The sequence below is a fragment of the Adiantum capillus-veneris genome, chromosome 1 (genome assembly GCF_014529385.1).
Source record: "Adiantum capillus-veneris isolate H3 chromosome 1, ASM1452938v2, whole genome shotgun sequence".
NCBI classification, from domain to species: Eukaryota; Viridiplantae; Streptophyta; class Polypodiopsida; order Polypodiales; family Pteridaceae; genus Adiantum; species Adiantum capillus-veneris.
This window is the reverse complement of record NC_140931.1, coordinates 133,475,225-133,547,313: the sequence shown is the minus strand read 5'-3', so window position 1 is coordinate 133,547,313 and position 72,089 is coordinate 133,475,225. Positions and strand designations below refer to the sequence as shown.

General features: G+C 43.6%; 1 protein-coding gene across 1 annotated transcript; it reads right to left on the bottom strand.

The window, feature by feature from the left end:
• Positions 1 to 15,652: 15,652 nt before the first annotated feature.
• Positions 15,653 to 50,181, bottom strand: LOC147465597 (F-box-like protein). The gene is made up of 4 exons (XM_086520805.1): positions 50,027 to 50,181; positions 49,750 to 49,941; positions 16,233 to 16,481; positions 15,653 to 16,154 (listed from the first exon to the last, which is right to left on the bottom strand). Exons 1-4 carry the CDS (start codon positions 50,099 to 50,101, stop codon positions 15,879 to 15,881), a joined length of 792 nt encoding a protein of 263 aa, XP_086376931.1. The 5' UTR covers positions 50,102 to 50,181; the 3' UTR covers positions 15,653 to 15,878.
• Positions 50,182 to 72,089: the final 21,908 nt, after the last annotated feature.

Here is a 72,089-nt window from a genome sequence, read left to right as displayed (position 1 = left end):
AAAACATCAGCAAATCCATTGATGTCCAAAATAATCATTCTCTACAAACATTTTGTGAAACATATAAGTAGTTAGAAACTAGGATGATTTTCTTATTCTTTTACATTGAATATTATCGAAACAACCATGTCAACTTCTAGCAAGGGTCCATACTAGGTTTGACTATTGTAGATTTCTAATCCAGTGTCAATGTCCTCAAGATTCTCCTCCTCAGTTCCTAATGCTTTTTGAGAATGAGACTCTTGTGTTTCCATTGTAGAGATGTCCATAGAAGATGTATTGGCTTCTATAGTGGTATGGTCTGCTTGAGGCCCACACATTGTTGAATGATGAGGATGTTCAAGCTCTTCTATTTGAATGGTGGAGGGCTCTAGTTGAGGGTTGGGAGTTTCAATCTGCATCTCTTTCTCAACTCCTCCCTCTGGATGATCTTCCTCCTCAATCCTTCCCTCGACATGGTGCATATCTACCTCCTCGGTATTTACATTGCCTTCCTCCTCACCACCTCTCTCTGCATCACGCATCTCTTCCCCCTCAACCCATCCCTCTGCATGATCACTCTTCTCCTCAACCCTTCCTTGTGCCATGTCTTTCTCCTCCTCTTCCTCTTGTGCCTTCTCATCTGTCTAGCAAAGTTTAAGGACTTGGAGAGGTCCGCTAGCTTGGGTCCCTCACACCTATCCACATGAGTTTGCATCCGTTTGATTTGGCACTATGACATCTTTTATGTTCACCTTGTATAGTTTGTATCTCCCACATAGCTTGGCATATGCATGCAATAATCTTTTTATGAAATTGCAAATAGATATGGTTTTTGTTCAACTACAGTAATCACTACATGCAGACCTAATCCCACATAAAACTAATTTCAAAATTTGAATAATCATAGACTTAATTTTGGACGTGTTTCTCAAATTGAGTTGAGAATCCATACTATGGCAAGCTCAGTGCATGTGAGGCTCTAGTGATTGTTGCTCTCATATAATTAAAAAACAATTGTTGTGACTTGGAGCATAGGGCAGTGATCTCTCTCTAATGTGCCCTGAGGGCAATTCTCTATTTTGAAATAAGAGACATTTGTGGATCCAAGATATATATTTTAGATTGGCTTTGTTAAGGCAATTGGCTCTTGATCAAACTGTAAATAGTTAATGGAAGTTATTAAGTCAAAATCTAAGTATGCTAAAGCTAGAGAATTGGACTTACTTTAGGCATATCTGCACAATAGAATCTGTTATTTGTGCATCTAGATCCTGAAATATTTTAATATCACGATAGAATCGATTGCTAGTCTTCTTGCCCCATCTGCTAGTGGATTTTTTGCTATCAGTGCATCTTTCATAGATGATAAGATTTCTTTTTTTCTCACATCTATTTCATGCATTACTATGCCGTAGCTTTTCTTCTTTGCTTCTATAGCAATTGTGACCTTTTCTTTCTCTCTTAGTTTCTTGGACTCCTTTTCATGATGGCTTTCCTGCTCAACTTTGGCTCTGGTGTTCACATCATGGGTGACCTCTACAATTTTTACCTCTGATTGTGGTCTTGCTGGAGGTATGAGCAAAATATCCCTCATTTTCTTGTCTCTGAATTCATTGAGCACAAGCAATTTATCATACCTCCACCTTATTCTCTTCACTGTTTCATTATATTTGTCCATAATGATCAACCACTCTGCATGTGCTACAACAATAGTTATGTCATTAAAATACTCAAGAAAAAAGTCTTTTGTTGTATCTCAAAGTGCCAAAAGTGCAATGGCCTTCCGTCTCATTGTGCCAGTGCATGCCTCTTCATAAATTGATCTCACCAACCTCTAAAAGGGCATCTTTGGTACATAGCTCAATGCATTTTTGAGCTTTTCTAATCTCCCTAAATAGCCTAAGGTTTCTTTGTATCTTCCTCATCCTTGGGGCCTACAAAATCTTCATCATCTTCCTAGGTCTCTTCTTCTTATTGACCGACATGTCCCCTGGTTTAGCAGCTAAACCTGGGCCTTTCCTTGCCTTCCTTGCAGTCACATTTGTTTATGCCATTCTTTTAAAACATCAACCTCTCTCTCTCTCCCTCTCTCTCTCTCTCTCTCTATGCGTGTGTGCGTGTGTGTGTGTGTGTGAATGTCTCTAGGAGTATAATTATAACGCACAGGGGAGCTTCTAGAATGAGTGGAATATAATCCACACATTGTTATACCATTCCATTCATGTTGTGTGTGTGTGTGTGTGTGTGTGTGTGTGTGTGTGTGTGTGTGTGTGTGTGTGTGTGTGTGTGTGTGTGTGTGTGTGTGTGTGTGTGTGTGTGTAGTTGTTTTACCATTAATAATAAGACATAATTGAACTTTAACATTCAAAAAGACAGCTGGCTCCAGAGAGAAGGAATGTTAAGTACAAAAATAACTGAGTCTTAGAATCATCTTTGTACAATGTTTATATGAATGAAGCCTCATTCCAGTATACGGATATCAAAAGTACTTCCCTTGTCATAGGTGTATGTGTAATCATGTAAGGAAAACTGCTTAAAGCCAAAAGAACCTCCAAAGATAAGATAGAGTCCTTATTTGCATCCATCCAAACAAGACAACAGATACGTTAGCCTTGAATGTGTTTTACAGGTATCAAATGGGCTATACCAGTTGTTATCTATGTCCATCTTAAAAAGTTTTTTGAGAAAACTTTCAGGCCTAGTCCAAAGTATTTATATTCCAAAAAAAAATTATCACCCAAATTTTACGGTTTTTTAATGTTTTTAGAAGCCATACCACCTATGAAACCAAGTGAACCAGCTCCATTGATGAAGCTCCATACTCACTTTGCCATAAAGGAAAAGTAGATTAAATAAAATTTCCTTGAAGAATATCAAACAAGTTTTTTATATTTTATGACAGATAAAGTTTAACCCCAATTAGGGTTTATGGCATTCTCCTTCCTCAAATTTTGTATGTTACTTACCTTCATTCTCTCATGAATAAGCCAATTATCAGAGATCTTTAGATATAAACACGGTATCTAGCTAGACCAAGTGCACAAAAGAAGTAAGTGTGTGTCTTTTATGCGTGTTTTTCAATCCCGTTCATAGGAATGCTGAAATAGCATAGCATTACTCAAAAAAAAAGATAAACCACCAAGTCTAGCGATAGTACGCAGCCAGTGGGGATCCCACCCATAATAATCCACCAAACAACTTTTATCCAAAAAGTCAGTATGCAATCGGAAAACAACCCCATTTTCTTACAGTAATTCATGTGCTAAGTGAAAGAAAACAACTAGTACCTTTATCAAGTCCAAAAAGACCAGTAAACAATAAGGTACAACTAGTATGCCCCAAGCCAATCGGCTAACTCCCAACCAATGTTCAATGTAGAGCCACCATAAGCAGTAGTAGCAGGATCATTAACTCATGCTTGCTAGCCCATTCAGCCATTACAATAAGGAACATCAATCCTCAGAAGTGCCATAATTTGTTTAAGCAAGGCCAACCACACGGTGGTTTATGATACCAGATTAAGCAGCCGATTATGTCGCCCAATATTTTTCAGGTTTTTGCTTATGTATCGTCATCATCATTAAATAAAAAACAGTGACTCTAGGTAAGAAAACCCCTTTATCCCAAAAATTTGAACATTATGTACCTGCAATTTGTGTGAATAATGAATAGCGGCAAAAAACCGGTAACAATACCATAGTCATGCCCCAAAACAACCTTTCCAACTGTTTATCATATGATGCCAGTCATAGCCGACCACTGTAGTGGACCTTACCAGGCTAAAGAACGAGTAACAACACCACCCCTTAGTAATGCTTGTTATTTTCAAACCGAGCCAACCATACAGTGGTCCAACCATACATATCATGCACTGCTAAGTCTAGCCAACCCGACCATTAAGTATATCACTGCTAAGTACAAGCTTTTTATGCGACAGTGCTTACCATTTAAATCCAAAAAATGATAGCAACAAGATTATTGATGCTAAGCTTAGTGGCTAACTTGAGTTGGTTGTGTTGTAAGCTCCATGTTTAGTGCAACAGAGGTAAAAAACAGGCAGTCCTCACAATTAACGCAAACAAAACACACGCAAAGCAAAGTAAGGAGGAGAATGCACCCTCACCTCTTTAAATAGAAGAAGGAAGGCCACCATCACTCATGGCTAGTTGCTTGCAGAGTATATTGAGTAGATCGAGCTCTCCCTGGGGACTTGCGGGTGTATAGCCGCCTGCGATGCGATCCGGCACAGTAGGGCTACCATAGCACCTCATGGAATGGTAAATGAGGGCAATAAGTAGTAATTTAGCCACGCCTTGTAACTATCATAACCTTTTAAGGGCCCTATCCCATATCTAGCAAAAAGGTGTGGGTCTTTTTAAACCCAGAGCGTCGACAATCTATGGCATAATACAACCTAATTTGATGCTTGAAAAAACTAGAAGCAAGTAGTGAATTGTGTAAGAGTGTGTGTGTGTGTGTGTGTGTGTGTGTGTGTGTGTGTGTGTGTGTGTGTGTGTGTGTGTGTGTGTGTGTGTGTGGGTATTATGACACACGAGTGTGTGAGTGTGTGTGTGTGGTATTATGACACACGAGGTAGCTACTAGAAAAAATTGCACAATTAAAAAACCTATACAAAGGGGGGGAAATACCGACACAATACTGCAAGTAGTGTAGACAAAGATCAAAATGAGCCTGGATCTAAATTTTGACACTCAGCAAAAATCACATCAATCTAATAGAGTGAGCTGAAGAATCCCATCCATCGAGAAAACTTTTTTGAGCAAAGAAGAAACCCAGCCAGATCAAGCAATTAGAACATTGAATGAGATTGTTTTAGCAAACACAAGTCTAAGAAAAGTAAACTAGGTAATTATAATACTGAACAAAATAGCAATAGATTTAAATATCAATAGACTAAACTAGGTAATTATTATATATTGAAGGAAATATTAATAGACTTGAAATTAAATACATCTATTACTACCTATATATATGCCTCCCCTTCACCAGATTTCACTCCCCCACCTGTTTGTGCACCTCCTCTTTGCCTCTACAAACAATGGTCATTTGTGTTGCATAATCCTTTTCTTAGAACTATTGAAGACCCTTCACCTCAAAACAAGGCTCCAACAGCCTTGATAACCTCGCCATTGATTGTTGCCAATTCCCCCCTATACGGTGTCGATGCATCTACCCAGTTACCATGCTCTCTATTTGTGCTCATGCCACTATCTCTTATTGAAAAAACCTTGCTCAATGAATCCCACCTATGCCCCCAAGTTCAATCACTATGCTATTGTATTGTCTTGGCACCCAAGTTCAAGCTCTAATAGAGCACCCACATCCTACTTAAGGGTGTTACGATAAGACCAAATCTAGACCATCATCTTTGATTTTTTTAACTTGAAAGCAGTATGTCTCTATGATTTTGAAAAATTGTGTAACATGAGTATCTTGCTAGATTCCTTCACTTGGGTAAAAATGGGATAAGGAAGGAGGGGTTGCGTGGCATCCGGCAAGGGATGAAAAAACTGGGAAGAACAAAATCTGAATCTATTTTTCTCAGATGCATGGCAATGCTCCATGTGCCAGTCAATCGCTCTCTCTCTCTCTCTCTCTCTCTCTCTCTCTCTCTCTCTCTCTCACGCACACACAACTTTTTCCCCACTTTTTTTCAATTTTTGTGGTTGATGAACATCATATGTCTCTCAATTTTCACGTTCATGAATATCTTGCAACTGGAAAGCATACTCTCTCTCTCTCTCTCTCTCTCTCTCTCTCTCTCTCTCTCTCAAACGGGCACCAATGTACATTGAAATGGTTGAGCAAAAATTATGGATGACAAAGCTTCAATGTGATGTACCATTGGAAACTAAATGGGAAGCTTTCAAGAAAGCTATTTGTTCTTGTGCGGAAGAATGCTTTGCCATAAAGCATCTCCATGGTATCAACAAAGATAGATCACGCAAAAGGTGGTTTGATAAAGAATGTCAAGATGCTCGAAAGTCCTTGATAAAGCTTGATGCAACTGTGGACAAAGACAACTATCAAAGTCATTTGCATACATACAAGGCATTGATTCAAAAGAAGAGAAGAAGATGGGAAGTAAAGCAACAAGAATTTCAAGTCCAAGAAAAGGCACATGCATGTGGAAGATTTTGGAGAAACTTGAGAGGCAAGCGGGTTGAGAATTTTGGTAACTTGAGTCTAGTGGATATGTACACACATTGTAGGCAATTATATGAGCAAGAAAATACTGAAAAAATGTCATTTTATGGTTCACTCCCATGTATGCCATCTTTTTTTACTATTGAGGATGTATGCGGTGGGCTTGAAAAGTTGGCCACTCGCAAAGCGGGAGATCTTCAAGGTATCAAGCCGGAGATGATCAAATGGACGGGAAATTTTACCCATGAGTGGATGTGTGATATGTTCAACCTTGCACTTCAACATGGTATGCCTTATGATTGGAGTACTAATTGGGTTAAGCCTTTGCATAAAGGAGGGGATGTAAAGAATGTAAGCAACTACCGGACTATAATGATTGGGTCTCTTATGGCAAAGTTGTTTGGGTGCATAATGGAGATGAAATTGAGTGATTGGACTGAAGAGAATGACAAGCGTGCAAAGGGACAAGCGGGTTTTCGTCGATGCCATAGTACCATTGATCATCTTGTCACTCTTCGTGTTCTCATGGAGGAAAGTCGGTTGAAAGGCAAGCGATTGTATTGTTGTTTTGTAGACTTTAAGAAAGCCTTTGATATGATTCCACGTAACAATTTGTGGAGAAGGATGGAAGAACTCCAAGTGCCAAGTGAGTTTATGCTTGCGGTTTCTCGAATCTATGAGAAGGTGATTTGTCAATTGCGCATGGGAAGAGAAATTTCAGAAATTTTTGTAAGCACTATTGGGGTTAAACAAGGATGTCCATTGTCACCAACTCTCTTTGGTCTATGCATCGATCAATTGGAACAAATGGTACTTGACTTTATGCAAGAAGAAGGCATTGAAGAGGTCACTATTTGCAATGCAGTAATCATACTTTTGTTGTATGCGGATGATGTAGTGCTTCTAGCACACACTTTAGAAGATGCACAAAAGCTTATGGTTGTCCTTGAGAACTTTTGCTTGCATAGTGGGCTGATTGTAAATGAATCCAAAACAAAGGTTATGTTTGTGAAAACCAACCATAAAGAGAAGCCATGCATTGTGTACAACAACGAGACACTTGAAGTTGTTGAGAGCTTTAAGTACCTTGGCCTTGAGGTTCCATCCAATCACAAGTGGCATGAATGTGCTATGCGTCGTTTGGAAGCGGGAAAGAGAGCATATTATGCATTTGAGAATATGTGTAATGCGGGAAACATCAAGTGTTGGGTTCTCAAGAAGTACCTTTTTCAAGAAGTATCTTTTTGATGCATTGGTGACACCGGTTCTTCTTTATGGAGTTGAAGTGTGGGGCGGGAGCATCTCAAAGTCTACTTGGAAAGAGTTTGAGAATGTCCAAAAGCGTTTTCTTACAAACTTTCTCCAAGTTAAGACACAAACACCATATATGCCCCTACTTCTTGAGTCGGGATCTCTTCCAATTGAGGTTATGGGCATGGAAAGGGTTGTGGAGTACATGATAAAGATGCGTCAAAACCCCTCACATCGACTTCCTACAATTGCATGGGAAGCAAGCAAAAAAGTTCAAAAGACGCATAAAAGCAAGATCTTGAGCACAGGATGGATGCAAGACATAAAGAAGTGGTTTGGGAGATGGGATGCATTACACTTGCTACATGATGCTTCAATTGACTCTCAAGTGAATGAAGCTTTTCTACAACGCCAATGTATTACGGCTTGGGAGAAATCCGGTGGGTCACGCTTCATACATTACACCACCTATATTGCCACCAACTACAAAACCATGTTCTTCGCTAAGAGAGGAAACCGTACTCACACTTACATGCTTGAGCCTATTCCCTTGTCCGCGATACGCACTATCGCAACCATTCGGCTTAGCTCCCATTTCCTTCGATGCGAGATAGGGCGTTGGGGCAATGGAGAAGAGTCAAATCGATTGTGCACATTATGCTCACTGCAAGTTCGAGAGTCTGAGTACCACACACTACTAGAGTGCTCAGCTTTTGATCACATCCGAACTTGCTTCTCTCACATTTTCAGCCATAACTTAGACCCACACACTTTCCTCTCCCAGCCAAAGTGTGGGCTCTCCATTGCTACTCTCATCACTACAATTTTGGAGCATCGAGAGTCACTCATCAGTCATACACATACTACATCACATGTAACTTTGGTCCCATAGGTCATATTTGACCTCCGAGGACGATAATAAAATCTCTCTCTCTCTCTCTCTCTCTCTCTCTCTCTCTCTCTCTAAGCTCATTTCAAACAATATGGATACATAAAAGATTGCACATTGCAAGGTGACATGCACATGTTACTTGTGAGAATGGCATCCAAATAAATGGTGCTTGCCTTCCTCCTTCTTGACATGCCTTTTCTCTTCGTGTTTGTGTTTTGCATATATTGTGGACCCCCAGCCACCAATGCGCTTGCTATACGACCTCACTGATCTTGTGCTTACAAGAATGCTCATGGTCTTTTTTTGCCTAATGCTTTTCATACATAGCCATCACACTTCCAAGCATGATGCCTCAGCAAGATGTTCCAAGTGGGCATGTTTCTTGACTTCCACCTTGGTATCAATAGGCTTACCGCCCACAACGGTGGAGGACGAGTGAATGTGGGTGATGTGTACTTCTACCACCTCATCCTGCTTCTTGTCCTTGTTGTGCAGATTGCACATCTCCAATTCGCACGTAGAGCTCCACCGTGATCCTCATGGTGATGACAACGACTACTCTCTCATGCATGCCATAATTAGCGGCATCACTTACTTAGATCTACTTTCACTCAATGCTAATTCATAGATTTTTGCAAATTTGGACATGGAGTATTTGCCTCAATCAGACAAAGGGCAGTTGGGTAATTCACACAAGAGGACATTAAGTATTTGCAGCGACGACTATGGCAGCATTGACGAAGCCCTACAGTCAACTCAAGCTTCTGCAGTTGCACCTGCAAACACTCTCTCGCTCTCTCTCTCTCTCTCTCTCTCTCTCTCCTCAGAGTATACGTCTTTGCTGATGAGGAATGAAAAAAAAATTGCACTCACTTATGACCGCACGTCGACGTGCGCTCCTCTTTGCTGGTTGCAATTTTGGACTCTGAGGTGTCCACTAACCAGACCAAAGAGCTACTTCCCTCAGTTTATGGAAACACTCATGCGGGATTTGTGGCCGGCACTAGCGGGAATGTGTGGTTTACCCTTCTGGGCGATAGCTCCGGCGGCTTGCATCCTGCCCACGGAAGAGTTTCAGTGGTTTACTCTGACCACACCTATTGCTTTGAATGCTGGTCTTATCCACCTTGCTTTCGATTGGCAATAAGCGCCAGATCGAGAGCACCGCTAGCAGGAATCTACACCATCTGTGGTTGCCTAGCTCTACTCTAGTTGCTGATGTAGGCAAGAGCGTCGACGCCCTATTCTTGGTGCTGGTAGAATGTGAGCTTCTGGATGGCAGCTCCAACGGAAGTGGCACGTTTGCTCGCATCCTGGCCATTGTCGAGTTTCAATGATTTAGTATCATCACACAGGTGGCTTCAAATGCTAGCCTTATCCACCTCACTTTCGATTGGCATGAGCACTTCTAGCTAATTGCAAAAAAACTCAAAACTTGTTGGACTTTATATTTTTAGATTCTGCATGAAAAAATCTATCCATTGATATATAACATGCTAGTTTATTTTACATGTAACACATGAAAATGGGGCTTGTAAAAAGTGTTACCAAAGGAGTGTCCAAGACATCCCTTTTTGGTACCACCAATACATGCTTTGGCCCTATTGGATATCAAAAACTGGAGATTGATGATCACTCCAAACTATGGGCCTTCTATAACAAGCACCTCTCACAAGAAGTCCTTGATGATGCACTTGGCAATGAGTTCAAAGATTACATGTTCAAGATTATGGGTGGATGTGATAAGCAAGGTTTTCCTATGAAGCAAGGAGTTCTCATCCGTTGCCGTGCTCGACTCTTAATGCACTGAGATACTTTTTGTTTTCAAGGGTTCAAGTCTTTTTTTTTAAAGAGTTTTTTTTTAGCAAGAGGTCTTAATGAAGCGAACGCATAATATATTAAATGATAACATCATCTTGGTTACTCATATAACTTAGTTAATAGTCGTTGCCCTTCCAAACATTCTACCATGCTAGTGAAGTGTGATATGCCCATAATATACATGCGTTGAGCACACTAGGAAAGTGATTGCAATAGGGGGAGTCCCCTTGTGTTCCACCTTGTCTAAAGTTTCAAGATATGGAGTGCTTTGGTGGATTTTATCATGTATTCCACAACTCGCTCCATGCATATATGGAAAATGATCTCAACTAAAAAGGAACATGTAGGTGTTTGCATCTTCACTTGGAGAAAGTTTGTAAGATGCCTCTGAACTTTTTTGAACTCTTTCCAAGTGGGGATACTATGCTACCATCCCATGCTTTAATCTCATAAAAAAGTACAAACATTACCAACGTGTCCAAAGAGATTTCTTAGGAATCAATCATTTTGACAAATGTTTTTGAATGCATAATCGACTCTCTTCAAGGTGTTGCATAGCACATTCACTTCATTTGTGGTTCATCGGAACCTTAAGGTACTTGAAGTATTGCGCCACTTCAATTGGCAAGCGTAACTTGTAAGTGTAACTTGTCGAGAGTTTTCGCAAGCGTAACTTTTCTCCTTGAGGCATTCAACATCAAAACAACTAGGCAAAAAAAAAAATCTTTGAAAGAGGGCCATGAGCTTTTGTGGATCGTTTTTTAGTATGATCCAAAAGCACTACATCATCTGCATATAGTAAAAGCATGATCACAACATTACCAACAATAACAACTTCTTTAATTCCTTGTTCATGCAAGCACTCAAGAATCATGTGCTCCAATTCATCAATGCATTTCATATCATAGGGGAGAGAGAGAGAGAGAGAGAGCATTCAAAAGTTGTCCAGTTTAGTCTTTGTCCTTGTCAATGTGGGAACATGCCTCACAAGCCAAAATTTTTGAGAAAGAGAAAGTAAGTGAGAGGTTAGAGACAAAGAATTGTTCAACTGATGACACATTAGCAAATTACCTTGCAATCTGCTTTTTGCCAAAAGATACTTGAGCGATGCTCTTTGATAACACCCATTGGGGCCATGTGAAAGGTTGACCTCCTTGATGCTGCTCAAAAGTACCGAGCAATCAAAATAGAACAAAAGCAAAGCCAAACCCAAGGCCAAGAAAGGAGCCTGTGTTTGAGAGGTTGATTATCAGCACTAAGTTACACATAGCATTAAAGAGGGGTGATGGGAGGCACTAGTAACACATAGCATTAAATAAAGAGGGGTGAGGGGATCCACGGTGCGGTATTGGTGGGCGGAATCTCAAGGCGCGGTAACTCCGGGCACCGATAAGAACAAGGTTATATAGAGACCCTCCCACCCCCTCACGAGCTGGCTTTTGAACCAGAGACCTTGTGGGCCATGTTTCAAGTCATGTGGGCTAACCACTTCTTCAGTGCACACGTGATGTATCCATGCTCGTGTTTGGAATCTTATATTGTAAATAATATGTGTTTCCCACATTTTTGGGGTTTAATTCGTGTCCGGGTCTAGTTTTGGTAGGACATTTGCGGCCGTGCTTGCCTAGGTTTTAACATGTGGACTTTAACATCATGGATCCCCTCACCTCCCTTCATTAAGGGCAATGTGTTACCTAGTCCTCAGGGAGGTTGGCTTTGAGGAGGAGATCTTATAAATGAAGGTCTTGGTGGCTCTCATCCTTTTTATGCCAACTTAGTGCTCCAACTCGATGAAACTTTTGCTGAACTCATGACTAGAGCAAAGTCTCTGGTTGCCAAGCTTCCCCAGCAACCAGGAGAATTCATGGTCAAGAAGTGGGGGTGGAGAAGGCTCACCTCGGCTCTACTCTCTGTAACACTAGCTTGCATCCATGCTCAACTAAAGAACCAAAGCTTTCAAGCATGGTTTGGCAAGGGCAACCTGCTAATGAGAGAGGACAAGATCTTCAAGTCAGATCAAGTGATTGAGGAGATTGGCATTCTCTTAAAACAAGTTAATCAAGCATTAAAAAAGCCTTCCTTTACGTTTTGAAATACATCTATATATAGAGAGAAAGAGAGACTTAAAACATAATATATAACAAGGTAACTTCAAGATATAATATTTTAAAATCTCTTAAAAGATAAAATATATAAATGTAAAATCGATGTGCAAACAAAATAGTCTCTCTCTCTCTCTCTCTCTCTCTCCCAAAAAAAAAAAGAAACACACACACACACACACACACATTATGGGAAATCAATGAGCATATGTATTAGTGACTTTTGAAATTGGTCTCAGTTTTACATAATATTTATAAATTTTAAAAATGAGACGGTGCATGATATTGAATGAAATCAAATTCTTAATATCTTCACAAAATAGAATCGAAGAAATAATGTTTCCACCATAAGTGCTTAAAATAATTTTAAATAAATCTTATCATGCCTCTTGTTGGCCATGCAAAGGAAGGATTGCATGGAGGGGATGATTTTTTACCCTTAACACTAGTTTGGTACCAAGAAGGACACTTTAATGTCCTTTTTTCATGAATTTAAGTAAAATGGTACATAAAATCTAGAAAATATCACAAGAAAAACTTTTACAACCTTATTAAATGTTAGCCAAAGTAATGGTAAAAATTATAATCGCCCACTTTTGTACACAATCTCAATAGTAACTACACTCATGAGAAGCACCTAGGCGAAACATCAGTTGATGTTTCACTAAAACTTGTACCCTAGTCTAATTCCTGGTGACTAGAATTAAATACAGAAAGTCATGTGGATCAAAAAAATTCCTAGTGACTAGAATTAAATATAGAGTCATGTGGGTCAAATATGCAACATTTATGGATTAAATTAATGACCCCATTTCATCAAATTCTCTTATGCGGCATATACACTAGATCTATCACTCGATTACTTAAGGTGATAATATTTGGTTATGCAAGCCACTTTTGGTAATTATATCATATCCCAAAAACTGTGCATATTAAAATCCGTATTTTTATTTATCAAAGATTAGCCTAAAAATAAAGTCCACTTTTGGATTTGTTCATTCATTTCATTATTTGTATATAGATACCTCATATGGACACAATTACGGAATCTATATGCACATTTTCATTGGTTTTTCATAGCAATGGTTGCTTATCAAAAAATTATGCACTATAAATTTTCTTGAATGAGCTTAAATTACAAAAATTCTGTGAGTTTGAAACCTTGAAAAATGATTATATGATGGGTGTTGGCCTATAGATACATTATAGGCCTTAAATTTTTTCCCATAAAAGCATCATGTTAATGAAAGAGGCCTTGAAAGACTAAAATTTTCCTTTTCGTCAACATTTTCAAGATATGGGTTTTTTTTGTTATAACAAAAAAATTGGTCTAACAATTAAGTTATGAAGCTTGAGTTCTTGTTATAATAAGTTTTGTCTATACACAAAGCTTGAAATCTATGCAAAATCTCATTTTGATGAAAAATTATATTCAATTATGAACAAAGCACTAAATTTTTATGATTTTTCCATCTAAAATCTTAGCACCATAATCTAACATTGGTATTAATTGTGGCTAAATTCAAAAGTTGGCTATGTTCTTCACCTCATAATTGACTTAAGACATGAATATAAATTTTGTTTCTAGCTTCACCAAATAACTATGATAAGTTGCTGAAAAAACACGACACTTCAGCGTCCAATTACAGAACTAGTTTTAAGTTCAAATGATGATGAGTTTTTTATGTGAGTTTCCCTATCCACTCAAAATAATGATTGAATTGATTCGAGTTGAGTGTTTCTTCTTTTTCCCTCAAAAGAAGCATGATGTGATATCTTTTAGGTTGTATGTCTATTTTGTTTTAGTTCAAACCAATGAATGAAACAGGATGGGTTTATATGAAATAAATAACATATTCTAAAACAAAGCCATGCATATGTTTGATTTAGGATCTTCTTTATTAGTTTCTTTTGGATAGGGGCTTCCTATGCATTTTAATCTCCCTCTGTTTGCCAAGAGTTCTCTATCCTTTGTGTATGTGTGTCACACACACACACACACACACACACAGTGCCTAATCTTTGTATTGACACACTCAGTAATATTATTTCTTGTGTTGTATTCTCTTGAGATTCTCTTTCATCTATTCCATATTGGTTTGTATTCTTGTAGTCATATTTACAACAATTGTTATCAGAGTAGACCAACATCATCGCTGCACAGTGTTGCTTATAGTACCCTCTTAGCTCACTCGAGTCTTACCATGTGGCGTGCAAGATTTTTTGAGAAAAGGATAATCCGAGAAAATGAATGAAGAACTAGATAGAGCCTTTGAAGTTTTCCTTTTAAAAATCAACTATTACATTGCCACCTCTAGGGAGTGGTATATTTTGATTATATATTTGTAACTCAAGTGCGATCATGCATGAAAAGCACTCAAAGTTCCCAATAATCACATGATACTCTAAAGTCATGAGATGCACTACTAACAAGTTTACCAAAAGATTACCAAATGGGTCTTCTTGCTGGGATGGTGAGCGCTTGGCACTTTAGCTTCCTAGAATTGCATGGGAGATGAGCAAAGTTCAAAAGTGTCATCGAAGCACAATATTGAACTCAGGCTGCATGCAAGAAGTGGTTTGGAAGACGGAATGCAACACACTTGCCTCATACACATCGCTCAACCCTACTTATCACTACATGGCAAAACTTTGGAGGCTCACACTCTATGCATTACACCACCCACATTGGCCACATTTACAAAAGCATTTTACCTCACAGAGAAGATACCGTACGCACCTATGCAGGCTTAAGCCTAATCCTTCTTTTGCAATCTGCACCATAGCATCTTTTAGATTTGGCTCCCACTTCCTTCGATGTGAGAGTCAATATCGGGGCAACTAGGGAAAAGTCCCTTTGCTTTAGCACACTGCAGCCCTTGCTGTTCGAAGTGCCTTCGCTTTTGAACACATTCAAGCTTGCTTTCCTCACATGTTCAGCCTGGACCACTCATACCTTCCTCTCCAAGCCACTTAGTGGACTCTCAATTACCACCCTCATTTCCACAATCTTCAAGCAATGAGTATCAACATAGCATATCGTCACATAGGTCATATTTGACCTTTGAGGATGATCATCTCCCCCGTCTCTCTCTCTCTCTCTCTCTCTCTCTCTCTCTCTCTCTCTCTCTCTCTCTCTCTCTCTCATCACCTTGTCACTAAATCGCCCCCCCCCCCCCCCCCCCCCCCCCCCCCCCCCGAGAGACACTCTTATGAACAATACAAGAGCAAATAAAAGAAACAGAACGTTTAGATTAGCAACCACACAATAACCCACCCATATTGGAAGATCAGGGTTTCAGAAACTTCTTGAATCGCATGAGACTTTGATAACATTCGTGACCGTACTCGACGGCAACTAATGTGAAAATTTCTTCTGTTAAGTAATCCTGATCAAGGGCATGTATAGAAATACGCTTTAAATTACTATACTTTCAAAACAACAGACACCAGATCTTTGGTTCCATGAATGAAAATAGGATATCCTGATAACATTTTTTTAAGGCTTCTTCTGTTCCATACAATTCACGTGGGCTGCAATTTGAAAATGTAGGCAATGCAAATCTATTAAGACTGTACATGCAAATCTGTTAAGACTGTACACCATGAACAAATATCAATCTGTACAATACTCTACAATTAATTAAAAAGAACCTTTCTTTTTACCGCTGTGAATGCATGCTCCGTGCAACCCAAGCACTTGATTCAAAATCAGCTGATATTTGCACGCGGAGAACTTCATGAAGTGTGCCTCTATCAATAACCTCCAAAAAGGAAGGTGGTTCCAACTCTGCTAGAGTGAGCAGCGATGAAATCCGCATGTGCATCTCATCATGTCTGCGGAATCCATTAGTCCAACCACCAAGGCTCCACCATCTTAAGCATACTTGCCTCTCACCCACTTTATTCCTGCTGAGCGCCTCTCTGGCCTCTTTTTCCTGTTGATAAGCAAGAAAGATCTGAAACTCTATCACAACAAAAAGGCAGCAATGGAGCTGTAAGGGAATAGTCCACACCTTCATTTTCAGGTGTGTGAGGCAATAATGCAAACCAAGAAGGTTTATAAGAACACTCAGCTTTGGCACTAGCAAAAAAATCTCCACATCCAGACACTGTAAACCGCTTGAAGAGAGCAAATTCATTGCCTTTTGATAGTCAGCCACTTCCATCGAGTCAAAGCATGCTCGCTCTTTTACATAATCAATAACGGATGCAGCTCCAAGCACCATTTGCCTGTGCAAATAAATATACTCAGCCTGCCAGCTCTGCATAATGAATTCAACCAAATGAGTTCATTGACTTATCCAACTGCTTGAGCAAAAAAACAAGTTGCTAAAAAATCAAAGTTGTACTGGCAATGCCAATTTATGAAACATTCAAGACCTATGCCCTATGAGGGACAACTTATAAGGAACATTCTTAACGTCAAGGTTTCTTGTAGCAAATAAGGGTTTTTGCAAAGAAATTCAACACACTCCTTTGTTTTGGATGCTCTTTTGCAAATGACAAGTAGAAAGTTGAAGAAAGATGGCTTTACAGGCATTTAAGAGCATGGGAGATGGAGAACCACTCTTTTGCAACGAGAAAAACAACGTTTTTGAGATTTAGTTACTATTTGAGGATATGGTTTGGGAATTATCTGGACTAGATTACATCTTATTTGAACATGTTTGATCTTGTCTTGGTGCCGATTGACTTTGTTTGATTCTGGTTGCAATGCTGGTTTCAATGTTGTTTGATAATCTTTGAACGACGTAGACTACGGTCTAGGAAGCGTTTAGTTATACTTGGAACCTCTGAATGATGCACGGTGCGGTCTGGGATGTTTGAAACCTCTGAACAACGCATGATGCAGTCTAGGGAGCGTTGTATATCGAAACCTCTAAACGACGCAGAATGCCGTCTAAACGACCAAGCTCCGGTCTAGGGAGAATTTGGTTGTATCTAGATGTCTTTATGTTTGGTGACTGTATATGTGCATCTGTCATTGCATAGCATTTTCTGATGCATCAATAGTTCCAAGTTGGATGAGATAGATTGGATATGTGGTCTTAGTGCATCGAGACACCCCTGCAGCGCTTTGGGTGCGATGGCTAATATTGTTATGCCGGAATATCTAGAGTTCTGATGCGGATGAGCTGATTAGATAACAATCTGATTTTGTAGAGCTGTATGGTGTAATGCATGCTAGAAAATGTGATGTCAAGTAATGATGGTCATCGGCATGTTTGCATTAAGGCAGTGCCTGCTAGAGAATCAGATTGAATTTTATAGGGGTAAACGTGGGCGATCACTCCTCTTTTTTTTTTTTTGGGGGGGGGGGGGGGGGGGGGGGGGAGGGGGGGGTATATGTCACAAAAGTGATGACGTGGCAATCCTAATCAAGGGAGGAAGAGAGAAGGCATTGTTATGATGATGTGACAACCTCATCATGTGGCAACCCTGTATGGAATCCCGCGGTGGATTAAGGGACCCTAAAATCGTTGCAAATTTTTAGAGATAGTGACATGGCAGATTTTGCACCCTTTCTTTTATAAGAAAATTTTTGTATCGGATGTTTTTTGACAAGTGTACTTTATATATGTGCCTTGGGGGGGGGGGGGGGCTCTCTACATTCTTGCAGTTGCAAATTTACAGAAAGTCTCTCCCCGGAAATTGTACCTTGTGTAGATCAATTTAAAAGAAAAATCCAAAGGGCGCCGGGTTTTAGAGCCAGTGCATATGGGAGTGGAACTCCGCCATTCCATGTCTATTGTGTGGATTCTCTCTATCTGCACTTACCTCATCCATAGTGGCATGACATATCTTCAAGGAGAAATTTATATACAACTATTCTTTGTCCTCAATGCACAACCTTCAACTCAATTAGATAATCTTCTCTTGCAAGCACCAAATACCTCATCTACCAAAGTCTTGAAGGCAATGTCCAGATCCACAACCCACTAATGTATGGCCAATGGATAAGTAGGATGTAGCCCATCACAATACCGTACATTTGAATACATTTTGCATGTCACATAAGACTCTACAAACTCACTTACATCTTTATGCATGCCTTTCCACCAATACCTTTCTTCTACTTTGGTAAATGTTGCCCATACACCTCGACGTCTTGCCCATGAACTCTCATAAAAATATCATGTTAAATAGCATTATCGCTTACTTAAAATCGTATTTGGATCAAAGGGCATCCCTTGTTGCTCTTGGTGATTAGCCATATTTAAATCCTTTTGTGATGACAAAAAGAAAACTCTTACCCTAGCGTCAGGTTGACCCAAAAGCATGTGAAGAAAATTGCGGTCTAACCAAAAAGGTGTAAAAACTCTAGCTGTGAGAGTTTGTGATGAAAGTCACAAAGCCGGTGTCGGGACACAAAGATTCTTTAATAGAATTTCTAGTAAAATTTGGAAGCGCTCTGTCTGCTCTTTGGTAGGATTGGTATGCTTTGAGAAAAGCACACGCTTGAAGCTCTGATACCACTGTAACAGACTTGGACACCCCAAGTCGAAAATCTGGCACAACACACGAGAGAATCACTTAAAACACTTCACAAACTTTATCACAATTAAATAGAGTCGACACGGCCCGACATAGTTCCATGCCCAAAGGTATTGGCCCCAAAGTCTGGCGCCCCTTTCAGTATTTATTTTTATATTAATGCTTGAGCAAAGTACAAAGTCCGAGGGTCCTCTCTGCTCAGTTGCTCGTCAGCAAGTTTATAGGCCCCATGGCCTTCAAACTCAAAAGCAATTACATGAAAAGCTGCAAACTCAAAAGCTTCAGGTCCCAAAAGCTACCAATGTGAAACACGGATATAGCCTGCACATGGCACAACCAGTGCAAAACGCGGAATTTTCCGTACGATCTGCCACGTCAACATAGCAACGCTTTTTTCGGAATCCGTATTGTTGTCCATGTCATCAGTGCCACGTCATCAGTTTATGACAGTTCAACCCCAAGAGAGCACTGGCCCCAAACGTTGGCGCCTCTTTCGGTATTTCTTTATATTGCTTGAACTCAGTACAAGGCCGGTACTCCAACCCCTGCACCTCTATGCGGGAGGATGCCAGAGAATGAGTCCTTGGCTCATATTCAAAGGCCCTTGGCCTTTCAAAAGCAGTTACATGAAAGGTATCAAACTCTTAAAGCATCTGACCCATAAGCAACCAGCGCATTTTGCCAAAATTCGTACAACTACCACGTGGCACTGTCAACGCTAAATTGCAGGACTGTCAGTACAGTCTGCCACGTCAGCATGTCAATGGAAATTGCGGAGTTCCGTACATCTGCCACGTCAGCAATCCAGTGCAAATTGTGTCAGTCCGTATTGCCACATCATCATCTTTGAGTGTGTGTGTGCCGGCTTTACTTCTAGTGACTTCCATAAGGTGGTAAAACTTCTTCTGCTGCTTGTGCTTTTTTTGCTACTTCTAGGGTTTATGTCCCTCTGCCGAGATCTGCAGGTTGGCTCCGTTCTTCAGTGGCTTGGCACATTAGCAGTTTGTAACTTGTGAAGAGAGGAGGTATCCCAATCAAAGCGTGGCTTGACCTGCAAAACCACTTAATGCCCAAAATAACATCACATCCACTTAATTTAGCAACCGCAAATTGATGAGTAAAATCGAACTAGTTGAATGTCAAGATCTACATTGTGACATGCAAGAGAAACAGAAGAATTCATGCCCTCCGAGCATCCCATCATTGGGTAGGTGGGAATAGGAGTAGAAGGGAGACACACACGTGTCTTAAGGGTCTCACTAATGGTGTCTTGTGTGCTACCAAAATCAAATAATACAATGACCATTTGATCATTAACATGTCCTGTCACGTGCACATCTAACCCCATGTGTGCGTGGACAAGCTACTTCATGACAAGGGTTCAGTCCAGTTCAGTCAGTCTAGAATAGAAAGTGATCTGGCACTTTTCTGAGTCTATTCGCAGGCCGTGCATGTCCAGACACTTAGAGTAGATGCATATCCTCTGGTTGCACACGGCATGACCATCAGATTTCAGTCAGAACCCATCAGGAGCATTTTTACAGTGCATAGACCTATTTTCCCTATTTCACTTATTATTTTTAGGTGACTTTGTTGGGAACTAGGTAGGGCAATTTTGCAAGGAAGTGTATAAGAAAACCTAGCGCTAGCACTTTTTGGCAGAAGAGGCAACAGGAACCAAAGTGTTCAATAGGCACCTTCTCAACAGGACCCCCCACACCTAGCGTTTTTGAAGCAGCCAACCTAGCGTTTTCAACATTGCAGACAAGTCCAACGTTTTTGCATTGCAACAACCTGGCAACAGCAAATCAAGATCAGCCCTGGCGTTTTGCATTGTAAATCAGCCCCGGCGACAACAAGACCAGCAAAATCCATAGCGTTTTTGCAAGGAGACAGTTTTCAGCCCTAGCGTTTTTGCATCTGCAAGAGACCTAGCGTTTTTGCAGATCTTCGTGACAGAACCACACGAGGAACCAGCGTTTTCAGTTTGTAGCAATCAGACATCGTAGTAGAAGCCCCGAACCTCGCAGACCTCACCTTCCTGCAGCAGCACGGTCAGATCCCGCGTAGTTTGCAGTTTCAGCCCAGAAAACGCAGCTTTCAGCATCTGCGTTTTCGGCACGTCGTCGGCGCATCGTCGTCATTGACATAGTCACCGACATAGAGTCGGAATTCAGCAGATAAAGATTTGCAGATTTCAGCCATTAGCGTTTTCAGATTGCAGCCCGCCTCATCGTTGTCCTCATCGTCGTCGACATCGTTGGCAAGTCCAAGCATTGTAGAGATTTGTGCAATCAATAGTAGACCGCTCTCGCCATAGAGAATGGGGCCTTCGGAGGAGGGTTTTGACAACATTCTGGTGTCGTATTCTTCTCTCTCTATCTCTCAGTCTCATGTACCTTCATTCACAGTGTTCACCACTTTGTTTGTGTCCATTGCACTCTCTCACTAAAGGAACGGAAGCTCTCCCTTCCGTAAGTAAAAGGAACCTTGAGCACAGTTCGGAGCACTCATCTTGAGCAAAGTTCAACATTCACTTCTGCTGCACCTTACATTGGTATCAGAGCTTTGGCAGTGTTCTATATCACTCAAGGAAAGAACCACAGATTTTTTTTTTGCTTACTGCGGTCGCACGTAACCCAAGTCCTCTTGGGCGTATCGATTCCTAATTGTGTCTTTGAAGAGTGACAGGAATCCCAAGAAAGAAGGGCTTGTCCAGCCTCCCCTTGTTTCTCTTTTCACTCATTGAGAACGAACCGTGCACTTAGCAGCCAGCCAATCGACGTGAGGTGGGAAAAAGCAACCTTGGTGTGAGCGCAAGGCCGCCACGGGGTGCGCCCGCAGGAAAGAGAAGAACTCGGGTGAAGAGACGATCCTTCTCTAACACAAATTGCAAGCTAAAGCAAAACCTCAAGAACCTCAAGACTCAAGAACCTCAAGAACCTCAAGAACCTCAAGAACTCAAGACCCTCAAGAACTCAAGACCCTCAAGAACACAAGAACCCAAGACCCACAAGAACCCAAGTTCCTCGTGAACTTAAGAACCCAAGACTTCAGTGGATGGTCATCACCCAAATCGGAATGGATACTTCGCATGGAGGTGGTGAGCATGGGAATCGCGAAGAAGAGTTTTCCCCACCAGGAGGTTTTTCCCACCCTCCCCCTTCCCCATCTCCGCCAAGGATTGCACTAACTCCTATGGAGGCTTTCGACAAGATGATGATGGATAGAAAGTTAAAACGCGAAGCAAGGAAGTTAGAACGAATGGCAGCCATAGATCATGAATACGAAGAAAGAATGGCAGCCATAGGGCATGAGCGCGAAGAAACATAAGCAGAATTCGATCGCGAGAACAAATCAAGAAAAGCGATGAGCGACCACCACATGAAAGAGTTGTTGCGACTTTTTCCTAATGTGCAGGCACAAATTAAGCAGAATCCGGAGAAGGCGACTCTCTCAGTCTCTTCTTTTCCAAAGCATGACACACAAGATTTGCATGATGATTTGGATGATAATGATAAGCATGATGAATTGCATGATAATGATTTGGATCATAATGACAAGCATTTGCTGTAAGGTGCAGCGGAATGAATGTTTGAACTTTGCTCAAGATGAGTGCTCCGAACTGCTCAAGGTTCCTTTTACTTATGAGGAGAGCCTTCCGTTCTTTAATGAGAGAGTGCAATGGACACAAACAAAGTGAATGAACACTGTGAATGGAAGTGCATGAGACTGAGAGATAGAGAAAAGAATACGACACCAGAGACGACGTAAAACCCTCCTTCGAAGGCCCCACTCTCTGTAACAGACTTGGACACTCCAAGTCAAGAATCAACCGCGACAACACCAAATAACCACTTCAAAACAATTCACAGATCACAATAGATTTGCACTGGCCCGGCGGAGTTCCGTGCCTAGAGATATTGGCCCCAAAGACTGGCGCCCCTTTCGGTATTTCTTTTTGTATTAATCAATCATCAAAGTACAAGAGAGCGGTTAGGGCTTCACTCTCAGACTCTGCGTGCAGATGCTCTGAGAAGTGAGGCCCTCACCACTAATTTAAAGATTACAAGGGATGCCCAAAAGCAGAGCCCCAAAAGCTTTTAAAATCAAAAGAATCAGTTTTCTCTCTCTCTTAGAGAGTCTTTTCTCTTTTTTTTATAAAAAAAAGCAAAAGCAAAATTCGCGTCGCTCATCATTTTCCAAAAAAAAAAATCTTTTTTTTTTAAAAAGCCTCCGCGATTTCCGGAATTAGGGTTTTTGGCAAAAATTAGGGTTTGCAGGAATTTTAGGGTTTCTGGCAGAAATTAGGGTTTCTGTTGTCCGCCACGTCATCACTTTATGACATACCCCCCTCTTGAAAGCATTGTAATCAACCGCGATTACGCCTGCAAAACCGACAAAAGCCATAAACCGTCTTAGCAGACACTGACTATTAGTACCTACGTACTAGGAACACACATCTAACACATGTACAAAATCGACAGTCACATCACACGACATCACAGGACATCACCAGACATCACAGGACATCACATGACATTCAACATTCATTCGGATCTTAGACCATGATTTATCGGCAATGTAGCTAGCAATCACATCTAGGTCCAATCGGGACCTCATCGATGTCCGATTGACTAACCCCTATTGCAACCATGTCTATTCGAGATCAATCAGACCAAAATGCTGCAGTCATTTCGGCATCAGTTCCTGCACTCACAAGAAGTCAAGAACAAATCAGTATCATTATCAGGAATTCCATTTCATAAAGTCATCCAGCAGAATACTGTCAGCTCTCAGTATCCCTGAAGCTCAAAGAGACATCAGTGACTTTCGTATCAAAATTGAGGCATCTGTTGACAAGGGAGCGGAGTGACTCCCCTCTTGTGCATCCCACTGCACCAGATCTCCGGCCAAGCTGAATTCTGGGTTCCGTTTGGAGTAGACTATGCTAAACCAAAACATCGAGGTAAAGTTTCACAATCCGAGGAGTATCTGCTAGGTCCTCCTCCTCCATCCACTTCGCATCAAATGCAGGAAAGTTCTTGAATTTAACCAAGAACCGCCTTCGGACTTTACCTTTCTTCGTATCGTTATGTGCCAAAATCTGTTCAGGAACAAGGATCTCCTCGTTTTCTTCCACTTCGGGTTGCTCATCAGGCTCCCCATCATCATGCACATCACCCTTAACAGGGTTCAAGAGACTCACATGCAATGCATTATGAATCCTCCAAGTATCTGGCAATTTCAATCGGAAGGAGACATCATTTATCTTTTCAGTAATCTGCAAAGGTCCGTAGTATCACATACTAAGCTTTGGAAAAAGCCTCTCCTTTCCCTTTTTCTTTCTTAGGCGTGCCTTCTCAAAAGTAAGAGCACCCAATCATCCTCCTTCAGTTTCAAGTCGCGACGATGGCGATCCGCTGCCTTTTTCTGTCGTTCTTGAGACTTCTGCAAAGTCTCGCGAACCTTGGCAAAAGCCTTATCCAAATCTCGCGAGTATGTCCTAACGATTTTAGAAAAATCTGAAATGAGAAGAATCTTCAGTAGATGCCGACGAAGCTGTTGGGGAAAAATCCAAGAGAAAACACATGAGGGGAGCGAAGGCAGAGGCTTCAGACAAGGCAGAGAGCAGTTGAGGAAAGACGACTGTGCGCACCAAAAAATCTTCGGTGAGGTGGTTACTTCAACTTGATGGAAATTTTGCATGCGTTTATCCGAGTTCGATTCTCTTTAGGAGTTTTGGGGACTGTTAGGCTAGCGCCTACACACAGGTTAGCCGAGGCCTCAATCGGGATCTACAAAGGTTCCGTGCAATAAAACCACGAACCTACCAGTATGTCTTGAATATTCATCCGCTTCAAAAATCTAATTTTTCGTGCTCAGGAAGGATGGAACCTTCGCAACACTTTCAACAATCTCACATGGCGTCTTTCTCGTCGAAGAGTGTATTGTGTTACTATAGGCAAATTCCACCAAAGGTAAGTTCTTTTCCCATTGAGTCTTCTGATCCGAGATACAAGACTTCAATAAATCTAAAATCACTGAATTGGCAACCTCAAATTGCCCGTTAGTCTGCAAGTGGAACGATGACGAGAACTGCAACTGCGTGCCAATGTTCTCCCAAATTGCCTTCCAAAACAAACTCATAAATCTGGGGTCTCTGTCGGAGAGAATCGTCTCAGACGTGCCATGTAATCAGAAAATCATCGTGATCATTCTGTGTTCTCGGGATATCAAAAATAATGAAATCCATTTCAATATTTTCCCAGGGGCGGGTGGGTATGGGTAAAGGCTGTAACAATCCCTGTGCCTTATGCCTGTCAAACTTGACCTTCTGGCATACCAAGCAACTGCGCATAAACTCTTCCACATCCTTCTTGAGTCTCCGCCAACAGAAATATCTCTCTACCCCTTTCATGGTGGTAGCAATGCCGCGGTGACCCGTAAAAGGTGGACAGTGGCATTCAGTCATAACCTTATCCCTCAACGGCTGTGTAACGCACAACATAGTCTTTTTCATCAAGTAGCCTTCCCGAAGGGAGTATCCAGCTACTGTCTCCCCATCCCGTATCCGTGTGAAAATATCTGCAAAATTTGTATCTGTGGCACACTAATCGACCATATCCTCAAAGCTCCTATGATGTATCGCGGAAATAGCCAGAACCAACGGTTTCCGAGACAAAGCATCTGCCACCACATTCTTCTGTCCCTGCACATGGACAATCTGGAAGTGAAACTGTGACAAGATGTTCGCCCACCGCATCTGTTTTTCCGAAAGCTACTTCTATGACAAGAAGTAGCGCCAACTCTGATGGTCTGTAAAGATAGTGAAATCCGCTCCGAGTAGGTAATGCCGCCACTGAGCAAGAGCATGGATAACCGCCAAAAGCTCTTTCTCATAAATCTGTGCTGTCATCTCCGGCCTAGAGAACAAACGGCTCTCGTTAGCTATGACATGGCCTTCTTGCATCAAGACCGCACCCAGACTACGACCACAAGCATCACAATACACTTCAAATGACTTCTGCAAGTCCGGCAAAGTCAAAACAGGTCCCGTAGTCGATTTCTCTTTCAATGTCCGAAAGGCAATCACCTCTGTGGATCCCCACGAAAAAGGTACTCCTTTCTATGTCAAGGTATGCAAAGGGGAAGCAACCTCTGCAAACTTTCGTATGAACCGCCTGTAGTACGAACACAGTCCCAAGAAGCTTCTAACTTCATGGACATTCCTCAAATCGGGCCAATCACGGATAGGCTCTATCTTGGCCGGGTCCATTTGCACTCCTGCTGCTGACACAATGTGTCCCAAAAAGTGTATCTCTTGTAGGAAAAATTCACTTTTCTTTGCATTAATCTGTGATCTCATAATGCCTGAAAGACTTGAAGCAGATGATCTCTGTGTTCTGCCTCATTCTTGGAGAAAACAATGATGTCATCAAAGAAAGTGCCAGCAAATAGCCTGTACTCTCGAAAAATCCTATCCATCATCCGGTTAAATGTCGCAGGAGCATTGGTTAAGCCAAAAGGCATCACCAAAAACTCAAATAACCCAAAAGTCGTTCGAAAAGCTGTCTTGTAGACATCTCCTGGCGCTATCCTGATATGATGATATCCACTCTTCAAGTCAATCCTGCTAAAGCACAAGGATCCCTGTAACCTGTCAAGTATATCATCGATCCTAGGAATCGAAAATCTGTTCTTGATGGTGATTTTGTTGAGAGCGCTATAATCGATGCACATTCTCCAAGATCCGTCTTTCTTCAAAACCAACAACACTAGACAGCAATACGGTGAAGTACTAGGCTGGACAAGACCCTTTTCCAAGAGGTCTTTCACTGGGTTCATAATCCTTTCATTCTGTACTCGACTCACACGGTAAGGTGGCCAATTCGGTGGCGTGCTTCCAGGTATCAGATCAATGGTTTGATCTTCAGGCCCTCTCAAAAGCAATTGGCATGAGCGTGAAGAAAAAATCTTGGCGTTCTTTTCTTCAGGTCAAAACATATTCAACCTTTATCCATCGTTCAGTTCTCCCAAAAGAATGAGTAAGAAAACTGAAGTTCATCAAGTACAATCTCTAAGCCTTTCATTTATCAAAGTCGCTTTCTCGGCCCGGTAGTCAACCACGGCGTAGTTCTTGTGGTACCAAGGGATCCCGAGTAGAACGTCACTCGCGTGCCCTGAACACCCCTATCATTGCAAACGAAGTTTGCCAATGCTAGGTGTAATGGCAACATCCCATCCGGGTGCCAGTCGAACTACCTCCGCCTGTGGCGTTAGTCTATCGGGCGTACTTCCAAATCGAGCCGCCAATTCCAAGTGAAAAGAAGTTGGCCTTGGCTCCTTCAAAAGAGCTTCCTGATCCTGCACTTTGCCCCAAAAGCGGCAAAGTTTGTACTTTCATCATTAGATTCGGTGCAGATCCCACGCCATGTGGTACTAGTTCTGCTTTTCTATCTGCCTTTTCTGCCACATTCCTCAACTGCTCTCGAACTCTCAGACCTGTCGTCGTCTTTATCATTCTGTTCTTTCTGTGCCTTTTTAGAGCACTTCGCGGAGATATGTCCATGTTCCCCGCATCCAAAGCACTTCCCCTCTCTGATGAAGCGAGCTCTCTCCTTAGGAGTAAGCTTGGGTCGTGCATCATTTTTATTTTTATTTTTCCGAGAAAAAGATCCTTCTATTAGTTAATGAAAGCTGCCCATAGGGCTACATCCACCTCTACAAGAGAGGACTACAACAAACATGATGGGGAGACTCTCCCAATGAAAAAACAGCATATATACAATGGGGCTAAATCAAGAGATGGGAGGAGGGAAAAGCCACACAGGTGGACAGTAGTGCCATCTGAGCACCCCCTGGACCATGGAGTAAAATGGCCCAGGGTGCCAGAGACGAAGGAAAGCCTCGCGGCGCTCTCGCATGCGGTCGGAGCTGCCCTGTAGTCCCTCAAGCTGTCCTCTGAGAGTATGGATCAGCTCTAGCCAAAAGTCACGAACAGTCTCTACTAGTGGTACAAGGCGAGCCTCAAAGATGCGGAAACAACGGGCCCGCCAGATGAACCAGAGAGCTAGGCCGCTGATGAGCTCCCAACACTCCGCTCTCTCACTGCTCCACTCCTGTGGAGTAAGGTCTGCAGCAGGCTGGAGTGTAGGTCGACCCCCTTGTATCACTATCATCCTGCTGGTGGAAGATAGCTCAAACTGAAGTGCCGGGCCCGTGAGGGTGGACCAAGCCGCCGCCCCCCAAGTGTACTGTCGAGCCGTGGAGAGGGCAAGCATCAGCCGAAGAACTCGTAGCCACACCTGCTGGGCCGAGGGACAGTCCCAAAGACAGTGTCGCTGACTCTCCACCAACTGGTCACAGGCTGTGCATGCGGCCGAGAGACCACAATGTACAAGCCAGCTCCCTACTGCTGTGGCTCTGTGTGCAACCAACCACTGGAACAAGGTGACGCGCCTCGGTTGTCTGGAGTCCCACAGCCTCTGCCAAAAAGCTGCCAAGAACTCAACTGTGAGACCCTCCTCCTGCCAATGACGTGCTGCAACGGGGCGGGCCTCTCTCTGTGCTGCAAGTATATGACGTCCAAGCCGAACAGTGTACTGAAAGAAAGGGACTCCTGGGCGGTCTGCAGAAGAGAATGGGTCCCTCCATAGCCACTCACCAGGATCCCACTGTACTCGTGCCAGTGGACAGCACTCCCAAGCCCATAGCCTCCAGTGTCCTGTCTCAAGAGCTGCTGGGTCAGGGTCTATGACGCAAGTCCTCCCACAGATGCCCACAACTCGGATCCTCTGGAAACAACACTCTGCTACCTGCGGGGCCTCTACTGCAACTCTCTGTAATCGTCCCCCACCCTGAAGCTCGAAGAACAGGGCTGGGACAGTCTCTGAGCAAGCCCTGACTGAAATGAGAACCTCCAGTCGTGTGAAGGCTCCCATCCACCGGGGTGCTACTGGCTCGAGAGGCGTGAGCCAATCAGCTGGAAATGACTCTGAGATGTCCTGACACATGCTCTGAACCCCTCTCATGCCCTGTAGCTGGACAACCTGCACCTCCTCTGACAAACCTGTGAACTCTAGCCAGTCACCTAGAGAGCGCGCTGGACCTGCTGCCATGGGACCCCAAGAAACATGAGGCCTACTCCCAACCAAGTGGCCTCTTTGAGTGCTAACCATGGGGTTCCAGACGAGGGGCTGCCGTAGGCGCTCCTCCGTGCACGTCGGCTGCCGCTGCTCTAGGCCACGCCGCAATAGCTCCCAAGACCGAAGCAAACTCACAGCGAATCGGTCCTCCAGTCTCCTGCTCAAACCAACTCGGCGCAGCTCTGTAAAGATCCATCTGGTCGAAGGTTGCCAAGGGCCTCCTGCCTGAGGCACCCTGGCACGAAGCCTCTGCAACAAGAACTCCTTCCAGGGCTCCTCGCCTGGAAGAAGTCCTCTGACGACGAACTTCCCAAGAAGGGCTCTGCTCTGCTGTGCTGGATCAATGATCCCAAGCCCTCCCTGAGAACAAGGAAGTGTGATGACCGACCAAGCCACCTTGGCTCGGGCAATCTGAGTGTCGCGACCAGACCAAAGGAAGTTCCTGATCAGCCTCTCTACCTGGCTGATGCAAGAACTCGAGAAGATCCAGCAAGAAGTGATGTACCACATAGTCGCCAACAACACCTGGTTGGCAACTACTACTCTACCAGCCAGTGAAAGTCGTGCTGAGCTCCAATGTAACAGCTTTCTCCTGATGGACAGGAGAAGAGGAGCAATCTGCTGCTCGGGGGACAAATCCAAACCAACCTGACAACCCAAGTACCGAACTGCAGTCCCTGGAGGAATCCACCTGAAACCCTCTCCTGGCATCCAATCTGGCACAGGAGCACTACCAACTGAGAAAGCCACTGTCTTTCTCCAGTTGATCAGTGCGCCCGATGCACAGCAGAAGGTCTCCAAAGCCTGCCCACATCTGTGTAAATTGGCCTCCTGGCCCTCTAAGTACAAGGCTGAGTCGTCGGCAAACTCAGCGTCCAGAAGCTCATCTCCCCGTAGAGGGAGTGCTAAGCCCCTCAAACCAACCTGCTGTGACACCAAAAATCTGCTCATCGCCTCCGCATAGAACAGAAAGAGAAAGGGGGCAAGAGGACAACCCTGTCTGACCGATCGTGTGAGCATGAAGCGCTCACCTCTACCTCCTGCCAAAAGCACCTGACTGTGGGCCTGTCTGTACAAAGCTGACACCCCTCTGATCCAAGCCTCTGAGAAGCCCATCCTGCGTAGCGTGCCCTCTAGAAAGTCCCAGTCAACTCTGTCGTATGCCTTCTCAAAATCGAGAAGAAGAATCACAAGGTCCTCCCCACGGAGCCGTGCAAGGGCAGAAGCCTCCCAAAAAGTGAAGATGTTGTCAAGGATACTACGTTCCTTGACAAAACCTGTCTGAGTCCCATATATAAGGCTCTCCAAAAGTGGCTGAATCCTCAAACTCAGAGCCTTGGCAAGAATTTTGTAGGCTGAGTTGAGAATGGTGATGGGACGCCACTGTCGAATCTCATCCAAGGAGCCACCCTCCTTTGGAATGAGGTAAATCGGGCCCTCACTCATGCTATCCGGCATCACTCCTATGTGCAGAATGTATTGAAAGGCACTACAAAGATCTGGGCCAAGCAGGTCCCAGTACTCCAAGAAGAAGCTGAAAGTCAGCCCATCCTCACCTGGACAGCTACCACGAGGGAGGGCCCTAAGAGCCGTGTGCAGCTCCTCAAGCTGAAGAGGTAACTCAAGCCTCTGCCGCATCTCCTCAGTCACAAGACAAGGCATCTGTGCCCAAACCTGCTCCCTGCATGCATCCTGTCTCTCTGACTCGGGCTCAGCCGACAGTAGCTCACGGTAAAAGTCAGTAGCAACTGCACGCATATCCTCTGGCTCGCAAACAATTGACCCATCGGGTCTCCTCAACTGATTGACCTTGGCATGCGAGTGCCGAGGTCCCACTGTCTCAAAAAAAACACCTGTCACTCTGTCACCCACCTGAGTCCACTGAGATGCCTGTCAGTGGAAGGCAAACTCATGGCGCCTCTCCTCTGTGCAAGCAAGCTCCTGACGAGCCTGCTGTAGCTGCTCCTCCAACCATGGACTGTCTGGATGCTGCTCATGCATCCTCTGTAGTGAAGCAATGCCTCGTCTGAGACGCTGCTCCTCCTCTCTCGCTGCAGCCCGTCGAGCCAAAGACTCCTGGAGAAAGAAGTGGCTGAGCTGAGCTAGGCCTGAGGCCACTCTGTCTGCAGGTGGAGCCTGGCTGTCCATGCCCTCTGTCCATAGAGCCTCGACCCTCTCTCTGAGTGCAACAAGACCCGCTCTGGGATGCGAAGCATCGTGCTCCCACTCCTCTGCCTGTCTGCCACTGTGAGGATCACTGGTGCATGGTCCGAGAAGGATGTCCCTGCCAGGATGCCCACTGATCCCCCCAAGTCACTGAAGTGGTCACCAGTGTAGAAGTGATCTATGCGCGATAGATTCACTCCTCCCACTCTGCGGTCCGATCTAGAGAAGGCAAGACTCTCTGGAGGCCTCACAAAGCCAGAATGCTACCATGTATCCGAGACCCTCAACGTCATACAAAACCTCTCCCAAGCTGCTAACTCGACTCCATGCAAAGTAGCATGGCTGCCTCCGATTCTGTCAGAAGGGTCCTCCAACATGTTGAAGTCCCCTCCTACACACCACTGGTCAACCTGTGGCAAAGACTCAACAATCTGTGACCAAAACTCTGCACGAGCACTCGCCACATTGGGCGCATAGATGTTCAGGAAATCCACAAGGCTACCCTGAACCTGCATAGTAATCCATTGAGCCCTGCCTGGTACAATAATCCCTCTGCCCACAATGGCCTGCTGTAATGAGTCCGCAATAGTCATGCATACCCCACCCTGGATGCCTCCAGGTCCAAAAGCAGCTGACCAAAAGGTATCATAGCGTCCACGCAAGATCTGACCACATCGCCGAATGCGGCTCTCAGACAAATGGTGCTCCTGAAGCATAAGGAGATCAATCTCTCCTCCCACAAGGCATCGCTGAAGCTCCTGACGCAATCGGCCCCACTGTCGCTGAAACTGGGACCCACCGAGTCCCTGCACGTTCCACGAGACGATCCTCATGGGGAGCGAGAGAGAACAGATGCTGCCGCAGCAGCAAGACGAGCTATCTTCGAAGCAGGCTTGGATGGGGAGTAATCCGCATCCGAGCGTCCTCTAGATAGGCGAGACTGCAGTGAGTGCCTGGTCCAAGCCCAAGTAGAGCGAGCCGTGCGTATAGCAACCTCCTCTGTCCAGGAGTCCTCATGAATGAATACATAGCAAGGCAAACACTGCGTATCAGCAAAAAAGTACACCACAATGTGTCTACATCCTGCTGAGTCTAGGGGTGTCACCGCAAACTTGGCCAGTGGCCACAAAGTCTGCAGCAAATCTGTAACGCCAAGTTCTCCCATGTGGTGAGAGAACTCGAGAACCTGTGTATGCAACCATCCCACCACTAAGTCGAGGGACCACTCTGTCTCAGTCCTGCCACAGAGGGGGAAGGAGAAACCAACTGCCGAGTCCAAGGCCTCTGTCCCCCTAGCGGCGAGGAACAAAGCGTGGACTCTGAAGCAGGTTGCCTCGTGGTCTGCTGCGGAATCGCCAAGAAAACGAGTAAACCCGTAATCGAAGAAATCCCAGCGGCGTCGGAGGTCAAAGCTCGTCAAACCACGAGGGATAGCTGCAAGAGGAGATGTCTGAATCTGCAGTGGGGGCCGCATGAAGGGCTGACCCTCTCTCGCTAGGCGACTCGTGGTGAAGGCACTGCCAAGAGATCTCCTGGCCGCCGGCAAGGGTCCAATCTCCTGAGCCGACTGTGGTACTGAAGCAGGAGGAGGGGGAGAAGGGGCTGGGGGGGGCGGGGGAGAGGAGAAGCGGGGTGGGGCGGCAGAGACATGGGGGGGGCGAGGTGGGGAGTGAGCGGTAGCAGAGGGCGAGGGAGGGCATGAGAAGGAGGAGGGGAGATCGGAAGGCGGAGCGGCTGGCGAGGGTGAAGCAGAGGTGGAGGCTGGCGTAGGGGGCTCCTCCTGCTCAAGAGGACCAAAGCGGTTCCCCGTGGGAACCCACTGCTGCAGAGTAGGCACCTGGGGGCCACTCTGAGTGCCAGGCTGTCACTGTGGCCCCTGGCGTCGACGGCCACGGGCCTGCTGCCACCCCTCCTCCGCTGGAGCCTCAGGCTCGGAGGGTGGCGCTGAATCTGTGCTCTGTGTCGCTGGCTGTGGCTGCGGCCCAGCCTTGGCAGGCTGGGGCTGAGGCTGGGGTGCGGGTCGTGGTCTCCTCCGTGGACAGGCCTTCGCTAGGTGGCCCATCTGTCTGCAAATGAAACACTGGTTCGGGAGACCCGAGTACTCCACACTCTGTCTAAACCAACCCCCACTCACCTGAGGCAGAAGGATGACCTTCGGGAGCGTGTGGGTATCTCTGACCAAAACTCGAACTGAAGGGATGCCAGCCGCCTTGGCAGCTACTGATGCTGCCGTACGAGGTGTCTCCAGGACAGTTCCGATGGCGGAGCCAATCCTGGAGAGAAGTGGAAGGTACTCCCTCCGTAAACCCGGAAAGCAGACTGAGATGGGGATGTCCGCCTCCTCTACTAGCACATCCGAAGACGGGTCAAAACCATGTCGCCACTGTCGAAAGTGGGCGCGTGCTGCTCGGATGGCCAATGGACTCATAGCTATGACCTTGGAGGCCATCTCAGAAGTCTCGAACTCAATCTGGTAGTACCCCCGTCCGAGAATCTGGACATCCAAGATCTTGCCCACCTCTGCGAGGAGGCGGGCCTGGAGAAGGTCTCGCAGCTCTCCTCTGCTGGGACGAGTGCCGAGAACCTTGCAGATGACAGAAGTCGCCTGCAAGCATTCTACCTCCGTGGCAAGGCTCGCTTGCTCTGCCGGTGTAAGAGCAAGTCGAATGGTGGGCTCAGCGGGGTCGGGCAAGGGGGCTTCAGGCGAGTCCCTCTGAGGTGGAGCTGGAGCCTCCATTTGTGTCTACTGCTGAGTCGAAGAAACGGGCGGTGAAGAAAATCTGCGAACGAGTACGTCCAGCACTTGTCCGAAGAGAAAGCGTTGCCGAGCCAGGTGCAGAAGACCTTCGGGAGCAAAGAGGACGGGGGGGGGGGGGGGGGGGATGGGGGGACGGCGAGGGCGAAGTGGGCAGCCGGGAAATGTGCGGGTGCACAAGCGGCAACGAGCGGGGGGATGGGGTGGGGATGGCAACGCGAGAGGAGGGCAACGGGCAGCCTTTGGGGCAGCGCGAAAGCAGGGGGGGCAGCGGGCGGGCGGCAGCGCGCAGGGGCAGCGGGTGGGGGGGGGGAGGTTAGTGCGCAGGGGCAGTGCAGGGGCAGCGCGGGGGGGGGGGGGGGAGAGGGTAGCGATGGCGCAGCAAGGGGGGGGGCGAGCAGCAATAGCGAGCACTTCCGAGTCGTGCATCATTTTTCTCTTGGTTGCTCTTTTTTCTTTCTACTTTCATTCCCAAAAGTCTGTTCGGCTCGTTGTGTCATGGCCTCATCTGTGGGGTAGGTAAGACTGTCAGAGTGAATAACAAAGCCCCGCTTCGCATGACTCATCAACTCCTGAATAGAAGCTGACTTCTGTTCCAAGCAGTGATTTCGGATCTCTGTAGGTAGACCCAAGGTAAACCGCTCAATCTGTTCTCTGAACGAGATCTTCTTGAATGAAGAGGCGGGTAGAAAAGAGCTCCAGAATCTTTCACAATAAGAATTCACTGTATCGCTCTTGGTCATCCAGAGATGGTTCCAAGCAGCTCGTACATCTCGTTCACATTCTTGCGTCAACCAAGAAGAAATAAAAAGCCTCTTGAATTTCAGCCATGTAACTGGCACAGTCTTGCTTAATAGAAGCGTGGACCACCAAGTGCGAGCATTCCCCTTAAAATAAGAGGCAGCTCTCCGAATCTTGGAGTGCTCTGAATAGCGTCCTCCCGCGAAAGCGATGTCAAACTGCTGTATAAAAGACAGCCTTCGAAGCATCTGAGTATCCTGAAAAGTATCAAACTTGATCGAGTGGCCACCTTCCTTAAACTCTCGGACTTTCTTGCTTTTATCTTCGAGAAAGTCATACTGGTTGGCTTTGTAAAAATTCTTCTTGTTCGCATAAAACTTTCCGTCATCGGAATCTGAGCTGTCTGTAGACGAGTCCTCAGTAGAACTGTCAGTCTCTGGGCGAGATTTAGCCTTCTTTGCCTTTCTCTTGCCCTTTCCAAAGCGTTGCTTCTTGCTTCGCATTTTTACCTTTTCTATCTTCTTCGCTCGAATCCGAGGAGCTAGAAGAACTGTCAGAAGAAGAAGAAGAAGAAGAACTGGGTAGGCCTTCAAACTTGACGCGCTTCTTCAGTTTCTTTGCCTTGTCAAAAGTCGACCGACGACCCAAATATCCCTGGAAGTCAGTGCCTTTCTTCTGCTTTTTGCCGTGCTTTTTGCCTTTCTTTTGCACGTCGAAAAGCTGAGCAATCCATGCATCAACCACGTTCTCCAGTTCCTTCTCCGTATATTTCTTGGAGGCAGAAGATTTCTTGAGAGCGGGTTTCGGGAGTGGTATTGTGGTTCTTTGCCACTCCATCTGTACCTCTTCCAAAGAGGTCTGGTTCATATATTTTGCCATCTTCGGGTCCTTGGCAAAATTGAGCATCATCTTTGTTGCATCGCCGATCAATTGACGACGCTCCATCTCTTGCTGCTCCGCCTGAGTAGGCCGAGGCGGGCCATACTCTCTGTCTGAATCTTCGTTGTGATCCCAGCCCGCATCTCCAGATGCAGAGGGAGTCAACTGATCATTGCCTGAAGCCATAGGTGCCGCGGAAAAAAAAATTCGGGGATCGGATTTCCCGTAGAGGAGAAATCGGCTGTGCTCTGATACCACTGTAACAGACTTGGACACTCCAAGTCAAGAATCAACCACGACAGCACCAAATAACCACTTCAAAACAATTCACAGATCACAATAGATTTGCACTGGCCCGGCGGAGTTCCGTGCCTAGAGATATTGGCCCCAAAGACTGGCGCCCCTTTCGGTATTTCTTTTTGTATTAATCAATTATCAAAGTACAAGAGAGCGGTTAGGGTTTCACTCTCAGACTCTGCATCCAGATGCTCTGAGAAGTGAGGCCCTCACCACTAATTTAAAGATCACAAGGGATGCCCAAAAGCAGAGCCCCAAAAGCTTTTAAAATCAAAAGCATCAGTTCTCTCTCTCTCTTAGAGAGTCTTTTCTCTTTTTTTTATAAAAAAAAACAAAAGCAAAATTCGTGTCGCTCATTTTTTTCCAAAAAAAAAAAAAAAAAAAAAGCCTCCAAGATTTTCGGAAATTAGGGTTTTTGGCAAAAATTAGGGTTTGTAGGAATTTTAGGGTTTCTGGCAGAAATTAGGGTTTCTACTGTCCACCACGTCATCACTTTGTGACACTCTCTATGGCGAGAGCGGTCTACTATTGATTGCACAAATCTCTACAATGCTTGGACTTGCCGACGATGAGGACGACGATGAGACGGCTGAAAACTGAAAACGCTAAGGGGTGAAATCTGCAAATCTTTATCTGCTGAATTCTGACTCTATGCCGATGACGATGTCGATGGCGACGATGCGACCACGACGTGCTGAAAATGCAGATGCTGAAATCTGCGTTTTCTGGGCTGAATCTGCAAACTATGCGGGATCTGACCGGGCGGCAAGGATCTGCTGCGGGAAGGTGAGGTCTGCGAGGTTCGGGGGTTCTACTGCGGGTACTGAATGCTGAAAACTGAAATCGCTGATGCTTGTGGGGGTTCCGTCACGAAGATCTGCAACAACGCTGAAGTGCCTTGCAGATGCAAAAACGCTAGGGCTGAAAATGATCTTCTGCGGTGGAAATCTGCCTGACGCTGGGGCTTCTGCTTCTTGCTATCGCCAGGAATCTGCAAGATCCAAAATGCTGACTGATTTGGTCCAAAAACGCTACGCTTATGCTGTGGAGCAAAAACGCTAGGCCTCTTGGGGGTTCTGCTGAGAAGTTGCCTGTTGAACATGTGCTCCTGCTGCCTCTTCTCCAGAAAGTGCTAGCGCTAGGTTTTTATTTATACAAACTTAGCAAAATTGCCCTACCTACTTAAAAATAATAAGTGAAAAATTGCCCTACCTATTTTTGACATTTTTCACTTAAAAATAATAAGTGAAAAATGTCAAAAATAGGGAAAATAGGTCTATGCATTGTAAAAATGCTACTGATGGGATCTGACTGGAATCCGATGGTCATGTTGTGTGCAACGAGAGGATATGCATCTAATCTAAGTGTCTGGACATGCACGGTCTGCGAACAAACTCACATCACTTCCTATTCTAGATTGACTTGACTGAACTGAACCCTTGTCATGCTGTAGCATGTCCGCGGACACGTAGAGTTGGATGTGTCACGTGACATTTGCATGATCAAGATATGCTTACTCACAAGCATGATGATTTGCAGGGAAAAGATGTGTGTAACAGACTTGGACACTCCAAGTCAAGAATCAATCGCGACAGCACCAAATAACCACTTCAAAACAATTCACAGATCAGAATAGATTTACATTGGCCCGGCGGAGTTCCGTGCCTAGAGATATTGGCCCCAAAGACTGGGGCCCCTTTCGGTATTTCTTTATGTATTAATCAATGTCAAAGTACAAGAGCGGTTAGGGTTTCACTCTCAGACTCTGCGTCCAGATGCTCTGAGAAGTGAATGCCCAAACCACTTATTTAAAGTTACAAGGGATGCCCAAAAGCAGAGCCCCAAAAGCTTTCAAAATCAAAAGCAATTGTTCTCTCTCACAAGCTCTCTCTGTGTGGCTTTTAATAATAAAAGCAAGTAATCCTTCTCTCTCTCTCTCTTGCCAAGCGTAGAGAAAAAGCTGAGATTTGCGTCGCTCAAAAAAAACAAAAACAAAAAAACAAAATTATTTTATTTTGTTTTTCTCACCTCCGCGATTTCCGAAAATTAGGGTTTCTTGCATAAATTAGGGTTTCTGTTGTCCGTAGCCACGCCATCACTTTGTGTAACCCCCCTCTTGAAAGCATTGTAATCGACCGCGATTACGCCTGCAAAACCGACAAAAGCCATAAACCGTCTTAGCAGACACTGATTGTTAGTACCTACGTACTAGGGACACACATCTAGCACATGTACCAAATCGACAGTCACATCACACGACATCACAGGACATCACATGACATTCAACATTCATTCGGATCTTAGACCATGATTTATCGGCAATGTAGCTAGCAATCACATCTAGGTCCAATCGGGACCTCATCGATGTCCGATTGACTAACCCCTATTGCAACCATGTCTATTCGAGATCAATCAGACCAAAATGCTGCAGTCATTTCATCTATCAGTTCCTGCACTCAAAAGAAGTCAAGAACAAATTAGTATCATTATCAGGAATTCCATTTCATAAAGTCATCCAACAGAATACTGTCAGCTCTCAATATCCCTGAAGCTCAAAGAGACATCAGTGCCTTTAGTATCCAAATCAAGGCATCTGTTGACAAAGGAGCGGAGTAACTCCCCTCTTGTGCATCCCACTGCACCAGATCTTCGGCCAAGCTGAATTTCTGGGTTCCGTTTGGAGTAGACTATGCTAAACCAAAACATCGAGGTAAAGTTTCACAATCTGAGGAGTATCTGCTAGGTCCTCCTCCTCCATCCACTTCGCATCAAATGCAGGATAGTTCTTGAACTTAACCAAGAACCACCTTCGGACTTTACCTTTCTTCGTATCCTTATGTGCCAAAATTTGTTCAGGAACAAGGATCTCCTCGTTTTCTTCCACTTCGGGTTGCTCATCAGGCTCCCCATCATCAGGCACATCACCCTTAACACGTTTCAAGAGACTCACATGCAATGCATTGTGATCCTCCAAGTATCTAACAGTTTCGATCGAAAGGAGACATCATTTATCTTTTCAGTGATATGGAAAGGTCCGTAGTATCGCATACTAAGCTTTGGAAAAAGCCTCTCCTTTCCCTTTTTCTTTCTTAGGCGTGCCTTCTCAAACTCAAAACATAAGAGCACCCAATCATCCTCCTTCAATTTCAAGTCGCGACGATGGCGATCCGCTGCCTTTTTTTGTCGTTCTTCAGACTTCTGCAAAGTCTCACGAACCTTGGCAAAAGCCGTATCCAAATCTCGCAAATATTCATCCACTGCAAATATCTAATCTTTCGTGCTCAGGAAGGATGGAACCTTCACAGCACTTTCAACAATCTCAAATGGCGTCTTCCCCGTCGAAGAGTGTATCGTGTTATTGTAGGCAAATTCCACCAAAGGTAAGTTCTTTTCCCATTGAGTCTTTTGATCCGAGATACAAGACTCCAATAAATCTAAAACCACTGAATTGGCAATCTCAGATTGCCCGTCAGTCTGCAAGTGGAACGATGACGAGAACTGCAACCGCGTGCCAATGTTCTCCCAAATTGCCTTCCAACAAACTCATAAATCTGGGGTCTCTGTCGGAGACAATCGTCTCAAGCGTGCCATGTAATCAGAAAATCATCGTGATCATTCTGTGTTCTCGGGAGATTAAAAAAAATGAAATCCATTTCAATATTTTCCCAGGGGCGGGTGGGTATGGGTAAAGGCTGTAACAATCCCTGTGCCTTATGGCTGTCAAACTTGACCTTCTCGCATACCAAGCAACTGCGCACAAACTCTTCCACATCCTTCTTCAGTCTCCGCCAAAAGAAATCTCTCTCTACCCCTTTCATGGTGGTAGCAATGCCGCGGTGACCCGTAAAAGGTGGACAGTGGCAATCAGTCATAACCTTTTCCCTCAACGGCTGTGTAACGCACATCATAGTCTTTTTCATCAAGTAGCCTTCCCGAAGGGAGTATCCAGCTATTGTCTCCCCATCCCGTATCCGTGTGAAAATATCTGCAAAATCTGTATCTGTGGCACACTGATCGACCATATCCTCGAAGCTCCTATGATGTATCGCGGAAATAGCCAGAACCAACGGTTTTCGAGACAAAGCATCTGCCACCACATTCTTCTATCCCTGCACATGGACAATCTGGAAGTGGAACTGTGACAAGATGTTCACCCACCGCATCTGCTTTTCCGAAAGCTGCTTCTGTGACAAGAAGTAGCGCCAACTCTGATGGTCTGTAAAGACAGTAATATCCGCTCCGAGTAGGTAATGCCGCCACTGAGTAAGAGCGTGGATAACCGCCAAAAGCTCTTTCCCATAGATCTGTGCTGTCATCTCCGGCCTAGAGAACAAACGGCTCTCGTAAGCTATGACATGGCCTTCTTGCATCAAGTCCGCACCCAGACTACGACCACAAGCATCACAATATACTTCAAATGACTTCTGCAAGTCCAGCAAAGTCAAAATAGGTCCCGTAGTCAATTTCTCTTTCAATGTCCGAAAGGCAGTCACCTCTGTGGGTCCCCACGAAATAGGTACTCCTTTCTGTGTCAAGGTATGCAAAGGGGAAGCAACCTCTGCAAACTTTCGTATGAACCGCCTGTAGTACGAACACAGTCCCAAGAAGCTTCTAACTTCATGGACATTCCTCAAATCGGGCCAATCACGGATAGTCTCTATCTTGGCCGGGTTCATTTGCACTCCTGCTGTTGACACAATGTGTCCCAAAAAGTGTATCTCTGGTAGGAAAAATTCACTTTTCTTAGCATTAATCACTAATGTGTGATCTCGTAATGCCTGAAAGACTTGAAGCAGATGATCTCTGTGTTCTGCCTCATTCTTGGAGAAAACAATGATGTCGTCAAAGAAAGTGCCAACAAATAGCCTGTACTCTCGAAAAATCCTATCCATCATCCGGTTAAATGTCGCAAGAGCATTAGTTAAGCCAAAAGGCATCACCAAAAACTCAAATAACCCAAAAGTCGTCCGAAAAGCTGTCTTGTAGACATCTCCTGGCGCTATCCTGATCTGATGATATCCACTCTTCAAGTCAATCCTGCTAAAGCACGAGGATCCCTGTAACCTGTCGAGTATATCATCGATCCTAGGAATCGGAAATCTGTTCTTGATGGTGATTTCGTTGAGAGTGCTATAATCGATGCACATTCTCCAAGATCCGTCTTTCTTCAAAACCAACAACACTGGAGAGCAATACGGTGAAGTACTAGGCTGGACAAGACCCTTTTCCAAGAGGTCTTTCACTGAGTTCATAATCTTTTCATTCTGTACTCGGCTCACACGATAAGGTGGCCGATTCAGTGGCGTGCTTCCAGATATCAGATCAATGGTATGATCTTCAGGCCCTCTCAAAAGCAATCGGCATGAGCGTGGAGAAAAAAAATCTTGGCGTTCTTTTCTTCAGGTCAAAACATATTCAACCTTTATCCATCGTTCAGTTCTCCCAAAAGAATGAGTAAGAAAACTGAAGTTCATCAAGTACAATCTCTAAGCCTTTCATTTGTCAAAATCGCTTTCTCGGCCCGGTAGTCAACCACGGCGTAGTTCTTGTGGTACCAAGGGATCCCGAGTAGAACGTCACTCGCGTGCCCTGAACACCCCTGTCATTGCAAACGAAGTTTGCCAATGCTTGGTGTAATGGCAACATCCCATCCGGGTGCCAGTCGAACTACCTCCGCCTGTGGTGTCAGTCTGTCGGGCGTAGTTCCAAATCGAGCCGCCAATTCCAAGTGAAAAGAAGTTGGCCTTGGCTCCTTCAAAAGAGCTTCCTGATCCTTCACTTTGCCCCGAAAGCGGCAAATTTTGTACTTTCATTCATTAGATTCGGTGCAGGTCCCCACCATGTGGTACCAGTTCTGCTTTTCTATCTGCCTTTTCTGCCACATTCCTCAGCTGCTCTCGAACTCTCAGACCTGTTATCGTCTTTATCATTCTGTTCTTTCTGTGCCTTATCAGGGCACTTCGCGGAAATATGTCCATGTTCCCCGCATCCAAAGCACTTCCCCTCTCTGATGAAGCGAGCTCTCTCCTCAGGAATAAGCTTGGGTCGTGCATCCTTTTTTTTCTCTGGGTTGCTCTTTTTCATTCTACTTTCATTCCCAGAAGTCTGTTCGGCTCGTTGTGTCATGGCCTCATCTGTGGGGTAGGTCAGACTGCCAGAGTGAATGGCAAAGCCCCGCTTCGCATGACTCATCAACTCCTGAATAGAAGCTGACTTCTGTTCCAAGCAGTGATTTCGGATCTCTGTAGGTAGACCCAAGGTAAACCGCTCAATCTGTTCTCTGAACGAGATCTTCTTGAATGAAGAGGCGGGTAGAAAAGAGCTCCAGAATCTTTCACAATAAGAATTCACTGTATCGCTCTTGGTCATCCGGAGATGGTTCCAAGCAGCTCGTATATCTCGCTCAAACTCTTGAGTCAACCAAGAAGAAATAAAAAGCCTCTTGAATTTCAGCCATGTAACTGGCACAGTCTTGCTTAATAGAAGCGTGGACCACCAAGTACGAGCATTCCCCTTAAAGTAAGAGGCAGCTCTCCAAATCTTGGAGTGCTCTGAATAGCGTCCTCCCGCGAAAGCGATGTCAAACTGCTGTATAAAAGACAGCCTTCGAAGCATCTGAGTATCCTGAAAAGTATCAAACTTGATCGAGTGGCCACCTTCCTTAAACTCTCGGACTTTCTTGCTTTTATCTTCGAGAAAGTCATACTGGTTGGCTTTGTAAAAATTCTTCTTGTTCGCATAAAACTTTCCGTCATCGGAATCTGAGCTGTCTGTAGACGAGTCCTCAGTAGAACTGTCAGTCTCTGGGCGAGATTTAGCCTTCTTTGCCTTTCTCTTGCCCTTTCCAAAGCGTTGCTTCTTGCTTCGCTTTTTTACCTTTTCTATCTTCTTCGCTCGAATCCGAGGAGCTAGAAGAACTATCAGAAGAAGAAGAAGAAGAAGAACTGGGTAGGTCTTCAAACTTGACGCGCTTCTTCAATTTCTTTGCCTTGTCAAATGTCGACCGACGACCCAAATATCCCGGGAAGTCAGTGCCTTTCTTCTGCTTTTTGCCGTGCTTTTTGGCTTTCTTTTGCGTGTCAAAAAGCTGAGCAATCCGTGCATCAACCACGTTCTCCAATTCCTTCTCCGTATATTTCTTGGAGGCAGAAGGTTTCTTGAGAGCGGGTTTCGGGAGTGGTGTTGTGGTTCTCTGCCACTCCATCTGTACCTCTTCCAAAGAGGTCTGGTTCATATATTTTGCCATCTTCGGATCCTTGGCAAAATTGAGCATCAACTTTGTTGCATCGCCGATCAACTGGCGACGCTCTATCTCTCGCCGCTCCGCCTAAGTAGGCCAAGGCGGGCCATACTCTCTGCCTGAATCTTCGTTGTGATCCCAGCCCGCATCTCCAGATGCAGAGGGAGTCGACTGATCATTGCCTGAAGCCATAGGTGCCGCGGAAAAAAAATTCGGGGATCGGATTTCCCGTAGAAGAGAAATCGGCCGTGCTCTGATACCACTGTAACAGACTTGGACACTCCAAGTCAAGAATCAACCGCGACAGCACCAAATAACCACTTCAAAACAATTCACAGATCACAATAGATTTGCACTGGCCCGGCGGAGTTCCGTGCCTAGAGATATTGGCCCCAAAGACTGGCGCCCCTTTCGGTATTTCTTTTTATATTAATCAATCATCAAAGTACAAGAGAGCGGTTAGGGTTTCACTCTCAGACTCTACGTCCAGATGCTCTGAGAAGTGAGGCCCTCACCACTAATTTAAAGGTTACAAGGGATGCCCAAAAGCAGAGCCCCAAAAGCTTCAAATCAAAAGCAATTGCTCTCTCTCTCTCTCACAGAGAGTCAAAACATGAAAGCAAAAGCATTCTCTCTCTCTTTCTCATTTAAGTAGAGAAAAAGCGAAATTTGCGTCGCTCATCATTTTCCAAAAAAAAATAATAATAATAATATTTTTTTTTAATAATAATCCGCCTCCGCGATTTTTGGAAATTAGGGTTTCTGGTAAAAATTAGGGTTTGCAGGAATTTTAGGGTTTCTGGCATAAATTAGGGTTTTTGTTGTCCGCCACGTCATCACTTTGTGACAGTCCAGGCAAAAACAAAAGCCTCGTCACCGCCCTTGCAGAATGAAGTCTTTGTTTCTGATGAGATAGCTGATGCTGTAGTGAATGATAATTCTTCAAACTTGAAGATACCAATTCTTACCTTCAATGATACAAAGGATAAAACGGATACAGAATCTTGCAACACGACTTCAGTCGCTGCAATTGAATATTTGGACACAACTTGTTCTATTGATAAACCTTTACAGATGGATATACCTCCAAACACTACTCTGTCTCAGTCTACGATATCCCTTAAGGAGGATTTTACTATTCCAGGCAAACCAATGGAGTACCTTACAGATTTCCAACCAGTGGACATCACTCAACAGAAAACTCGTCAGTTTACCAATAATTTCACTCGAAGCAGATACAGATTCAATCTTTTCTTGGACAAAGCTCGAAGTTACAAAAGACTTTGACAAAGGCACTTATCAAGTTGCAGATATAATCACTTTTCAATTTGGCAAAATAGTCATGGTCAATAATAGTGCCATGACGTGAGACTTAACAGAAAGAGCTTTGGATGCAGAAGCACAACAACAATACATTTCCTTCTCCCAGAGTTTCTACAACTACCCTAGGTTTTATTTAAAGAGGGAGGGAATGTCACGATTGTAACTATGTTGCAGTATTACATCTACTCCTAGTTGCAGATACGCGAAGTGCCATGCCAAGGAGGACCCCTACCCTTGGATGGTCACACCCCTTCACCCAAGAGACGTGCCTCTTTGCCAAAAGCCACACTCCTTCGACGACTGGTCACACCCCTTCGCTCTACGAGTGCGACTCTTCGCCCAATGGTTGCAGCTCTTCGCCGAAAGAATGTATCTTTACGTCTAAAGTCATGTCTCTTCACCAAGAGACATGTCTTTTCATTTGTCTCTTCGTCTCCTATATAAGGAGCCTATTGTACTCAGTTTCAACAAGTCATCAATCAATCAAACATAGAGTCTTCTGAGTCTTGTTTCTGGGTTCAGTTCAAGTTTCTTAAGTCTTAATCATGAGTTTAAGTACTTAATAAAGGATTAGTACCTAGAATCCTCACAAAAAGAACCTTGAGCACAGTTAGGAGCACTTATCTTGAGCAAAGTTCAACATTCACTTCCGCTGCACCTTACATGTCCATAGCATTTTATGAGTTCCTCATCGTCGCTCATAGCATTCACTTGAGGGGTAGGGTCAAAAGTTGAAGCAATAACGGGTTCATTTTTAATTTCTTTCTTAGGACAATCCTTTTCATGTGACCTTCTGTTTGACAACGAAACACCTACGTTCCTTTGTATACAATGCCTGTTCTTCTTCACTTAATTGACCACCTGCGATTCCTTGAGCAACTTTCTCATGGATTGTGAGTTTAGGTTTATCGGATTTTCCTTTACTCTTATCTTTGTCTCAGTGATTAAGAAGAAGAATTTGGAGAATTCTTTTTATTATTACCATTCCCATGATAATTTTTGTCCTCGTCTTTAGAGGAGTCATGAGAGAAAAAGTTACCATTACCGTAGGCCGTCTTGAGCTTACCCTTGTTGTGCTTCATTTCTTAAAGTTGAGCCAAGCGTATAGCCTCTTGGAATGTCTTTGGATCACCGGCTTCCACGTCAAACTTGATGGAGTGGTCCAATCCAAAGAGAAAGGCCTCCAATCTTTCCTCATCCAATTTCCTCAATTGTCCACCTAACTGGGACACATGGTTAGCATACATCATAGGTTTACCTTGTTGAGACATCGCTTGAAAATTCTCCTTCAATTGCTTCAAGTACTGTGGAGGCAAGAAGCGAGTCTTTAGTCCTCGAACTCCATCCAACTAAGCTCAAGAGGGGGAACGAGGAGAGACCCGGCATGGGCCGCCTTGTGGGCATCCTTCTCCATCCACTCATCCTTCCAAGTGATAGCATCACCGTGAGATGCATGGAAGTCGAGAACTTTGTTGTTATCATACTTTTTAATAGCAGCAAAATAAGATGTAAATTGATGCAACCAAGAGTAGATGACAATCGCATCCATCTTATTGTCATCTTCTCGGAAATTGGTTCATTGATGGCTTGTGTAGCATTAATTGCCTCCGCGATGGTCTTGGCAAGCTTTTTATAATCCGGCTCTGAGGACGAGGAATCGGATCAAATCGTTTTAGGTGCAGCGGAATTCAAATGGTGAAGATCTAAACTTTACACTTCTACAAATCTTTACTTCTTTCCTTGCTTGAATGAGTGTTACTTAGAATGAATGATGGTTCCTTAAAGAGAGAGAGAGAGAGAGAGAGAGAGAGAGAGAGAGAGAGAAGAGGAGAATGACACCTGATGGGGTCCCAACCAACCCTCTCAAGGGCCCCCCACATCGTTGCCGATGTGGTAACTGCTTTTTATCACATAAATGGAATGTACACACATACAATAGCTCAATGGAGACTACTGACTGTCGCCGTGGTAGCTCTCAAAATGAAGCGCCTCTAGGGCTGATTTGAAGCACCATTGGTTCCGTCTCGATGAGGGGTTGTTGATGGCCACTAAGAGGAAGATCTGGAGCTGATTTGCACTTCCGATGTGAGAGAAATGAAGGGTTGAAATCTGGCTGCAAAAACACAGATCTAGCTGTAAAAACGCAGTCTTACGCACAAATCAGGGCTGAAAACGCAAATGATGATGGAGCAAATGATGGAAAGCAATGGGAGCACTTGATGCCGCGAGGGAACGGCAGAGAAGAAGCTCAATGGGCTGCCGAAGTACCAAGCTACAGATAGCATTAGCAAATCCAAGCAATCTCTTGCAAGGGCTGAAAACTGAATACGCCAGCTACTAATTGATCCTTGCGATGTGAGCAAAAATGTTGGGCTGATTGTTGGCAATGGCATGCAAAAATGCTTGGTTGATTTCTACTAGCGCTCCCCTTATGACAAAAAACGCCAGAGCTTGTGCTTCTTTGAGGTAAAAATACTGCTTATGAACCCCTTAGGACTTAGGTAGGGCAAACTTGGAAGACAAAGTCATAAAAAAATAAATAATTTGAAATGATTTATTAATAAACTTGTCCAGGCAAAGTTTCTAGGGATCCAAAATCGGAAACCTAATCTAATGAACTCGTCCAAACATGCAAGACCTACGAGCAAGCTCACAGTATTGTGGGTACTACTACTACTACTAGAATTCTAGACACTCCTACTTAAGGATATGTACAAAATTGGTTATGGCAGTCGATGAAGCATGTCGACGTAGCAAACAGAGCCATGTGCATGTGACAAATCGCAAGAGAGGTGATGAGATCATGCATGGCTGCCATCTCCTCTCGTCTAGCCTCTACGTCTGCCTCGCGCATGACTTCCCTTTCCTGCCATCTAGCCTCCACGTCCGCCTCGCGCTCCCGACTATGAGCCTCGGCTTTGGCCGCCAATGGACGTTCCTCTCGCTCCGCTGCTTCCACACTCTCTAATGAGAACCGCCTTTTGAAAACCTAGTAGAGCGAGTAAAGAGAAAAGTGGCACATCAACAACAGCAAATTCAAACAATTCAATGCAGAGAACACAAGGAACCGAAGAAGAGAAGGAGAGAAGACACAAGAAGAAAGAAGCCAATGAATCAAATGAAAAGACTTCACCCACCCCCACCTAGACACGCGCACACGCACTTCCCCACCCAAAAGTCAATTTATAGAGCATGAGGAAAACAAAGCATGCATAAACGTAACTCTACACATACACCCAACGCGCCACAAAAACACGCACACACATAAATCAAAGTTGGAATTGCTAGCTAAAAAGAAAAAAAAAACAAAGCAAAAACAAGAAGGCGAACACTAAAAAGCAGACCCACCTATCAACCTATACCAAAGATTCGCCAAGTTAAGAACCCCCACAAAGACCAGCAACCGTAACTCGATGTAGGGCCCTTCGCTTCAACGGTTCGTTGCAGGCCTGCTGGCTTTAGCATGAGTGGGAGCCCCTCCAAGTAGTTTCCTCTACATTGTACGGAGGAGGCTGTCAACACAACCAAATACATTGGATATCTGAGCCACCAACAAGGTGGCAAGGGCTACATCCAATGCATTGTGAGGCAGAAGCCATCCAGACAAGGCTGAAAGCTACAAGGCAGGCTGCAGGCAGCTGGGCAAGGTGCAGCCAGAGGGGTAGGGCTCGGTCACGGTGGGCAGATAGCGGACGGATAGGCAAGGCTTGGGCAAATCCGATAGATCATACAACCATATACAAGAAATATGGAAAAAACCTTGAAAGATATACAATAAAAACATGGGGGAAAATCCCATACAAACCGCATGATACATCAAGGGATAATAAACTCTAATCAGGAATGGTGAATCATGATGAAGCTCTCTGGCTATGAAGGCCTACACAAATTTGCCAAAAGCTCTGTTGGCCTCTGGCGATGTAGCTAATCCAACATGACCAGTGCTAGCAGCGTGACTGATGTTAAAATATCCACACTAATGTAATGTATCCATTGTAAGAGACCTATTGTAGCAGCTCATAGAAGCCAAGGGACTGTAAAGCCCCTGGGCTGTACCTCCAAAATCATCCACATCCACTCTTAACATATCTGGATGCTATACTCCGGAAAAGGATGCAGATCTATGGCACAACCATGTTGTGAGAGACACAGAAGGAACCCATTTGTTGTCCACCACAAAAGCCAAGGGAAGTTACCAAGATGCACATCTCTCTTACCTAAAAAAGTTTCCCAAAAGGCATCGGTAATCTGACTCAAACAATTCTGAAATCTGTTTGGTATCCATGTAATAGCCGGCCTCCACCATACTTTGAAATCCAATCATGGGTGCATTCTCTAGACTGAGAAAGAGGTTTCATCGTCTTAAATTTTTTGAATTTGATGCGTTCTTGCATCAACACTCAACTTCAAGGGATTCTATCACAAAAAACCTTGTTTCTGGCACCTGTCACCTCTGCTTGGCCTCTTCATTGGAGTTGTAAATTGTGGAGCTTTGACACAAGCAATCGCATCAATCTGCTTTTTCTTTTTTGCAGCCAGTGTCCATCTTCGTTTTTGCCGGGCATTCGAAAACTATCTGTTGCGAGAACTCAAGTCTTATAGCAGATTTTTGAAGGTGGGTAGCCATTAGATCTACCCCTACTCTACAAAAGCAACCCTTGGTGAAAATTCGGTCTTGAACTGGTATTTTCTTCCCCGGAATCATATATATCCAATCCAATACAGGACTACACTGCTTTGCAGGGCCAACAACAGATGATCCGGGTCATCCAAGGTGAGAGACACACCACTTCAGCCCCTCCACAACCAAAAATGAGGACACCGCATACACCCGCTATGTACCAGCAAAAATGAAAATGTTGTGATGACAAGCGGGCATAGAACTGCACAAGAAATATTGTAAGAGATTTCCCTTAGTGTTTGCAACAATGAGAACAGAGAAAGAAAAGTTTAACAAACTAAAAGACAGTAAAACTCTCTCACAAACTAACCCTAAATGTAGAGGAGGAGAGGAACCCCAATAAATTCTCACTATGGGCTAATTAAGATTACTAACAACATGCTGAACTAAACAAAGTGTGTGCACCCAAACTAAAGCAAGAGTACTTCCATTCTCAGACAAAAGATAACATTGTGCAACAAGCACTCACATGATTAGTCAAACATGAAGTGATCAATACAACTATACTAAAGCTACAACACCTCTATTCATGCCATCACAAGCTTCATGTTAAACAACTGTTATTATCATATGCCCCGAATGATCTACTGCTGTCAGAGCATACTAATACAGATAAAAAGTTTGATTGAACAAAAACAGTAAGCTTCAATATTGAACCATGCATCTGCAAATTCAAGTGTAAATATATAATAAATGTTATCTGTATGCTTCCTTTGAAAGCACGTTGTCACAGTGCTTGAAATCCATGTTATTGACTAAGATGAATAATCTTCAATCACGAGATGTCGCGGAAAAGGATGCTTACTATTGGAGAAGCAGGATTGAGTATCATGCTTGAATGATTGCTGTGTTGATATTTGAGGGAATCTTGAGCCCTTGAATTCTTCATATTTTCAAGACTCCATCGTTTCTTGTAGAGAGAATACCAGACAAAGTTGGAAGAGCACAGTATGCGCCAATGCCGAGAGCATGCAGCCAAGGAGCACACATCCCAAACCTGTAACTCTCAAACACAAACAATGTTAGCTTGTAAAGGGGAATGCGAAGAAAAACGAAAAGACACGGCACTGCAACCCACTGACCGGGAGAAGCCCGATGATATTTTGAGACACATCATCTGGGAATTCGAAGCCATAATTCCTCTGCAGGCCTTCCATGGAAATTGAGATACAACAGGTGAGGGGAATGCGCCACGTTTTGGGGAATCTTTATATAAAAGCGCACGAAATTAGACAAAGGCAAACTTCCTTTCTATTTCTTATATTTCTTAGCTCATACATCTACATCCCATACTTGCTTCAAAAAATTAAAAGGTATTCGTAATGGCTTAAAAAAATTAAAAGGTATTCTTAATCTTATAATACTCCCACATTGGCTTCAAAAAATTAAAAGGTATTCGTAATGGCTTCAAAAAAAAATTAAAAGATATTATTAATCCTATAATTATTCGTAATGGTTTTAAAAAAATTAAAAGATATTTTTAATGGCTTTAAAAAAATTAAAAAATATTCTTAATTCAAAGATTTCTTCGAAAAATAATACGTTAGTCTATAGCACGTAACATTAAACAATGACGAAGTACGTAAATTTGTAACATTGTGACGGACGGATATAACATTATGAGAGAGAGAAAGAGTGCAAAGAAAACACTAAAGAGAAGAGAAAAAAATGTTAAAGGAAAAATGAAGAAGAAGAAAAACCTCTTTATATGGACACAAAAAGTTTTTTGACTTTTTATCTTCATATATCTTTTGATTTTTCACCTTCATGTGTCCTTTCATTTTCTAAACTCACCCTTTACTTATACACTTAATATGTTTTGAGAGAATTTTTATTTTTTGAGATTTGGGGAGAGAGGGGGGGGGGGGGGGGGAGAGCAAGGAAAACGTTAAAGAGAAGAGAAGAAAAAGCTAAAAATGTCTTTTGACTTTCCACCTTCATATGTCTTTTGACTTTCCACTTTCATCTTTCTTTTCATTTTCTAAAGAAAGAATTTTTATTTTTTTGAGATTGGAGAGAGTTAATGGTTTACTAATATGAAATCCCATAAAGTGACAAGATGCCTCCGGATATTTGTCGCCCTGTCCCTCCCCAAAAATAGTATCATTATCCCCCTCCCTCTCCACCAAAAAAAAGACCATGTTAGCCTCGGCCCTCCCCCCTCTCTACGTGACCCGTGACCTGTTGCACTCCCGCTGCCTTGCACAGTCTCACGCTCCCTTCGATTGCCAGTTGTATGACAAACCCAGTGAGGTGCAGGCATGGTGGGTTTCGTGCGACATGGTGAGCCTGGCATTGACACTAGAGCTGAGTTGTGCACGTTGAGGCCCTCTTGCTCATCCCCATACACGAGGATGTCCCTATGAGAGAGAGAGAGAGAGACCACACCACCCTCCAGTCTTTCACTGCTCTCATGCTCCTACTTACAATTGTGACTACGAGAGAGAGAGAGAGAGAGAGAGAGAGAGAGAGAGAGAGAGAGCAAGAGCTTTGCCCCTCGCCTATAAGCCCACCGTCACTGCCCACGGCCTCTGAAAGAGGCTTCCAGAGATAATCGGATCCGCCCGTGGGCGGTTCATGGAAGTCACGAGTGACGAGAGAGAGAGAGAGAGAGAGAGAGAGAGAGAGAGAGAGAGAGAGAGAGAGAGAGTTCTGGAAGGACACAAGAAAGAAAAAACGCAATCCATAAAGAAACGAAAAAAAGCATTTCTTTCGGATTCTTCACTTTTTGAAAAAAAATTAAACGTGCACACATATACACGAGGATGTCCTTGCCAGAGAGAGAGAGAGAGAGTGAGAGAGAGAGACCACACCACCCTCCAATCTCTCATTGCTCTCATGCTCTTGCTTACAATTGTGACTGCGGGAGAGAGAGACAAACCAAAAAGCTTCGCCCCTCGCCTATAAGCGCACCGCCACCGCCCATCACCTCTGAAAGAGGTTTCCAGAGATAATCGGATCCACCCGTGGGCGGTTCATGGAACGAGAGAGAGAGAGAGAGAGAGAGAGAGAGAGAGAGAGAGAGAGAGAGAGAGAGAAGGACACGAAAAAAAAAACTGCAATCCATAAAGAAACAAAAAAAAGCATCTCTTTCGGATTCTTCAATTTTTGAATTTTTTTTAAACGTGCACACATACGCGGTTCAAAGACCTCGCGAGAGAGAGAGAGAGAGAGAGAGAGAGAGAGAGAGAGAGGGGGTTTTGGAAGGACACAGAAAAGAAAAAACGCAATCCATAAAGAAACGAAAAACAGCATCTCTTTTGGATTCTTCACTTTTTGATTTTTAAAAAAACGTGCACACATATTGGTTCATCTTTCATTTTATTGCTGGGAATCTCCACAGATTCCATCATGCTATGCAGTGAGAGTATTTAAAGCACTATTCAAAAGTTGGATTCGAACTCGTGCAGCAGCATGCAGATTGAGAGTCATTACTCTAACCAGCTCGCACACGGCCCGGTGGAGTTTGAGAGCGGCACTTCACTTTTATTTTATTTTTTAACTTCTCCTACCTAGCTCCTCGCGGCACCAGCTGGCTTGGCTCTTACGCGAGCTGTCAACATTTCCTTCCTCTATTCACCCACCACCTGTGATCTGCCCATCCACCATCACCTGTGATCTACCATGCACTTTTTGATTGTTGTCGTCCTCTCTCTACTCCTCGTATCGACGTGCACTACACTTACCTTTGCTAATTAATCAAAACTAGCATCTTTCTCGATTTCCTCTAATGATGTATTTTCCAAAATATGTACTACATACTATTCATACTTCATATTGGCTCTACTAATGAAAACCCAAAACCAACTAGATACTTTACGGATATTCTCTCCTCCCCCTCTCTCCACATGGGCTACTCTCATCCCCTGTGCCTCGCCCTCACGACTCGTACTACACGCAAGCTCACCTACCACACCGCACACAAAGAGCCCCTTGCATGTGCCTCCACCTCCCTCACCCTAAGCCCCAGCGGTCCTAGTGTGTTCACACACATCACTACCACATGTATATGATAACAAATCCCCCTGGAGTGATGCGGTGAACGAGAGCTGGCACATGAGTAAAGGGAAGTGCCATGCCTCGAGGACATGATCGGTCCACAAAGGGGAGTAAGCTCAAAGCTTTGCGGAAAGCTTCAAGCTTCTCATGAGACAATGCCTTTGTGAAAAGATCCGCAAGGTTGTCCTGTGTTGGCACATAAGCCAATCTGATCTCTCCTGCTGAGAGCCTCTCCCTGACATAGTGGTAATGCACCTCAATGTGCTTTGTACGAGCATGAAAAACTGGGTTCCTCGCAACTGCAATGCGCTCTGACTGTCAGTGTAGATAGTGTTGGCAGTGTCTTGTCCAACATCCAAATCAGTCATAAGGCGTCTGAGCCATACACACTCAACCGTAGTTGTGAAGACTACCCTGTACTCAGCCTCACAACTCGAAGTGGCCACATTAGGTTTCTTCTTTCTCAACCATGATATACATGAACTACCAAGCATGAAACAAAAACCACTTGTGGACACTCGCGTGTCAAAACAACCAGCCCAATCTGAGTCCGAAAAATCATGTAAGTTTGGCGGCAATGATCCCCCCTTGGGATAAAACAAGCCAAGATGTAAAGTGCCACTAAGGTAGCGGAAAATCCTCTTGACAGCCTGCCAATGCTTAGACCCTGGGCTATGCATAAATTTGATGACCTGTGAGACTGCAAATTGAATATCCGGCCTCGTGTCGCATACATAAATGAGGCAACCAACAACAGTTTGGTAAAGAGTGCCATTAGCAGGATCGCCAGCATCATGTAGACTCAACTTCAAACGTGTTTCCATGGGAGTGGCAATAGGTTTGCAATCCTTAAGTCCAAACTTACATAGCAATGTCTCTGAGTAACTTTTCTAACACAAGGCAATACCACCATCACATTGCTTAAACTGTATACCCAAGTAATGATACAACAACCCCAAATCTTTCATCTTGAAAGTAGCATTCAAATCAGCCTTAAATCCAGCAATATGTCTCTCATTTCGTCCAATGATCAGCAAATCATCTACATAAAGAACCACAATGAGAAGTACATCACCCTCACACTTTACATACAATGTGCTTTCTGTTGGACTGTTACGAAAGCCTCGTTTGACCAAATGAGTGTCAGCTTTCTCATACCAAGCACGAGGAGATTGCTTCAACCCATACAAAGCCTTCTTACATCTGCACACTTTGTCCTCTTGTCCTTTTATGACAAAACCGCAAGGCTGAGTTACATAAACTTCCTCAAATATGTCACCATTCAAGAAAGCAATAACAATGTCTGATTGATGTACATCCCAACCAAAATGAGCTGCCATTGCACATAGAAAACGTATAGTAGTCATACGACAAGTGGGAGCAAAAGTCTCTTCATAATCTATGCCTTTTTGTTGTGCATAACCCTTTGCAACAAGTCGAGCCTTATGGCAATCGATCTCACCATCTGGCTTGCGTTTCAACTTGTAAACCCACTTCGTACCAATGGCCTTTTTGCTAGGAGGCAAATCACATAAAGTCCACGTGTCATTTTCTATAAGTGCATCATATTCTGATTGCATGGCAGCCATCCAATTTTCTGAATTCTGTGCTTTATCAAAAGACAGAGGCTCCTCAACATCATGTAAGCTAGACACAACCAAAGCATAACAATCTGATGCATAAGATGCATGGCGAGAGCCTGAACGAGTACGACTAGACAAAGGTGCATCCAATTTACTGTCACGCAAAGTGTGCACTAGCCATTTTGGCATACCTCTAGCCTGCTCATTTTCAGCCCTTTCCTCATCAAGTACATCATGTACATCTGCATCAGTAATAGGCTGATCTGTAACATTTTCAGAAACCCCCATAGGTTGTACTTTTGCCTCATTGGAACTTACATTCGTATTTCCACCACTAAAAAGAGGCAACAAAGTGTCATAAATGTCCTGTGAGCTTACATTATTGTCTCTAGTACATGACAGCAAGGGCTGAACAGAATCTTCCACAAACACTACATCCGGTGAAACCAGAATACGTTTTGTTTACGGATGATCCAACCTGTAACCTTTGCTTTCAGCACTATAACCAACAAAAATACATTTGATAGCCTTATCATCCAATTTTTTGCGTTGTGTTTGTGGCACCAAAGCAAATGCCAAACAACCAAAAACATGCACGTGCTCAATAGAAGGCTTTCTATCATGCCATGCTTCATATGGAGTAATAGACTGCAAAGCTTTCGTAGGACACCTGTTTAGTACATAAGTGGCACACATGATGGCCTCAAGCCAAAAAGAATGCGGCAAAGCTTGACTTTTGACCATACATCGTGCCATTTCCATAAGTGACCTACTTTTCCTCTCAGCAACATCATTTTGCCGAGGTGTATAAGGAGTGTATAAGGCACTGTACATTGGTGTTTTATCCCACGATTAGCCAGAAATGCATTGAATTCATGAGACATATACTCCCCCCCTCGATCGGAACGGAGGGTGCCCATAGTACATTCCGAGACATATTCAGCCATAGCCAGAAATTGTTTGAAGCACATAAAAACTTCAAACTTCGCTTTAAGCGGAAATACCCATGCATACCTGGAGTAATCATCAATGAAAGTCATGAAGTATAGGTAATTGCCCAAGGACGGAGTTTGCATGGGCCCACAAACATCACTATGCACAAGCTGCAAGCTGCATGTGGCCCGAACTGAACCATCCTTTGGAAACTTAGAACGCTGCATTTTACCGAGAATACAGCCTTCACAAACATGTTTGACAGGTACCTCAAGAGGCGGCAAAGAAGCAACCATATTAGATTTCTGCAGCAAACTGGCAAAATTCAGATGACCAAAACATGCATGCCAAAGTTTTGCATCAGAAATAGCCCTTGAATCTGCAACAACATTTGCAAAATTTTATCCACACTTGTCATACAAAGTGAGCTTATACAACAGCCCCCGGCACAAAAGGCCAGATGCAACAATTTCATCACCAAAACTGAGATCATGAACTGTACATCTGTCATCCACAAATTTGACTACAAGTCCAAGTCTAGCAAGTGCGGATATAGACAAGAGATTCTTCTTGATCCCAGGTACATAAAGCGCATCAACAAGTGTGAAGGAACTGCCATTTGCAGCAGTGAGCACAATCTCTCCAACACCCTGAACCAGCCTAAGAGGCATTGTTGGCACAAGTGACTGAATTCCCATGAGGGACAAACTCGAGAGAGGTAAACAATTCACAATGTGAGGTAATGTGCTTTGTAGCACCACTGTCGAAATACCACAGGTGAATCTGCAGCAACTGACAAGCATGCATCATGGACAACAGGATTGTAAGTGCACTCTGCGCTAAAAGCCCATTTTGCATCAACATCAACAACACAATCTCCTTTCACAGAAGACTCAACAATGGCTGCTTTTGTAGTGGAACCAGCATTTGCAGCGGAACCACCCTCTTTCTTCTTAGCCTCTTTGGCCTTCAACTTAGGACACGACTTGATCAAGTGATCATTACCTTTATAATAATGGCAACGCATTTTCTTTTTGCCCTTATCACTAAAATTGCCAGACGATGTGCTGCCAGCAGAAGCATTGGGAACAAAAGTTTTGCCACTCGCCGCAGAACCATAAGAAGTGGCTGCATTGTTGTTACCACCCTTTCTTTGAGAAGCAATAAAAGCATGTTCAACTGCACGATGCCTAGTCCTGTTTTTTTTGGAAAGTGACTCTTGCAATAGCAACGTGCATAATACATCAAACTTGACAACTTCAAGATTTCCTTGGGTCATAAGTCTCCAAGTACTAATATTGATCACCTATATTGTGAGCAACCGTACACATTCCAATATGGTCTATGCATGGCATAATAACTACAACAATGCTATGAATCTCTCATTGCAATTATTATTATAATGATTATTTATATGTCCACTTTGATTTGTAAACAACAAGACACATCTAATTTCAATTGCTACAAAAAACAAAAGAAAGCAATAAAATATAGGATTGGTCATTTCATGCACTAATAATCTATCGTAATACATAATGCACTCTCTGTATAAACATGCATGAACTAATGCAAATAAATCTTCAATATAATCACTCAATTGATTGTAGCTCCCCCATGCAACCGATTCAATATATAAAAGCTATTTTAACCCAATTAAGGATTATAGCTCTTATATTATAGAGTGACAAGTGTAAATCAACTCAAATGCAAGACTTCAAGGATCTGAATATGCCCACTATATTAGTACAGGACATCCGACCCTTGACTATCGACTCATCATTTACATATGCTCATCTTCTAAAACCAATTATAGCCCTCATTTGGACCAATGGCTTCTTCGTAATGAGCATGACTCTCCAAGTTTTCAGTTGTTTTGGTTTCGTACCCTTATATCGGTAAATGAATTGAAATTTTTAGAAGTGGTTATCGAATTAAGAATCACGTTCGGCCCAAAAAAAAGGACCTGTGACTTTGTAACCTTAGGTCAATTCACAAGAAGATGACTATACCCGGCACTCGGATACACTCCCCAAGGATTTTTTCCCTCGATCTATCTCTATCTCTCTTTCTCTCTATCTCTACCTCTATCTATCTCTTTCTCTCTTTCTCTCCTCCCTTCTCTATCTCTATCCCTTTTTCTCTCCCTCTCTCTCTCTCTCTCTCTCTCTCTCTCTCTCTCTCTCTCTCTCTTTCCATGTATCTCTCATTTGCAAACAAATCTAATACGAAGACATTCTAACAAATCTAACATTTGCAAACAAATCTAACAAATCTACCACGCACGAAGAGATTTCATCTACGTCACAATGCAACATATACCAAATAAACACGGTATGTCTCTCTATCTCTACCTTTCTCATTCCCTCTTTTCATTTATGCATGTGTGTGTGATTACCTCAGGTTGTAGCACGGTTGCCTGTAGCTTCCAAGGACGAGCATGGTAAACCCCCTTTTCATTTATGCATGTGTGTGTGTGTGTGTGTGTTTGCGTGCGTGTTTCTATGTGTGTTTGTGGAGTAGAATATAAGAGGGAAATGGGGGGGGAGGGGGGGACGGTGTTTTGTGATTACCTTAGGTTGTAGCACGGTTGCCTGTAGCTTCCAAGGACGAGCATGGTAAACCCCCTTTGATGAAGTCGCCGAAAGGAAATCGAATCTTCTCTTGACTCGAACATGCGTATGTATCTGTGTGCGTGTGTGCGTGTGTTGTTGTGTTTGTGGGAGGGAGAAGGTGGAGAGAGATGGACTACGGAGAGAGGGTGTGGGAGGTGGAGAGGTGGGGAAGGAGCTTGAAGATGTAGCGATGATGGAGAGGAAGGAGGGTAGGGTATGCCACATACGTGGCAGACTCTGTCCTTCTTCCTTTTTTAGGCACCAAGTTTTACCGTGGATATTTCTGCGACCATTACTGCAGGTATTACCACACTTATTTTCGCGTAACGTCATTTCAAACGGATACAAGCATATCCGAGGTTGCAGGGGACCGGGGGGGGGGGTACAAACCACCCCCGCTACTCTAAGATATCAATTATCTCATTTCTTAGCCTTTGGAGTTTTTTAATGAAGATTTTTATTAGTACTACTATTAGATATTTTTTTATTGCATTTTTTAAGTCCACTTTTATTTAAAAATAAATGTAGCACTCATTGCACTTTATTCTCTTTGGATTTAACGTCATTTCTTTTTCCTTTAAACTTATAACCTTTTTTTAAAATAAAGGGTACATATGACTAAATAAAAAATTTATCGTGTGTGCAGGACATCGTCTGGGATGATCGTGGCCCCCTTGGAGGCCCTGGGCGCAATCGATGGCTCAAGGAAAAACTCCCTTGTCCTTGCGCCAAGTGCAAAAGGGCAATCCCTCGCTTGAGGTGCATTGCATTGGAGCACCTGGAGAACGAAGGGCTTTGGCATCCTCAAAAAAGTGCTTGGAGAGATGAGAGTGCCACTCACCCATTGCTTGAGGAGGTGCCCCATTGATCTGTGTTCAATGGTGGTGCACCGGCCTGCAAGACCAAATGGTAGAGGCAAGAGCTATTGGACGATTTGGGTGCACTGCATGGTGATCCTCCCATTAGCTCCACTTTGATAGCTCCTATGGCGTCTCAGTCGCACTTTGAGGTAGAGTATGAGCATATATTTGACATGTGTGATGAGTTACTGGCTCATGAATGCGATGTGTGCGAGGAGTATTGACAGCCATGCACTCAAAGGGCAGCGGCAACGAAGGATAGATTGATGGTGAGTGCCCGAACACCTCTTTACGACGGTGCACAGTACTCGGTGCTCCGGGCATCGTTGGAAGTCCTCAACTTGCAAGCAAAATTCAGTTGGAGCAATGCAAGCATTCATGCACTCCTTGGGTAAGTTTGAAATATGGCTTTCTATATACCATTCACTCGCTTTATGGTGCCGCCTCTTTGCAATTGTACTAATACGCTTGTTTGTTGTAGTTTGATGGGAAACTGTTGCCAAAAGATCACCACATGCCTCCAAATCGTCGCCGAGCTAGATCGTATTATGTCACTACATTGGAATGGAGTATGAGCGCATCCATGCGTGCGTCAATGATTTCATGCTATAACGCAATGCACACGCACATGCTACCTCATGTACCGTGTGCGGGGAAGCACAATACAAGACCGAAGTGAACGGGATGCACCTACCCCGCAAGGTATTGAGACATTTTTAATTAATTCCTTCATTCAATACATGTTTAAAAGCAGGTCTACTGTGGAGCTTTTCCTGTGGCACGCCAATTAGTGCTCAAATGATGAAATGATGTGTGTCCCTACCAATTCACCTACATGGAGGCACATCAAAACTCAATGGCCAGAGTTTGGGTTGGAGCCTCAACACTTGAGGCTTGGGTTAGCAAGTGATGGTGTCAACCCCTTCGGCATTAAGTCTACTTCATGGAGTACTTGGCCTGGGGTGATCTTCAACTACAATATTCCATCATGGGAGACAACCAAAAAGGGCAATATACTTCTTTCCTTGCTCGTGCCAGAGAAGTGAAAAGTGTCAAATATTGACGTCTACCTTGAGCCCCTCATCGAGGAGTTGGAGAAGTTATGGCCGGAGAGGCATTCCTGTTGTAGATGTCTCACTTGCAAAGGGCTTGGAGAGAAGCCATTGTGAGGGGAATCCTTATGTGGACTATGCACGACTATCCTGGGCTTGGAGAGATTTTTGGTATCTCCATTTTCCTCTCTGTCTCTCTCTCTCTCTCCCCCTTTAGTTTTGTCTCTCTCTAATGATATGATATGTATGCAGGGTTGTCCACATCGGGTCACAATGCATGTCCTACTTGCGGGCCATCATTGGTGACAGAGAGGCCCGATGCCTTGTGCAAGGCAATCTATCCAAACAACCATCGTTTCTTACCCCAAGGGCATAGCAAGCATAAGATGGCCCCAACAAATGGGAAGACCCCTCTAAAGCTCACGATGGCAGATTGGGCAACCATTTGGGAAGAGCACTACAACAACAATCCGGCTCCATGTCGTCCACCAAAAGGTATGTCAAGGTATTCCATATTTTTAAGACTTCCATATTGGAAGGAATTAAAAATACAACACCTCTTGGATCCCATGCACACATTTAAGAATGTAGCCCAAACACTATGGGACCACATTATTGGCAAGGACTCTTTGGGTGCGAGGTAGGATTTGAGGCTTTTGAAACATTCTGCTACTCCATGTCGTGCCCCCAATGGAAAGAGTTTGCTTCCTAACGCACCATGGATGCTAGCCAAAGAAGAATTAGACAATGTGAAGGGTACCATTGCAACTTCTATTCACACAACAATAGGATACGTGAGGTCGCTAAAGGGAGATTTCACAAAGCGAAGAAGGATAGAAGCGTTCAATTGTATGGGTTGAAGTCCCATGATTGGCACAAGTTGCTTCAAGTAATGTCCCTCTCCCTATTCTATATATAGTTTGTGTGTATGACTTTCTCTCACTTTTCCTTCCCCTAATTTACATTGTAGTTCATTTTGCTGATAAGTATGTGTATATGTCGGGACAAGAAAGTCAAGGATGCTATTTTCAAACTTGGAGAGCTAGTAAGGTACACCACAAGACTCCACTCAACTACACTTTTTTTATGTACACAATAATCTCAACTAGCGCTTAGTGTATCCTTATCTATTTTCTTGCAGATTTGTGAGCTCCAAGGAAATTGAAATAGATGTTATCCATGTTGCTCAAACACTTGCAATAAAAACTGTATGTGCTATTGAGGATGCATTTCCTCGATTGGTCCTTCTTAGTCAAATCCACCTCTTGGTTCACGTGGAGGAGATCGCTATACGTGGAGTAGTGCATCCATGATGGATGTTCTTCTTAGAGAGGTTTTTAAAGACTCTCAAAGATTCTGTGCGGCTACGGTCTCAACCAGAGGCATGTATGGCCGAAGGGTGGATCGTACAAGACGCATGCATTTGTTTACATCTTAGAGTATTTGGCACAAGTTGATCCTTCAATGCCTCGCATGTAGTCAAACGAGGAAGATGCAAGGATGACTTCACACTTGCCATGTCATGCCAAGGGCAATGCCCGGTGGTCAAGGACCAGGCCCAAGGGGTCGGCTGCGAGTGTGGATAGGGAATGAGGCCCAGGGGGACTATTTAAAGGGAGGTTGGGAGGTTCATTCCAGGCAGTTCCACCCAAGGCATCACATTGGTATCAGGGCCAGGGGAGGAGAGAGCTATGGAGGAGGGGGAAACCAGGTTTTGAAGCCTTTGCATGGTGATGCATGGAGCATGCATGGTCTTCAAGCACCATCATGGTGTGGGCATGATCCCTTAGGTGGGGCTTTGAAGTGGGTAGCCAAAGGCAGACGACCGCAGGAGCGATCGCTTGCACAGAGTGGGGCTCAAAATCGGCTGTGGGAGATGACCCTAACATAAGCAAGAGCCACAGCGTGACCTGCATGGCTTGGGGTTGGGATTGCTCCAAAGAGGATCACCAGGCCGGGCTTAGCAATTCTCGTTTCTTCATCCCTATCATGCACGCAGCAGAGCGGCCCTTACGAGCGCAGCTTACATCTCTGTGTTGCCACCAGCCAGTCTGCCATTGTTGTGTCCTTGAGTTCATACTTTTGAACATAGGGCGCCCTAAATTGGGCACCCTCCCCAAACAAGGGTGGTTTCCCGTGTGTTTTGGAGCTCTGGCAAGGCCGGGCAAGAGCAGGAAGGTTTGCACTAGCTGCTCTGGCAAGGCCGGGCAGGAGTAGCAAGGTTTGCACTAGCTCATGGAATCAAAATTTTTTATTTTCCAAGAATGAAAATATTAATTTTTTTTCTATACACGGCATGTAACGCGTTGGCATATACACACTTGTGCAAGGCATGGTGGGAGAAATTCAGACAAAGTTGTAGGATCGGCGAGGTGCTGCTAACCAAAGTCAAGGTGTCATAAGACAAGAGTAAATGACAACAAATTGCGCTATAAGGTGCTAGATTGACGCCATACGATGGGCCACAACACGTTGGTTATTCTTGATTATGGAGCATATACTCAAGTATTGTTTACCAAAGGACAACCTTAGTTGGTCGACAAGGTCGTAGGTACGCATATTTATTTCAAGCTAACTTAATTTTAAGTTTTTTTTCACAGAAACATTCTTTACAATTAAGAAAGACAGTACGACTCTTTTCTACCTCTCTTAAGAATGTTTATAGTTGTGAACAAGGAGCAACACTCCGTTTGAAGATGCTCATGGGCACGGTTTGTGTACCCAACTAGAGCATTGAAGTTTTCATAACACTTCCAATCTGGTTGCACATTGGGCAAGGCCCTCTGCAGCTGGCAATAGAGCATCATCTACTGATCCAAGCAACAATATCTCGCAAACAATTTCTTGATTTTCTTCTTGATTTCAGCTCATTTGCTTATTCAGACTCCTTTTTAGCTCATTTGCTTCCGCTATAACACTACATAATCTGTCAAGGACAAGGTAAGTAATTGATTTCTTCAAACATTTTTTATGTTATCCACAGGCAATGTGCCGTGTTTAAAGTTACCATAGTATGGTCACGCTCACATACAAGGTCAGTGGGTCACGATGTGACTTTTGATACCTCTCTCTATTCGCCTATAGGATACGCTACACCTTTCTCTAAGAGGGTGTGTAGTTGTACGCTTATAGGATAAGCTACGACATAGACATGGTCTGCACGGGATCATATGCACGGGGCATAAAAACACATTCGACTAAGGGGATTTCCTCAGCCCAGCATTCTCTCTCTCTCTCTCTCTCTCTCTCATATTTGACCTCCGAGGACGATAATAAAATCTATCTATCTCTCTTTCCAACTTCCATGCAGAAACGGTGAAACTAGATATGATTTTATTGAAATATTTTTATGATATTATCGAAATCTTTCTATGATAATACGGTAACAGGAAGGGCTACGAGCTAACAGGAAGGGCTACAAGACAACAGGAAGAGCTAAAATCCATCTATTACCACCTATTTGGGCATGGCTAGGAGCCACCTGTTGGTAAGTGGACAAGCAAGAGTGTTTCCATTAGTGATTTCTTGGACATTGTTTTTGCACTACACACTTTACTGTGTGACAATCAAGTTAAGTTTTTGAACGTCTTAAACTTGTCTGGGCTTTTCTCTACCAAGGTGTATGGATGAAGCCAACATTTTGACAGCACAGCTGTTCACAAAAAACCACGATTATGGCCTTTTGGGTCTCCAATTTCAGTGAAGCTCCTATTCACACTAAGAGTGTCTATGTGAGAACAATTTCGGGGTAAGACCCAGCTCATAATTAATAAATCACTTAGTAAGGGTTGATGGTCAATTCTTGGAACCTTCGCACTTCAACTTCCAACGGAATGTTATTCCACAAGCAAACCCAAGGGGGGTTCTGGACATAGGCCAAGGGTCGGCTGCTCGTTCAACAGTTTTCCTGCAAAGTTTAACGAAGAGGTTGTGATTGAAAAGGCAACATCCAAGGTTACATGTGCAATACAACTTGCATCTCACTAATTTTCAGTTAGTGTTCTTAGGCCTTTTTAGGCAGGAAATTTGGGCAAGGTCCTTTCTCTACGAATAAGTGAACACTATGTTCACCCTCCAGGTACGCATTTGATTGGTTTTATGTTTTTGTTTCCTTTCCAAGTAGGATGCATAAACTTTTATGTTTTCATCCATTTTTGCTCTTCAGCAAGATGATAAGGTCATGTAAGAGCCAAGCAATTTGGGCTGTGGTGTCCAAAATAAGTTTCTGCCTAATGCAGTTATATACCCACTTGTAGGGTTTATTTGGCACATGTTGTCACATGGGATGCAACATGGTCTAGGAACTCAAGGAGTTCGGTTTAACCAGTGTGGAGTTTGGATAATGAGGGTCTCTCTCACGCACGTTGCATGCGTGTTTAAAGTTACCTCCACACCTAAGTACATCGCGTACTTGAAGGACGTTTTTTAGACATCCTTACCTGAGATATATTCCACATGTGGAGAATATGAGTCTTTGGGACAGACACTGGTGCCACTACTTTAATTATGTGTCGCGATAATGTCCTTAGGTGCTGGTCACATCTGTTTTCTAGACCATTTTCAGCATGACGTATCAGGAGCAATTTCAATGGCAAAAAATTGTCAGATACTTAGAATGACTTGTTCAGGTACAAGTGCTACTAAAACAACATTACAGATGGCTGTTTATACACATAGTAAGGCTATGAGTTGCTAATGAAAAAGTTTCATTGTTTGTACCGCAAAGTGACTTCGGTTTCACCTTCTATTATGGTTCAAATGTTTCAACAAGGCTTGCAAAAGATTGCAATAGAAAGTATTTGGTTTCTTTTTACAACTATTTACACTCTTCTTTAATGTGTGCTAGGAGCATCACATTTGCCATAAGTATTGGCCACGATGATCATGGATATACATGTCCATATTTTCTTTTTGCTAAATGCATGCACACTAGGTGTTATGGGCCCTGGTGTTTAGCAACGATTGATTTGGAGCGGCATGCATATTCACCGCATTAGTTGCTTATGAAGCATTTTGCACTCTATGTGCAGTATCTCTATATATGAGATTACTTTTGAGTCTACCAATCACCAATAGATGTCATGGCTCGGTTTGGGTACTTGTGGATTTTTAACGTTAACCAAGATGGTTATTTAGGACATTGTTGTTTGCTCAGCAGTGTTGTATGTTACTGTGATCCCTATTTACCAGTCATCTGGGACGACTATCTATAAACCGTGGGGAAAAACACATCTCAATATTATCAAAATCCAAAGAGGATAGGCAGATTACAAGTTACAAGTGTACTTTTGTGCTCAAGGATATGCAAAGTGCATACATTAATACTAAGCAATCCATTTAGCAACAATATATCACTCTAGTTGGTGTTGCTTACAATAAGGTAAAGCATTTTCGTGACTCACTTTAGTCCCTTCATGTTTAAGTCCGGTTCTCAACCTTGAACACTAGTTATGGTGGGGTTGTTTACGGAAGAAATTTGCGAACAAGTCAAAGGACTTAAACTTGGCTGATAAGTTATGTTAGCAAGTTACTTTCATAAAAAGTGAAAAGCGATACTCTTTGGGGTACATCTTTGTTGTGATAACTCATTTAGCATGCTCATGTGCGTTCTAAATGGACTCTACACACTATGATTGGATACGAACTGGTACCACACGATGGTTACAAATGGACAGCAATGTGAAAAATCAAGATGTTACTCTTGGTTTCATTGAACCTCCTACCGAATCGTGTTCCGGTCAAGAAAACAGCTGGATCCCTAAAGGAAGCCACTATGGAAAACATTAGTATATCATCACTCTTGTTTTTGAGGACGAAAATGCTTCTCCAAGGGAGGAGTAATTTCATGCCAAGGGCAATATCCAGTGGTCAAGGACCACGCCCAAGGGGCCGGCTGCAAGTGTGGGCATGCATTGGAGGTTGTCTCTTGGTTGGATTTGCATCACAAAGCCAAGAGTTGTTGGTGTAGGCCTCCCTTCTCACAAGCTTGGAGTAGATGATGAGCTTTCCATTAAAGCTTGAGAAGGAGACAGTCTTCTTTAATTCACACATGAGATTCTGTGAGTGTGTGTTTGATAATCCTTGCAAAAATCAGCCCCTTCTCTCTCTCTCTCTCTCTCTCTCTCTTGGTCGACCCCTCTTGCTGTTTGCTCGTGCTGGCATCCTATTGGCCCCTGCAAAGCTTAGCCAATGACAATTAAGAAGCATAAGTGATAGCCTTGTGACATGTGTCCCCCTTTCTCCTTTTGTGAGAGATTTAGGTATTTCAATAATGCAATTAAACTCTCATTGGACCTCTTAGTCTTCTGGCCCCCCAATAGGAATTAAGCAAGCCATTGGGCTGTTGAATACTCATTGGACCCCTATTTTCCCTGCTTTGGATCCCTACTATGACCGGTCTGCCAGCCTAATCAATATTCTAGCTTTTCCTCCCTTGGTACTTCCCCGTATTATATGATCAGTTTAACATGAGAAAATCATTTAGGAGAACTAGATATTAGTTATTATGACATAGTCCTTTGCATCGCTTGCAAGGAATTGCTTCATGATGGGAACTCGTAGAGTTTTCCATGTCTTTGGGGCTTTGCCATTGCCACGAAGGCTAGCCCACCATTGACAAGCTGATTTTTGGAGGTGCATAGCTACATGGAGTAGCTTGGAGGACTCTGTGAAGCCCTCCTCTCCAAAGGCCGCATCAAATTGCTGGATGAAGATCAACACTTTGTTGGTAGCACCATTAAAGGCGCCATCATAGGTGAGAAAAGTGAAACTCTTTCCTCCCTCCTTGAAATCCTTTAGCTTTTGTGACCTTCGCCATGCAGGGTATGATTTGGGATGTCCTTCACTCTTGTATTATCTAGGAGAATAGCCATAGCTTTCATCAGAAGAGGAGGAAGGTGAAGATGAAGGAGAAGTGGGTGGCCTCTTTCTTGCCCTTTTCTTCCTTTGTTTTCTCTCTTCCCTTTTGGAGTGACGAGGAGAAGGACTGTGTGTTGATCTTTTCCTCTTGGGACACTACAAGAGCCTACTTGAATTCCGACGTCAAATTACCGCCGTCAATGGCGGGCGTCGGTATATGTGTAGGTAAATATAGAGGGAGATCAACTTTTTAAAAATTTTAATTTTTAAATTTTCCACGCATGTCCCGGCAGCTATTCCGATGCTTGTACTGATGTCCTTTTCGACGTCTCTATTGGCGCCTGTACCGACGGACCTTGCAAAAAATAGAACCGCGGGTCTTTCCCTGCATATTTCCCTCATTTTTTGCCTCTTCTCTTGCCCTCCTCCTCCTCACCTACTGTAGATCTGTTGCCCAATGAGTTGCCGGAGGTGAGATTCTTGCTTGTGCACTACTCCCCAGCATCAAGGTGAGATTCTTTTGAAGTTTGCTTGTAGGTTGTGTATATGTGTGTCTAACATAGTGTGTGTGTGTGTGTGTGCATCTTTGCAGGTTTGAAGACGTTTTTAAGACCCTTTCTTGCTCAAATAGGCCGCATGTGAGTGCTCGAAAGTTTTATGCATTTTTATTTATTTAAAACTATATTGTATATTGATAAAATAAAATTTCACTCATTAGGCTTTCAATGCTTTAAATTTTTATGCAATTTTGTTTTGAAATTATACTTTGGGGTAATTTTGTTTTGAAATTATGCTATGGAAAAATTTTGTTTTGAAATTATGCTTTGGAGAAATTTTGTTTCAAAATTATGCTATGGGAAAATTTTCTTTTGAAATTATGCTTTGGAGAAATTTTGTTTTGAAATTACGCTACCATCTCATCATCATCATCATGCGATTGATGAGGGTTAAGCTATAGGTTTTCGTTAGGTTCAGGTCTAGGTTATAGGTTAGGTTAGGGTATAGATTATATGTTAGATTATAGGTTATATGTTAGGCTAGGTTAGGCTATAGGTTAGGTTAGATTAGGTTTAGGTTATAGGTTAGGTTAGGTTATATGTTAGGTTAGAGCTAGCGACAAATAGTGAAAAAAACGCAAACGAACTTTGAATATGACTCGTGTACTTCAAAAAACACGAACGGACTTTGGTTAGGTTAGGTTATTTTATAGGTTAGGTTAGATTAGCTTATAAGTTAGGGTTATGTGATAGATTAGGTTAGGTTAGGGTATAGGTTATATATTAGGTTATAGGTTATACGTTAAGCTAAGTTAGGTTATAGGTTAGGTTAGATTAGGTTTAGGTTATAGGTTAGGTTAGAGCTTGCGGCAAATAGTGAAAAAACGCAAACGAACTTCAAAAATGACTCGTGTACTTCAAAAAATGTGAACGGACTTTGGTTAGGTTAGGTTTAGGTTTTAAGTTAGGTTATAGGTTAGGTTATGTTATAGGCTAAGTTAGATTATCTTATAGGTTCGGTTTAGGTTCTAGATTAGGTTAGGTTACAGGCTAGGTTAGAGCTAGCGAAAAATAATCGAAAAAATGCAAATGAACTTTGAAAGTGTGTATTTCAAAAAATGTAAACGAAGTTTAGTTAGGGTAGGTTATTGGTTGAGTTTATGTTATAGGTTAGGTTTAGGTTATAAGTTAGGTTAGGTTATAGGTTATAGGATAGGTTATAAGCTATATTAGGTTAGGTTTAGGTTATAGGTTGTGCTAAAAGGTTAGGTTAGGTTAGGTTGTACGTAAAAGGTTAGGTTATATGTTAGGTCAGGTTTAGGTCCAGTGAAATTTTGGTTATGTTAAGTTATATGTTAGGTCAGGTTATAGGTTAGGTTTAGGTTATAGGTTTTAAAAGCGCAATTGGACTTCAAAAGCGCACACAAACTTCAAAAACAATAATATATAGTCATTGACCAATAAATACGAGATTATTACCCGATGGTCCTAATCTTTGTGCACCTGTAGACCGAGGTGTGCAGGGATCGGACATAGATAGAGAATGTGAGGTTGTTAGAGCTAGCGACAAATAGTTGAAAAAAGGCAAACGGACTTCGGAAATGACTTGTGCACTTCAAAATGCAAACATACATTGATAAACGAAGTAAAATAATGCAATCTGAATTCAAAAGCGCACACAAACTTCAAAAACCCTAATATATAGTCATTGACCAATAAAAACGAGATTATTACCCTGTGGTCCTAATCTTCGTGCACCTCTAGACGGAGGTGTGTGGGGATCGGGCCTGGCTAGAGAATGCAAGCTTTCGTTATGTAGTTAGTAGTGTGTAGTTATAACAAGAGTGTTTTAATTATTTGTTGCATCATTGGTAGATAAAATATGGATGATAGGATGGCGTATCCTTGTGCGCATTGCAGGCATAAGATCTTTCAAAAATAAAAAAATTATGACCAACACATGCGCAATCACGGTCTCTTTCTGATAGAGAAACTACAAGACCTGTGTCATCGATCTCATGGTCTAGAGACAATAGATCAAACTTCGCAAGTAGATATTGCTCCAGCTTTATCCCAAAGAAGATGATTTTCAAACAAACATCCATCGACTGAGTCCTCCCAACCAATACCTGATGTAGCATTTCAAGGAGTTTAGATGGAGCAGATGTTAAACGCGTTCTTTGACATGGATCCCATCATTGAAACATAGAAGATGACATCATTCAAGGCAATACTGCCAACCAACCTCAGCCATCCCATCCATATCGATGGCATGATTGCAACGATAAAGAGGGCAAGATGATGCAGACTCTTGCACGCATGCCGCTTTACAATGGTGCAAAAATCTCAGTTCTTTGTAGCGCTTTGGTAATGCTTAATTTGCAGTCTATCTATGGGTGGTCTGACACCTCCGTCACAGAGCTTTTCAGATAAATACATTGTATCCTAAGCATGATAAAGTATAAGCTATAGCTCAATAATTTGATCAAGGGACTGACGTGTTCATGTAAAGACAGGTTTCTCAATGAGCAAATCTTGCCAGGAGGGAATCACATGTCCCCTACCCTTCCAGCCGCTAAAAATCTTCTTACTAATTTGGGCTTGGATTATCAGAAAATACATGCATGTCCTAATGATTGTATACTTTTTCACAATGAGTATGCAAATTTGGAACAATGTCCCAATTGTGAATCAAACAGTTATAGAGAGGACACACAAGGAAAATTTATCCCTGCAAAGGTCCTTCGACACTTTCCTATCATTCCAAGAATAAAGATCATGTTGAGGTGCAAGTCTATAGCCACTTTGATGACATGGCACTCAAATCCTAGATCGACAGATGATGTGATGCGGGTACCTGTTGACTCTCGTGCATGGAAGCACATAGAGAAAATTTGGACTACATTTAAGAATGAGCCTTGATGTATCCACTTTGGTCTGGCAATGGACGGAGTAAACCCATTCGGATTACGGAGCTTGTCATGGAGCACGTGGCCTATTTGTTTGGTTAGTTATAATCTTCCACCATGGCTAGCTATCAAGTAGGGCCATCTTTTGTTTTCCTCACTGATCGTCCCACAAAAGTATAAAGCAAAGAACATGGACGTCTATCAAGCACCACTTATATAAGATCTCCATATCTTGTGGACAGGAATTGATGTGGTTGCTATGTCCCAACCAATCGAATGACGGCATGTACATGTGCAAGGCATTCTCATGTGGACCATGCACAATTGGCCAGGCTTCGATGAGTGTTCATGTAAGTTCCTTTGAAACCCTCACACACATGTTATTTCTGGCTATGCCAACACTTTTATATTTTAAATTTGTGCTTTTTTAGGCTTGAGTTACTCGGGCAATCATGCATGCCCAAAACGTGGTCCTCGAATTGGCTTCCACCACTCTGAGCATTTGAGCGAGACAGTTTATGAGGAGCATGGTAGATTTTTGCCTGAAGGACATGAGTTACGTGGACCAAACATATGCAAACATGACATGCATCCACTAAAAGTGAGCGATTGGAAAAACACATCTTATTCCTGGCTATGCGAGCGCTTTTATATTTTGAATTTGTGCTTTTTTAGGCTTGAGTTACTCGGGCAATCATGCATGCCCAAAATGTGGTCCTTGACTTGGCTTCCGCATCTCTGAGCATTTGAGCAAGACAGTTTATGAGGAGGAGCATGGTAGATTTTTCCTGAAGGACATGAGATACGTGGACCAAACATATGCAAACATGACACGCATCCACTGAAAGTGAGCGATTGGAAAAACATGTGGCGAAACAGGGGAGATTTCATGCCACCTGGAACGAAAAGACTTTCTATTTTCCATGAACTCCCGTATTGGAGTGACCTACTGATTAATCATATACTCAACCCAATGCACATCTTCAAGAATGTGGGGGAGATCATATGGAAAACCATCACTAAAAAAAGGGAGAGCAAGGCCCAAAGAGACGACATGCAGGCTGTGGTTCAAATGCCAAAGATGTGGCTTCGACTTAAACCCAATGGAAATTTTTCTATACCTTCATTCAAGACTCCCACTGGGTGCATGCGATGTTTGAAAATGGCTTTTACGAGAGATGAAAATCTTAGTGGTCTTAAGTCCCACGATTGACACAAATTTTTATAGATTATCTTACAAATTTCCATAAAGGATTGTTTGAAAAATGACATTAGAAGAACAATCTACAAAATTAGTGAGTTGGTACGCAAGATCAATACAAAAAGAGATAAGAGAAGACAACATCGATGCAACACGCTTAAATGCTATTAAAGCAGTGTGCATGGTGGAGAAGTACTTTCCAACAAACATTCTTACCATCCAAATTCATGTACTTGTGCATTTGGTCGATGAAGTTGCAGTTATTGGGGTAGTCCATAGTAGGTGGATGTTCTTCTTGGAGAGATTTATGACGACTTTAAAGGGGTTCGTTCATCAAAGGGCTTGCCCCAAGTGTAGCATGGCTGAAGGATGGCCTCTACAAGAGTCTTTTGTCCTCATCAGTGAATTTTTTGTCTCAATTGATCTAGAGATGCCCCGAATGTAGACTACTAAGGTTAGCGTCAAGGTGATAGGGGACGAGCCACAAGGACAAGGCATCATTAGGAAAGTGGACATCACAATGCGAGAAAAGGTTATGAGATTCTGCCTTCTCAATTCAGACATCATGCAAAAGTGGCTAGAGAGGTACGAAGCAAAGGTGAAAAGGTGAAAAGCAACAACGCTTGATAGATTGCCTGCAA

What these genes read in the sequence shown, in the direction of transcription:
- LOC147465597 (XM_086520805.1), bottom strand. Translation starts at nt 50,101, where the DNA reads ATGGAAGGCCTGCAGAGGAATTATGGCTTCGAATTCCCAGATGATGTG. An exon ending in ATATCATCGGGCTTCTCCCG is followed by an intron (nt 49,942 to 50,026) that starts GTCAGTGGGTTG and finishes TGAGAGTTACAG; the next exon opens with GTTTGGGATGTGTGCTCCTT. An exon ending in TCAATCCTGCTTCTCCAATA is followed by an intron (nt 16,482 to 49,749) that starts GTAAGCATCCTT and finishes TTCATTATGCAG; the next exon opens with AGCTGGCAGGCTGAGTATAT.